The sequence below is a fragment of the Molossus molossus genome, unplaced genomic scaffold, assembly GCF_014108415.1.
Source record: "Molossus molossus isolate mMolMol1 unplaced genomic scaffold, mMolMol1.p scaffold_m16_p_8, whole genome shotgun sequence".
NCBI classification, from domain to species: domain Eukaryota; kingdom Metazoa; phylum Chordata; class Mammalia; order Chiroptera; family Molossidae; genus Molossus; species Molossus molossus.
Window position 1 is genome coordinate 42,014,771 of NW_023425402.1, and position 72,089 is coordinate 42,086,859.

At 38.4% G+C, this 72,089-nt stretch overlaps 1 protein-coding gene and 1 long non-coding RNA gene across 7 annotated transcripts; one reads left to right on the forward strand and one right to left on the reverse strand.

Moving 5' to 3' along the window:
- Positions 1 to 4,340: 4,340 nt before the first annotated feature.
- On the reverse strand, positions 4,341 to 35,398 carry HMGN3 (high mobility group nucleosomal binding domain 3). 6 transcript variants are annotated; one of them, XM_036248383.1, is made up of 7 exons: positions 35,249 to 35,398; positions 16,505 to 16,555; positions 9,304 to 9,333; positions 6,588 to 6,638; positions 5,344 to 5,457; positions 5,126 to 5,225; positions 4,341 to 4,810 (listed from the first exon to the last, which is right to left on the reverse strand). In XM_036248383.1, the coding sequence occupies exons 1-7, from the start codon at positions 35,261 to 35,263 to the stop codon at positions 4,797 to 4,799; spliced, it is 375 nt and encodes a 124-aa protein (XP_036104276.1). In that variant the 5' UTR covers positions 35,264 to 35,398; the 3' UTR covers positions 4,341 to 4,796. The 6 variants fall into 6 exon arrangements, with proteins under 6 accessions (XP_036104276.1, XP_036104279.1, XP_036104280.1 ...); XM_036248384.1 differs by having other exon boundaries at positions 4,352 to 4,810; positions 5,183 to 5,225; XM_036248386.1 differs by lacking the exon at positions 5,126 to 5,225 and having other exon boundaries at positions 5,385 to 5,457.
- On the forward strand, positions 11,097 to 12,410 carry LOC118621100. The gene is made up of 3 exons (XR_004957622.1): positions 11,097 to 11,209; positions 11,606 to 11,720; positions 12,286 to 12,410. It is a non-coding gene; the product is annotated as an uncharacterized LOC118621100 (long non-coding RNA).
- Positions 35,399 to 72,089: the final 36,691 nt, after the last annotated feature.

The window sequence follows — 72,089 nt, forward strand, 5'->3', positions numbered from 1 at the left end:
GTTTCCAGTTCTCTTGGGTATATATCTCAGAGTGGGATTGCAAGGTCAGGTGGTAATTTTATGTTTAAGTTTTTGAGGACCTTTCAAACTGTTCTCCAAATAGGCTGCACCAGTTTACATTCCCACCAGCAATAAACAAAGGCTCCAATTTCTTGCCATCTTCTCCAACACTTGTTATTTTCCACTTTTGTTTTTTTTAGTCATTCTAGTGTTATCTCATTGTGGTTTTGATTTGCATTTCCCTAATGACTAATGATGTTGAGCATTCCTTCATTTGCATATTGGCCATGTTTTTCAAGAAATGTCTATGAAATTCTTTGCTCATTAAATTTTTTAAAAAAATTGTTTATTATTGAATTGTAAGAATGTCTTATATATTCTGGATACTAGACCTTTATCAGATATTTGATTTGCAAATAATTTGTCCCATTCTGTGGGTTGTCTCTTTACTTTGTTAAATTTTTTCATTTTGATGTCCAATTTACCTGTATTTTATTTGGTTGCTTGTGCTTTTGGTGTACTATCTAAGAAACCATTGCCTAATTCAAGGTCATTCAATTTACATGTAAATATAATTCTAAAACTGAGCTTTTAAAGACTTTCTCTTCTCCTGCAAGGGAGAGATGTATAATCTCTGTGCAGTTTTAAATGAGCCTGAGTATCTATTTGGCATTGGAAAATTGGACTTATTTTTATTAGGGGGCAGGAACATTATATTAAATAATTGGAGAATTCACAAACTTTCTTCCAAATTTATGTAAAGTACTTATTACAGGGCCTTAAATAAATTGTGGTTTTGCTTATTATCTAAATCATTACAATTATTGTAAGAGATTTTAAAACATGGCTCAGAATAAAATAAGTAGAAAATAATAATAAACATTTGGAACTCATAAGAGAAAAGCATTCAAAGAAGAAACATTTAGCAGATGCTATAGCTAGATGTTGAAACAATCTTCCTGTGCCTGCTAGATTGACCACCTAAGGAATAGCTTTTGTATCTCTAATCAAGAGTGAAGTCCCCCAAAAAGTGGAGACAAGGAAAAACCTTTGTTTCATGACCTGTTTCAAACTCCTTAACTATGTAAATGTGCATTCAAAATTTTATGGGACAGTTCATCTAGAGTTGGGCCAAGGGTCTTGTTTTTTGGTTCAGATTATTTTTTTCACAGAATTTAAAAATGGGAATTTTGCCCTCGTGGGTTTGGCTCAGCAGTTAGAGCGTCAGCCCACAGACCAATGAGTCTTGGGTTCAGTTCCAGTCAAGGGCATGTACCTCAGTTACAGTTTGTCCCCGGCCCTGGTTGGGGTCTTGCAGAAGGCAACAGGTCAATGTGTCTTTCTCACATCGGTGTTTCTCTCTCTCTCCCACTCTATTTTGCATGCAAAAAATGTCTTCAGGTGACATTTAAAAAGGGGGGGGGGAGATTTTAGGGTATTTGCCTTTCAAAGCCCTCTCTTACTCCACCACAATCCGTGGGGCAGTCTCCAGAGAGGATTTGAGGACACCACCTATGACTGTACAAGCAGTTCATTGCTTAACTACAGGGGTGCCATGTGCCTCAAAGTCATTATCGATGCAAAGCTATTATGCTTTTCCAGAAGATGAATAGACATGTGTTTGGAGAAGAGGGTCCTTGACCTATCCTGTATAAACTCACTGACGAAGTAAGCAATGTGGCAGTAAAGGGTATCCCACACCTTCCAAGTGTTTGCAGGCAGTACATCCATAACCTTGGAAGTGTGTCCATCAAGTGTTCAAGTTCTGGAGAACCAACCTGGGGCTCCTGGGTTATTTTGGTAGCTGTCTGCTCTATAGTAGTCCTTTGCTTTGTCAATGTGGCAATAATACCCATAAATTTTAACAGACACATACCTATGGCTTATAGAACCCCTGATCTTTGTGTGTTTGAAATAAGAGTAACAGCATCAATGGACACTGTAAATAATAATGATTTTAAAAATGTGATTTCTCAGTAGAAAAATATTTAAAACTCACAATTTTCAGAAGAAATTCAAAGGACAATTAAGCATATGAAAAACTCATTTTACTAGTAGTAAAATAAAAATGGTAAGGCATCATTTTCCACTTACGAGACTGACTAAAATAAGAGCACTGGCAAAGGAAAGGAGAGATGGCATTTCTATGCTGTTGACAGAAGTGGACGGGCACAATGTTTTTGGCAAAAGTCAAAATGTCAAATGAATGTTTCCTTTGACATCTGCTTCCAACATTCCACTTCTAGGAAATTATTTGAGTAGAAATATGTAAGTAGGCAAAGCTTTGCGTATATGAATGTTTATTGCAGTATCAATGGCAGCACTGCAATATTTGAAAATATGCCTCCAATTACAATTTATTGGTTGAATAATTCTAAATAGGATGTGTATTTCCTTCCTTTAAAAACTGTATGTGCATATGTTCATGCATGCATGTGTGCACACACACACATACATAGTCGTAGAGAAAACGGTGTGCAGTGCTTACCTCTGGTCTCAGGAATGGGGGAAAGGAGAACTTTGACTTTCCCCTTTATATATTATTGTAATGTCTAATATTTTTTAAAAATCACCTGTAGTACCCTTAACATTTTTTAAAAAGTAAATCTATGGAGTTTATATTCCATTTCTGAATTGGAAGCTAGCCAGCAATGTACTTCAATCTTATACTAAAAAATATTGAAAATATTTTTGTCAAGTGCTCATAGGATACCAGCTATTTAGGGGTGGGGTGATAAAAAAAAGAATTAAGGTACATTTCCTAATCAGAAGCCAGGGAGACTTTGAATGACATTATTCTGTATACTATGGTTTTTATCTGCAGTAGATTAATAGTGGACTAAGGACAATGATACAAAATGTAAGAATGGCCCAGGCCAGTTTGGCTCAGCGGTTAGAGCGTCGGCCTGCGGTCCGGAGAGACCCGGGTTCGGTTCCCGCTAAGGGCACCTACTTCGGTTGCAGTTTGTCCCCGGCCCTGGTTGGTCGTGCGGGTGGCAGCCACTCGATGTGTCCCTTCACGTCGATGTTTCTCTCTCTCTCTCCCTCCCACTCTATCTGTACAAAAAATGGAAAAATATCCTCGGGTGAGGATAAAAAAAAAAAAAAGAATGATGGAGGGACCCAGTTTTTGTTGATAATAGAAAAGCATCTCAGGCTCTGAGGAACTACAGCCTTTGTGCATGTGTTCCTAAGCGGCACAGGTACTATTCACCATCTTCAACAATTCAAGTCTGCACTAACAGGAATCCCCAGAATCCAGCTTTCCTGGGGTGTTCATGCAGTTACCAAACTTCTCAGGAATGTAAATGAACAAAAAAATTTACATTTATAACATAGCTCCTCTATTCCTAGGACAGATATGTCCTTGCAGAAACATAGGACATTGCTGTGGTGTGAATGTCTGTGTCCCTCCAAAAGTTCATGCTGAAATCTTACCACCCAAAGATGATGGTATTAGAAGTAGGCCTTTTGGGAGGTGCCCAAGTAATGAGGCCAGAACTCTCATGAATGGGATTAGTGCCCTTACAAACGAGATCCCAGAGAGGTCCCTGGCTTCTTCTACCATCTGAGGATACACTGAGAAGTCTGTGACCTGGAAGAGGACCCTCACCTACTGAATGGCACCCAGATCTTGGACTTCCAGCCTCTAGAACTGTGAGAAAGACATTCTGTTGTTTATAAGCTGCCTGGTCTGTGATATTTTGCTATAGTAGCTTTAATAGACGAGACACTATGTATAGAATTCAAAAGACCAGTTCAAGTTCTGGTCTTTCTTCTTCTCATGAGCCTGAAGTAAGTCAAATACTCTCCATGTCCCTATTTCTTAGCCTAGAAAGGAGCTCTAATAATTCCTATGCCAACTCCTTTCTTAGGCTGACCCAAGGCTGAAATGTGGTCATGCTGGGTAAAGTGTTTTCAAAGCTGTGAAGTGCTCAAGGAATGGGAAAGTATTTTAGTACAAATGTGACTCAGTATTATTTTGAAAGTGGGAAATTTTCAAGGATGAGCCTGAGTTTATGCTTTGTCACTTGTTCTGTTTTAGCAGAATTCTGTTTAAAAGGACTTTGAAAAAAGGTGATGTTTTATTAAGTTTTATACATGGTAATCATTGCAGGCCACTTCTGGTATGAAGTGTATTAGATGTAATTCTACCTCAGCACTCACAGATGACTTTATTAAAATGAAATTTTTTTTAATGACAGAAAATTAAGAAACAATTCTATTTGACTTATTAGAGATTCCATCAGGGCACAGACTGTAGACATTCTTTACCTCTTCCGCAACAATAAAATGAAACACTGACTTAATTTAGTAAAAACATTACTAAGAGGCAGGTATTTTGCAGGCAAGAAAACCTTTTATTTTAAACCACAAATAGTCAGCAGATGGCCACAACTATCCATGTTTCATTAAAATCACATAAACCTAGGTACAAAAGCACCACTGATTATTGCTCTAGAAAAACTGCGTGAAAAATTCAATATGCACAGTAAAAACACCACAGTATGCACAGGACTAAAATGTTAAAGCAAATTCATGGAATGCTGAATCCATTTTACACACAGCTTCCAATATTAAATTTATTTTACTTGAGGATGATGGAAATTTCCAAAAAGATTATGAGAAGGTAAAATGTCCATCCTTATATATTTTTGTATGCCAACTAGTAGAGTTCTAAAAAATTAGCATTTACAAAAACTTGGTAAAAATAGCTTTTAAAAGTTGTCCCAAGAGGTACATAAAATCAACCCCAATTTCTCATGACAATTCATTTTCCTTCGATATCTACAGATTCAGTTTTCTGTACCTGTGGGTGAAAAAAGAAAAACAACAATATAGTTACTATTAAACCTACTATAAGCCAAATAAAAGTCCACCCCACCAACACACACACTTTAGAACATCTGTTTTTTAGTAGCTCTACCACAAAACCTATTTCAGCTCTGGGTGTCAAACAGACAAGGCAGGAATACATTATGCAAACACTCTGCTGCATTTGTTGCTCTCTGCTTTTCAAACAACCACAGCAGCTTTCCCTGCAAGCTCCCACTGTTCATAATAAACACCACCACACCACTATCTGATGCTAGTCACTGCAAACATGCAGAATTTTCTACTGTACCCTTAACTCTCACTGTTTCAATCTGCCCCTTTACTGACAGTGTGCTGGGTGGGGTACCTCTGGAGGTTGAGACACTAACAGTTGAGCGAGAGATGTGGATCTGCAATAACATCACAGGCAATGAAAAGAGACATTAAGAACATGCTATCACCAGCTGAAGGATCCAGCAATTTCTTAAGACACTGATTCAATCAGTGGGAGGTATTTATGCAAAGTACCTCTTCAACTTTAGTTTCACCATTTTCAGATGGTGCAGTACCTTCCTTTCCAGCTTCCTGCTTCTCCTCCTTCTTCCCTTTAGCACCTTTGTTAACCTTTGTTCCAGGTTCTTTCTAGCAGAGGATCAAAGCACAGACAGAGTATGTTAGACATGGTGTGCTGTTAGCTAAAATCAGTCAGTCTCCATCTAAACACAAGGTAAAGCACAACCATGGCCAACACGGTGACTTTTGGGGAAAATGGAAACAATTTTGCTGGGCATCAACTGAGTTCTACGGAGTCTCTGAAAATGCCACAGGCTGCTTAGAGTCCAGTGGACCTTCCCTTCTGGGAAAACACGACGATTCCCCTCGTATTTGTTTCGGTGGACCTCCTCTCTTGATGAAGTGAGAAGTGGCCCTGCTGTGGAAAGAACAGCAGCAGCTGGTGGAGGACAAGGCAAAGCTGGGGAAGAACCCAGCAAGCGAAACACTGCACGTGGGCACGTGGGCTTGAGTGACTAGGGAGCCGAGAGAGAACTTGAAAATGAAGACCCAGATCCTAATTTTAAGGTCAAGCTACAGAAGTGAGTTCTGCTTCTGAATCACCTACACAGACCACAATACACATAGTTTCAAACAATTCACAACAAGAGACAATGCTCTGAAGGGCAGGGTAGAAAAAAAGCCATTTGGGGGTCAGTTTCTGTGCTTTTGTGTCCTCATCAGCGAAACGGGTTGTTTATACCTACCTCAGTAGGGCTGATGTGCAGGTTCTATGAGAAACGCAACCAAGCAGGCTCTGGCATAGTATAAGGGCCACATAAATGTTTGCTGGTATTAATTATTTGCTAGTATTAATTATTATGTGGTTACCATGAAATATCAGACTGGCCTACTAAGGCCAGTGATGTGGAGTCAGAGCCCCAATTGCTCGGGCTGTTGGCCAGGCTCGGCCCCTCTGAGCACCGTGTGAACGGCACGTTCAGAAGGAAGTACCAAACCCCCTTGGACATGAGGCTTCTCAGAGCAGTGTGTGCTGACTTTCTTCACTTTATTGACCAGATGGAAAACACATTCCTGGTCAAAGCATAAAACTGTGCTTTATGCCCGTTGAGAAACCCTTTAGCAGGGGTAACAGTTTTCTAGTCAGTACGTTTAGCCTGAAGCATTAAATGTGATCTTTCCTCGGATGACTTTTGGATATGAAATTATAATTTATTCATTGTTTAAAAAGCCAAAGTGGGAGTGGGAGCACCTCTTACCTTAGCAGATGTTTTTCTTGGTTTCGGTTCAGGTTTTGGTGGAGCAGGTTTCTGCAAAGATAAATTAAATTATACAAACACAGACAAAGACAACCCTCAGCACCAACATGAACACAAAAAGGCTACAAAAGACAACAGTCCATTTTGACTATGATTTTTGTGTATTTAAAATATATTTCATTCTATTTTCAGCATCAGCTAACAGCATAAAGATCTCTGCAATTTCATAACTATTTTCATCCTAGGTTCTCAAGTTAACGGCAGGTGAGATTTAAAAGCCGACTCATTATTCCTGAGTCCAGAATAGCTCTCCGGGAATGGGTTTAAGCTTCTATCTCTGATGTCTCTGTACTTCCTTTTATCACAGCGCAGCAGCAAGAGGAATGACTCAGGCTGTCGGCCAAATGACTCAATGAATTCAGTCACACTCGCCTTCCCAACAGTCTAGAAATCACAGCACAATCACAGGCAAAGCCCATCCGGTAATGAAGACTGCTGCCTGTGAAGAATTTCAAAAGCATTTCCAAATCCTTTCACCTCTGATGTAGATTTCAGGTTCTGGAGCCAAGTGTCCTCCCACTTTCATCATCTCCAATGCCAGCTCAAGGTGGAAAGAATCCCTTGCCCACCCAGATGCTGGGCTCATCTTATCCCTAGAGTTTTCTATTGACATGATGACAATGACAAAATCTCCACTGTTAGCCCCAAAGTTTAAGATTTTTCACAGATCTTATTAGCCAGAGAGCTCACTTGGCAACTCTTTTCTGTTGCCTTGGATGGTTCTCCTTCCCATTCCCGTGAGCAGCGTCTGCCTGCCCTGCGGCCACAGCTCCCTCCACACAGGCCCTCGGCCTTGGCGCATCCCAGGGCCCTGCGAACCTGGGCACCAGGGACGCTGGGAAAAATAACCAGTTTAACCCTGGCTGTTTTAGGGCAAATATTTCTCTCATGGAGTTAGAAAAAAATAAGCGTATATCTCTCCTGGCGCTAGGAGGGTATGGTTTTTAAACAGAAAACACTGGCTGTGGTCTCCCCGTGTGGAGAAAAATACATGTTCTTCCCCAAGGCCTCCAGGTGTTTCAGGCTCACTTTGAAACTGGCTCTTTTCATGAAGGGCTTAAAGTAAACTTGTAGACAGTTAAATTCCTGAAGACTGTCTGTTAGAAGACCTTAAAATAAAAAAAGAAAACTGAGCTTGAAGAGTAAGGGGTGTTTTATTAATCTTCTTACCACTCTAAATCTGTATTCTGCTCCCCAAATACAGCTGCTTGCAAGCTTGCATGGCTCCTAAATCTTCAGGATTTAAAAACTTTAATTTGGGTTTTGATATATTGTCTTTACACTTATTTTTCTCAATTTACAGCAAATAATTTCCTTTTATATTATCTTCTGTAAGACAGCCTTTGTCCCCGACTCAGCACTCACGGGTTTTGATGGGACAGGAATGAGGCGGCTGCAGTGCTTAGCCCCACCTCCCAGGAGGTTCTGCGCCAGCGCCTTGGGCAAGAACCTCAGGCGGTTCCTGGTGCTCAAGAAAAGTCTTGTTTTTGTTTTAGATTTTGGGTATTATTTGATTTACAAAGTCTATTCCCTTAATGGGCCAGAGATCCATGGAATAAAGTGGCTTTTAGTAAAATCTATAGTTCAGCCTAAAAAGAGTTTAAACTAACTTCTGAGCCATGCTGAAAGTTACTATTAGACACAGCACACCATCTTTCGCGGGGTTTCTGAGGAAATCTGGATTAACTGTGTACACACCCTGCATTTCCCAGCTCTTAAATCTTCCTGGTGACTCTGCTATCACTTCCTTAGGCTGGGGCTCCCGTGAAACACTGGCTCACTCAACTCAAACTCAGTTACACTCTGACCTTGTGACTCTGACGTCCTAGTCTGCTCCAGGCATGGGTGTTGGCTGAGAAGGAAATTCATGCTTTCCCCAAAGGCCAAATTTGGGGAAATCTGTACTATCTACTATGGGGATATAAGTTGTCAGCCAAGAGGTCAATGCCTTTCCCCTACATCTCAGTGGGCAGTGTGGGCTGCTGGTGTTTTAACCAAATCCTCCACCAGACAGCCAGTCCCCGTCTTGGCAGAATGGAGAGTGGACAACAGTCAGCAGGCAGCAGACAGGCACACGAGAGCCAGCGAGGAGCTGTGTGGTGAGAAGGGCCGGAGCATGCTCATTGCCAGGCCTGGCACACCTGCCCGTCCCTGCTTCAGGGATCTATCCTCGTCTCTTCCCTGGGCCTGGCCCACAGAAGAAGGCTCCAAGTGGCAAAGTGGAATCATTACTTTTATAAAGATCTTACAGTTCTGAAATGAGGCTACAGTGTTTGTAGTAAGATAACTTTTAGAACATTCTGACTAAAATATGAGTTGTAGACAGAAAATCAGAATTCTTGTCCACTTTAGCTCATCATAGGTAGACTCAGAAGGCTGCAACTTTGCTTAAGGTACTTCTTTGGTTTCAGAGACGTAGCAATATCAAACTTCCTGTGCTTTACATTCCTGGTAATGGGGCTGGCCAGTCTGTCACCCACACATCTGATCAAGGGAACTGCTTGGCAACAATGGTTGAATTTGCTATATATTGTGACCCACGTAATTTCCAAAAAACTCAGGAAACATTTAACCTTCCTTCTGCTCCTGTGCTCTGGACAGGGGGAAGAAACCTGAACTCACAGGAACTAACACCAGGGGTTTCTAAAGTACTCACCGCTGACAACCTGGCAGACCGTCTCGTGGGCTACAAAGGAAATGGAAAAATGCGTATTTTTTAGTGATTCTACACAGCCAAGTTGACTTTTAAAAATTCTTTCTTAATATCTTATATTTGTTGAAAGAATATAATGTATGGCTCTTATCACCCTCTCCAGGTGAGTGCAGTGCAGCACCCCAAGTAACCCTGGCCACCCGAATGTTCAAGAGGATGTTTCTGAAGAGGTGTGGGCACCTGGTCAAAGAAATGGCCTCTCCTGATGAGTAAGGAAAGAAAAGGAAGATGAAATTCAGGCTCTGAACCATTATCTCTACTTCTGGGATAAAACAGACAGCAGGAACACTGAGGTGCTATTTAAGAACTGATTTCCAGTCTGACTCTTGCTCCTTACCTATGGAACTAAAGCTTATAAGTTAATACAACAGACTTGCATTACTGTGCAGAAATCAAAATAGCAGAAGTTCCCAGTCTTATTACTACATTAGAAAAGAGAATGACTACAAGTCTTAGGCAGTTAATGAGAAAGGTTTCCTTTTACCTGTAACAAAATAAACACATTTATTTCTCTACTAAATGCATATGTTTAAAGATTTAAATGGAGAACAAAGTTCATTAATTTTTTCTTTTAATTTGGAAATTTAGAAAATTTAGAGAGAAACTGTATTGAGACGGATGTTGTTCAGGAAATCTTCTTCTTCAGTAACGGTGCAAGGTAGCAAATGAGATGGCAAAAAATTTTTAAATAACAGAACTCTTGCCCGACCGGTGTGGCGCACTGGTTGAGTGTTGAACCATGCACCAGGAGGTTGCCGGTTCGATTCCTGGTCAGGGCACATGCCCAGGTTGTGGGCCCGATCCCCAGTGGGGGGCATGCAGGAAGCAGCCAATCGATGTTCTCTCTCATCAATGTTTCTATCTCTCTCCCTCTCCTTTCCTCTCTCTAAAATCAATGAAGAAAAAAATATTAATAATAAAAAAAATAACAACTCTTCTAGGCATTTCAGAAATAAGCATTCAGAACTGATATTGTACTTACCATCAGCAAAAGATGGCTCCCCAAGGGATTTCACAGTCTAAAAGTATAACTGCCTTTCTTTAATGTGTCCTAGAAGTAAATACTCCATACTTTTTATTCGCTGCTTTACTCCAGTAGAAGAGTATGCCACCTAACATATTGTACATACTCAACGTTTGCTCAAAAAATGGAACTCCAGCTTTTCCCTAAGTCTTGCTGCTTTGTGCAGACTTTGCCTTATTATAATAGCTTAAATGTCTCAAATAATTTTTTAAGAGGGTCAGAAAAATGATCAGCAGCAGCCCATGCCATGAGTGCAAAGAATTATGAAATTCTTGAAGCTGTGCTTAGGTCGGTCTAGGTCAGCTGGTCAGGCAAAACTGGAGGAAATATTTCTTGCCATCTCTACATCTAAGAAATTCTTGCTGAAAATAGCCACAGGAAGCTAAACTCATCTTTCTTTAAACTACAGAAAGAAAATGAAGGGCCAGAGCCTTCATGAATAATTTTAACCCTGGGTCTCAAGGAAAGATCACAGCTGGACTTGAGGCCAGCTAGCAGAATGTGCTGAGACCAGGGGACAGCTCAGGCTAAGTGGTGACTGTGACACACAGTCACTGCATAGGGAAAGAGGATGCACCCCTCAGCACACAGTGTGGGAAGCTCCCCAGGGGATACCACGGCGTGTTAGGGTTATCGTAACAACGCACCACGCGTCACTGGGAACCAGAACCCAAATTCTGTGATGCCTTTCCCAGGATGATGAGTTGCATAAATTGGGTATTACTGAAGAAACGGCAACATTATCAGTTAAACCGGCAGCAAGAGGGTGACTTGTGCTTCTTCAACATGGAGCCAGAGCATGGAGGAGCAATGAGCACCCGCCAGGTACCGAACAGAGCTCAGCTTTGACACTTCTGTGTGGCCTCAACAACTACCCATCCTATCTCACAATAAAGTGCAGCCAGCACAGAGTGCTCAGGAAGATACTCTCTGAGAGGACGAGTGGCAGACTCCATGCTAAAGAGGGGTGACCAGACCTTATCTGAACCCCTGTCGACTTTGTGTCAACATCTGTGTACCCTGCTGGCCTTACCTCACCATTCACCTCATCTGTGTCGTGTCTGCCCCTTCTGCACAGGACCATCTTCTCTAACATTTCCATAGCTCCAATGCCTAGCGGGGTCCCTCAATAAACTAGAAGGTGAACACTAAGAAATGTACAGCAAGTTTGACCTTGGGAGAGGTGTCAAGATCACTGTCTCATTTTACTGCACTTCGCAGATGACTGTGTTTTCATTAACACCAAGCAAGACCCTCTACCGGCAAAAGATCATGACTCACTGAAGGCTCCAGTGATCGTTAGCATTTTATAGCAATGAAGTCTTTTAAAGTTAAGGTAGGTACATTGTTTTTTAGGCATAATGCTATTGCACACTTAATACATTACAGTATAGTGTAAATAAAACTTTTTCAAAATCCTCACCCGAGGATATATTTTTATTGATTTTTAGAGAGAAAGGAAGGGTGGAGAAACATTCATGTGAGAGAGAAACATCAATTGGTTGCCTCCTATAAGTACCTGACTGAGAGTCGAACCCACAATCTTTTGGTGCACAGCACGACGCTGTTATTAACTAAGCCACCAGGCCAGGACATAAATATGACTTTTATATACACTGAGAAACAAAACAATTCATGTGACTTGCTTTATTGTAATAGTCACTTGATGGTCGTGGTCTAGAACCAAACCTGCTATATCTCTGAGACATGCTTATACCTGGTCAGGTACTATTCATTTTGGGGCCTGAAAAGGGGCCAAGTATGTCAACCATTACTCATAAGTACTTCTGTATCCGACAACTAGCTGTCCTGATAAACGCTGAAGTGAGGCCAACTCATGTGAAAATTCCCCCACTCATACTCTCGCTCCTTTCCTCCCATGTGAACACCCAAACGTGAAGAGGCAGGGTGATGTCGGGGAGCCCTTTGGGATTTCCAGAGAGACTTTCCGAACAAAGCACTGCTCTGCAGGGCCTGCAAGCTGTTCTGATGCAAAGACTCACCAGCCTTTGATAATTCAGGTCAGTACAAGAGTTGCAAAATGAAAAGCCTATGAAATTAATGGAAAAACAAAGTTTGCTTTTCTGGACTGTCTAAAGTACCTAATCTCTAAAATGCACATCTTTTACTGTAAAATCATTTTATGACTTCCTGCCTACAATTTACCAGCTCTTCTTTCTATGCTATAAAAAAAAAGAAAGAAAGAAAAAAAAAAGAATTTTCTTAAATTTTCCTTTCTGGGAACCATGAGAAGAGATTTTCTTTTTCGCTGCAAACAGTGGAGGCTGAGGCGAACCTTGCATGCAGTCCGCAGAACTGGGTGCACATGCAAGTGTGTGTACCTTCTGGAAAGTTTCATTAGCTTCACAGCCTTAAAATCTGTAAGTGACTGGACTATATTATTAGATATTAAATAGACTAGACTGCTATTTTATTCCTCTTGGAAACACTTGAATTTGAAGTATTCATTTGAGACTCAGGCTACTGGGCAGGACCTCTATGAAAAGATAGTAAGAGTTTCTCGTGATTTATGGATTGTAAATCCCAGGAAAAGTGGCCAAAAGAATGGTCCTCAGGGAAGGAAGGACGGCTTTTAGAATGATAGGTCACCGCCTGGCCAGTGTGACTCAGTGGATTGAGTGTTGTTCGGTGGATTGAGCGGTCCCAGTTCGATTTCCAGTCTGGGCACATGCCCAGGTTTTGGGCTTGCAGCCGATGGATGTTTCTATCTTGCTCTCCCTTTCTCTCTCTCAAAAATCAATAAAAACATATTTTAAAAAATCTTTAGAATGATAGGTCCTCAAAAGAGGTACAGAAACAATGTCATGACTTGTCACTGTGGTATACAGGTGCTGGGCACAACGGAATTATTCAGTAAGCATTTGCTGATTAGCTGATCACTCCCCGGGTTGGAGAAAATTCTCCAAGGCTACTCTGAAAGACATGGAGTCTTTTACTTTTGTGCAACATGGACATCTAGTCTTGCTATGACAAAGTTCACTGGGGTAGAGAGAGCTAGATTCAAGCAGAATTACTGGACTTTGCTGAACACTGCTTGAAACATAGTGGTGATTTCACCGGATTTGAAAGTATGTTTATTTTTATGAGATTTCTTAATGTACCTGAGCCTGACCATGTACTTCCAAACAAAACCCAAAATTCAAGTTGCTTTTAATTTCAAAACACAAATGAGGAACTAAATAGCAATGACCTTCTTTGCAAAACTGGAAGGTAGGAAAAGATGTAAGTCAGAGCCTTGGCAGAGAAAAAGCACTGAATAATCAGATTTTTATGATTATCACAAAAGGGGCATGAGGACAGAGGACGTTGAATCAGGACATTCAGATATCTTTTCTGGTTTTGCAATTCACAAGTGGTGACACATGGGGAAAATCATATATGTCTCGGAGGACACTGTATTAGTGAAAATGAAGATACTGTATATAAATAAAGACTCCTACTTCACGGAAATTCATTTATCGTGGTAGAGTCTGGAACTGATTAACCGTGATAAACGAGGGCCGACTGTAATAACATCTGCCTATTATCAAACACAGCACTTCTATGACATTCACTATTCGCTTTCCTTGTTTCATTTTCCTTAACAGCAAATATCCACCTATTTTATTTTACTCTCTCTCCCCCCTGCTAAAATGGAAGCTCCATGAAGTCAGAGACTTTTGCTTCTTTTGTTCACTGTGGACTCTGCAAAGCCTAGAAAAATGCTTGGTACATTATGGGTGCTCAGTACATTTCTATCAAGGAATGAATCTGCTCTGCCCTCATTTTAGGGTTACTGTAAGGATCAGATAAAATAATGTATGTGAAAGGGCTGTAGAAACTGCTGAGTATAATGACTGTAATATATTGTTTGGGTCATTTATTATCCAAATACTTAATTCTGCACCACACTCTTCAAATATCATGGCAGAGACAGAGGCTTTTCAAATCCTTTGTAACTAGAAAATTCAAACAATTCAGTGGGGGTAAAATTAGTCAATATACTGTCTGACAATTCTTACCCTAAACCCTAAATCACTAGCTAACCCACCGACCTTTTCACTTTTCAAACAATTGTGCTGATGTCTTGAAGGAATATCATGAGTTTACATTTGGTTTTGGTTTAAATGACAGGTGAAATCTTATCTAGGAAGGATTTTTGTTAGCAATAATAGAAAACAAATAATAATATAAAAATAGAATATTAAAAGTAATAATACAGGCATACCTCTCAGAACCACAATAAAGTGAATATCTCAATAAAGTGTCACACAATTTTTGATTTCCCAGTCCATATAAAAGGTATGTTTACACTATACTGCAGTCTATTAAGTGTGCAATAATAGCATTATGCCTATAAAAACAATGCACATACCTTAATAAAAATACTTTATTGCTAAAAGATGCCTATCATCATCTGAGCTTTCAGCAGTTGCCACAAACCTTCAAAGTATGAAAAATGCAAGACCTGCAAAGCACAATAAAGTGTATGACAAAACAAGGGGTGCCTGTAATATAAATAAAAATTCCAGGGCCAAAATAATATGCATGAGACAGCTGTATAAGCAAAGTTCTTTTACATATATTCTAACCAGCTTGATTGCTTTTTAGTGAAGAAAGATTGGAAAGACTGTTTTCACTATCCAAGCACTACTGTGTGCAATGGTTTCTAGGTTTTCTGACTGACAGATTAATTTCAATAGCAGTCACTAAGGAGAAACCCTATTGCATTTCATACCTAAATCCAAAAACATTAAGGTTCATTAAATACCAACTGTCTTACAAATCATATTTTTCCATTTTCAAGAAAATTCAGAAGTTCATCATTCTTTGGATGGTTCTGTCATTTGTACAGTGACTTGATTTTGGATCAAAAACTTTACCTCCCAAACTATTAGACTGAATGCTAGGTAAGTGAATGATGGGGATGTGGTTATAGGCAGTTTCGTTTTGCTTTTAAATTATTTTTTTATAGATTCTGTTAAAGATTTTCCATTTAGCAGAATAAATTTCCTTGTACAAATCCTGTGCGAGGATTTTACTATCACGATAAACTCCTCTGAATTATTATCCACAATACAAAATCACCCAATCAAAGAATCTGTAACTAGTTTTTTTTATCCTCACCTGAGGACATTTTTCATTTCTTGTTCAGACAGAGTGGGAGGGAGAGAGAGGAAGAGAGAGAGAGAGAAACATCAATGTGAAAGGGATACATCGAGTGGTTGCCACCCACATGACCCAACCAGGGCCAGGGACAAACTGCAACTGAGGTACGTGCCCTTAGCGGGAACCAAACCCGGGTCTCTCTGGACCACAGGCCAACGTTCTAACCACTAAGCCAAACTGGCCAGGGCCACAATTGTTTTTAATCTCTCTCATGACCCATTTTAGTTTATAAGTTCAACAGTAAGAGCCACAGCTTTTCAACACACTGCAAACTCCATGCAAAAGTGAATGGCCATTACCATAGTTACCATCTCACTTGCTACTTTTCACCTATCCCCTTGTAGAAGTTCATGATTGTACCAGGGAGGGTCAAATGCAAGCATTCCCAGTTCCTAGCTGTTGGGAGGTTTCTGTATTTTAACACAGAGCTTCTTTGAATTTTGCCTAATTAAGAATTTTTCTGATTTAAAAACCCAACTTTAATATTTTAACATCTTGTATATCCTTCCATAGTTTTTTACTTTAGAGATGACTCCTCTTAGGCAAATTTCATAACCTAAAAAGTAATTTATAATTCACTCACTGGAGCAGAGAATGTATTAAATCAACAGTCTTTGATTTCCTTGCTATGAAAGGCAGACTTTGTTCTCCTTGATGAATTTACCTATTATCTCGATTTTTGCCCAGAAGGAATTCTCAGTATCTGCTTTAACAGACAACAGGACCGACAGATAGAAACATAAACAACACTGTAAGTGGAAAATGACTCATCTGTGAACCCAACTGAATTATACCTAGGCCAAGGGAGACTACACAGAGACACTTTTATCTCTGACTTATGTAGTCTCAACAACTTGCACAGGAGTAGTATTCATTCAGATGCAGAAAGTCATAACAATATTGAAAATTCCAGTTAAATAATTAAATACAGGATGTCAAAGATACACTTACCTCCTGTTTAGTTACTTTGGATCCATCCTTGCCCTCTGTATTCTCTGGAGACTAGAAAGAATATATTTCAGTGAATTGTATTTAAATTGGAAAACACACATTAGAGACAGATTTTAAAAAAGATATTGAAATTCTCTGGACTACATAAACCAACAGGTATTTTGTGGGGAAAAGTAAGTTTACACACACTGCATTTATCTGCGTAACTGCTCTCATTTTAAACCAGGAGTGTCAATGTACATTCACCCTAAGCCATCTGATGATTCCCTGTGGTAAAGAACAGGGACCCAGCAGTCAGTGGCAAGGATGCCTGGGATCCAGTTGCTTTGATGCTCTGAGATGAGAGCAGGATGCTGGGAAAGCCCAAGCCAACTGCAAAGCGGATTTTCATCCCATACTTCTAGCTTTGATTTCTAGCCCACTTCTTGGTATGACTTGACTTGATACTTACTACTTCTATAAAATATTACTATTTTTCCATTATCAACGCCAGCACCTGTACTACACTCCCAGCCTTATAAGGCAGCCAAGAGGTTGCCATCCCAGCTGATTTGTTCCCTGATTTTAATCCAGCCGTGTGCAGCACCTACCCACTCTTGTGACTGTTCAAACCTGCCTCTTTTACAAGCTTGCATACAAAGGGAAAATATAGTTAGATTTACATGACATACCAAGTACCCTTATGTATTTTTATACACCTCAATCTATTTTTATTGGCTGAAGTCAATAAGATTAAAACCATTAGAAAAAATAAACTATTTAACACAAGATATGGATAGAATTCCCATCAGGAAAAAATACAAATAGCAAACCAATGTTTGGCACAATGTTTGACTTAGCAAAAATAAAACTGCTATGTGGTAATAACTTATTTAATACAATGAGAAAAAAATGTAAGATCATAAAAATGTAAGATCACTGTATGGTGGGGCAGGTGACATGGCAGTTAATGTTCTCAAAGAACAAGCTGGCAATATGAAAAAGACACATAGAACTGATAACCCAGTAATTCCAATTTTCAATCCAGTACTCAAAGAAAGACTCTAGAAAATACAGTTTTATTTGTACTGTTTCTAATATGGAATAACTGGAAATGACTTACTGGAAATGTTTAAGTAAACTATGTAACTATGTAATGGGATTAAAATATTTAGGCTATGTGGCTACGTAGAAAGTACACATAAAATAATGCTAAATTAAAAAACTTATAAAACAATATGTAAAACATAGATCAGAAGTATTTAAAGTCTTTGAGAAAGACAAAAGTTTTTATTTAAGTCAAAGGACACAGTAAACCTCTTCTTTCTAGGGTTTCCTGTCACCAACTATCAGTTCACCTTTCACAACTTCCCAGATCCAAGGAGTTCTCTTTGGTTTCCCAAATCGATGAATTCTATTCCCTCCTCCATGGGACCTCCTACATCATAAAGGGAAACAGCTTTCCTTTTCTGTTCTCCACTCTAATGCACAGGGTTGTCTGGTTCACAGATCAGTACTCTATCAGTCAGCGGAGTTAGAGAGGGCACATCTTAAAAAGTCTGACTGTATGAAGACAATTCCTGGATGGTCTATTTGGCTGTGTTTACTTCCTCAGCTCACTTCACAAACCTGACCCTCTGGCCACAGACCAGACCCTCTGTTGTCAAGGAGTGCTGGGCTGTCCTTCATACCTGTCAAGCCAGTTGGTAGATTTAAATCTGGGGTACACTCTACCTGTTACTGACAGGCATTTAAAGAAGCAGCATATAGCTACTGCTGATGTTAAATGACATTAAAAAATAAAAAATGATTGAATGACATTACTTCCCATATTTTTCTAAGCAGAATTAGTGACAACAATATTATAAGTGAGAGATCACTCTCTAAACACTGACCTAATAATGTTTGGATATAAGTTACTGAAAAAGAGAAACCTGCAAAGATGCCACATAGAAAAAAACAGGTATAATTGAAAAGATTCACGCCTTCAGATGAATGAATGTAAGACTAGAGATGTGAAGAACTACAACTGGAGGCAAAGCTGGTTTCTCTGTCAATCTCTCCACAAGGGCTCTCTATGTAACACATTTACAGTCGGGAACAACCCAACTGATCTTTACCCTGGGATCAGTGTGGTAGGTACTATGGCACAAATGCAGGTCAGGACACCGGCTTAAATCTTGGCTTTCTACCTAAGAGCTGTGTGATCTGCGGCAGTGCCTTGATCACAGTGGTGGTCTCTTCATCTGTGAATGACAAATGATAATGATGCAATTCAAAGGGTCATGCTTGTGATCAAGAGAGATGTTGGGGAGAGCATTTCATAGAATTGTTATATAGACATCATGCAACAAAAGATAAAAGCTCTTAATGAGTCTTCTGAATTATCAAATATAAAATTATATTCAACAAAGTCTTGGACTTGAACACATCCTCTTGCATCCAGATTCCCGGCAAGCTTGTCATCTGTTTTTATTGCACAGATTAACAGGTATACTATTTCAGAAAGACCAACCATTTCAGGCTATCTTATTGTCCCCCCATCTAACATTACATTTAGCCATGAGGCTGGAGATAGTAAGGAGGGAATGGAATGAAAGAATTAAAAGAGAAGTACAAAATTTTCTATTTCAAGGGATTGTGAGGGGTATAAACAAAGACAAGGGGGAAACAAGGCTTGAGGGTGTACATAGATGTACATAGATGATCTCAGATGTATTTCAATATTCTAGCAGGCTGATGGGAAGAATGAGGTGATTAAGATGGGGGGAGGAGCAGGGAATTCCAAGGCAGAGCGGTTCTTCCACACTCCCCAGGATAGGGCAGGTTTATGCTAATCCAGTTTGAACCCAGAATGGTCAAGAGGGCAGAGAATCATGGTCAAATGAAAAGGTCTCACTCACATATCCAAGGCTCCTTCAGTACCCAACTGGCGTGGGTACTGAGTTGAGAGCCAACACAGGGTAGGGGACATACATGGTGGCCAGATGGAAGGTACAATAGGGATTCTGGGAGTCTAGAGTACCACTGAGAGCTGATCTGAGGGCAAGTCAGCAGGCAGGTTGATTACTGAACACTTGGTAACCCTGTGAGGATAAAGAACTGGGCTACAAGGCCTGAACTTTGGCAAAAATCAACAGGCAGTTGAATTTTTTTTTTTATTACAAATTTTGAAAATAAAAGGAGGCTCATTAAAAGAGGAAAAACTTGAAACATAAACACTAAACCAGGGACAGTAAAAGAAATAAGGAATTGTCACAGACTGCTAAGAAATTAGCTCAGAATGCAACAAGGAGCAATAAAGAAATGAATAGTATGGAAGAGAGGTTAGGAGACATGGTGGGTAATTGAGAAGCTCACATATACCTAATAGTTATTTTGTAAGCAGAGAACAGAGGTAGTATTAGGAAGGCAAAGACATAAATAAGCTGAGAATATTCTGAAATTGATGTCATGAGTCTCCAGATTGAAAGCTCACACCAAGGAACAAACTAGAAACAAACAGAACAAACAAATACATTGAGAAATACTGTAATAAAACTACAGAATGTCAAGGAAAGTGGGAAATATCTTAAAAGTTATCAGAGTTAAAATATGGATAATCTACAAAAAATTACTTCTCACCAGCAACTACAAAGGTCAGAAAATATGGAGTAATGTTCAAGGAGCTAAGAAAAACTGTCAACCTAGAATTCTATACCCAGCTATCATTCAAGAATGAAGGCAAAATACTGTAAAGACCAACAGAGCTTTTCTTTCAATAAGGACCTATTACTAAAAGATCAAATTCAGCAATTAAAAAAATGAATCCAGATCAAGGTAAGGATACAAGAAATGCATAAAAATATGTTGGTAAATCTAATTAACTATTACCTATAGATAATACTACCTATTTTATGTGTGTATAAATTTTTTAATGTTTCAATTAAAATCCTAGATCAGTGCTATACTATAGAAATATATAATGTAATTTTTTATTTTCTAAGAACCACATTGAAAAAGTAAAAAGTAGATGAAATTAATTTTAATATTTTATATAACTAAATATATCTAAAATTTCATTGCTTCAACATGTAATCAATATACAAATTATTGAGATGTTACACAAACACTTTTGTACTAAATCTTCAAAGTTTGACATGTATTTTATACTGATAGGACATGTCCACTTAAGTGCGAAGTTTTCACCAGGAATACCTGATCTGTATTTAGTGTTCATAAAGTTATAGTGGTTTTACACATCCAGGTTGTTTCAAACACATTTAAAATTTTCCACTAGCTTAATCTAATACCAGTTTTTAAATTTAAATAGATTAAAATTAAAAATTTTCAAATTCAGCTCATTCTTTTTATGTGGTTAATAGCCTCGTGAAGCTACTGGCTACCATAATGGACAGCATAGTTCTAGACAATAACCACTACAAAAAAATGGGAGTAGGATATCTCAGAAGTTAAAGGTCCTAGTTTTGTTCTGAAAAACAATACAGACACAGAAAAATTTTACATTTTGTTAAAATAAAATTTAAAGAGAGTCATTAAAATTTTTAAGAAAATAAATAAGATCTAGAAACTTACAAGTCAGGAGGAGGAAAAGTAAGCAAACTTTACAAATAAAAGGCAAGGGAGAAAAGAACAAAGCAAGTGAAAACACATGATAAATAGAAACCACAAAATAAGTCACCTGAAAGGTCCAAATACATTAAGAATCACAATATACCTAAGCAAATTATACTCTTTCATAATGTCAAGTGGCGGAAGAAAATAAGAATACACGTATATGATTCCACTTTCATAAATTTTAAAACATGAACAAATCAATATTTTGGATTTATATATAAGTCGCATATATATCATAAATGCATAAAATCATGGACTGAAAGGATACACACCAAATTCATAACGGTTGTCTCTAGGGAGGCTGACAAGAGAAGGGAACCAAGGGGGTGTTTTGAACTTGAACTTTATCTGTAACGTTTTATTTAATAAAAATATCTGAAGCAAATATGATAAAAGTAAGTCACATTTTAAAATCTGAGCAGTGGGTAAACAGAAATGTTATATTATTTCCTGGCTTTTTCTGTATTTTGATTTTTTTCCAAAAAAATATTACCAATATTGGGGGGACAGGCTACAAGCAAAGCCCAGTTTAACAGTGCCATGTCTGTTCCCTAACACAAATTCCATGACTAGGTTTCTCATAGCATTTTCTGTGTTTCTTAAATGGCTTATAAATCTGGTTCATACACTGTCTCTTCTTTTTCTGTTCAAGACATATAATCCATAATTGCTTCATTTGTGCTGATATGAAGGAACTGGAACAGGGCAAGACTGGAAGCCAAGAGCACTATAAACACTGATTCAAAACTCTCGCTCCTGCGCTAGTGTTGGAGTGGGGCAGAGGGAGCATGGATTCCTTCAGCAGATGACCAACTGTACTACACCCTTTCTTTCTTTACACAAAGATGCCTGGGTCCTGAATCTGAGGACACTAAAGGGGACACAACTACATTTTCCTTAAGACTACAACAGGACCAGTAGTCCTTATCAGAAAGCCAAGAAAAAGAATTTGGAATTTTTATTCTACAGACTATGCATATGGACTCAACAGAAAAAATTACCCAATTGCTGAGCTTCTCTTTCAGTAAACAGCAGTTTCTACCTTACATAGGGCACTGTGTGGGTCATGAATCCACTTTTCTCCCTCCCAACTAAGGAAGGGATTAGAGAAGATGAGCAAATCCTTATGCCTTTCAACAGTTACTTGGGAACACATCTAGAGGACAATAGCTTGTGGATTTATCACTGCAGAGGAAGATATACTGAGAGTGTGGCAGTAAGCTGGGAATTGTGTACCCCCGCTGCTATATTTCTCAGCCACACACAAGAGAGTTCAGGATTCTCAGCAACGTGTGCTCAAAGTTGTACTAAAGTTCCAAAAAGTCTTTTCTGGTAATTATAGGCTCTCAGAGTTTTACTTCTAGGATTTTTAGTGACAAAAGCTATTGATTTATAACTTAAGTGAATTAGTAGAATTATTATAACCATTGGCAAGCAGCCATAGAACAAATCCAGTCTCAACTCCTGGGTTATCCATGCTAATATGGAAAAGCTGGGAGGAGATATAAACAATCACTTCTTTTGTGTGTGTGTGTGTGTGTGTGTGTGGTGTGTGTGTGTGTGAATCCTCACCCGAGGATATTTTTCCATTGATTTTTAGAGAGAGTGTAAGGGGCAGGGAGGAGAGAAGCATTGATGTGAGAGACACACATTGATTGGTTGCCTCACACACACCCCAACCAGAGGTTGGGGATGCCAACAATAATTTCTTTTAACCTAGGAATGTATCACTTGGAGGTAGTTTTTCTTTAATTTGTTGGTCAATATTTTTAAATTAATATTTTTTTATTATTTAAAATTTGTTTTAAAGTGAATTTACAATTTCTGTTACAAACACAAGGAAAAGAAAGCAGTCCTAGTGAGCTGGTTAGCAGAGGACAACCACTCTAGGACAAAAAATCCAAATTACCCATCCAGAGAAGACTGAAATGTGTCTATAACTACTTCTGCTAAGATTAACATTTAAGTCAACTATTTGAGTAATGCAACATAAACATCCCTGTACAAATGGGAGCACTGTCCATGAAATCTTATAAGGTTTTTCAAAGAACAGCTCCCTTAAATTCAAATATTACTATAACACATGAAACAGACACTAAAATTTTATTCAAAGCCATCAGGACCATTAACATCAGTACAGCTGTTTTTCATTCATCCTGAAGGTGTATTTTGGGATCCCCCAATACTGCACTGCTTTTTAAAATAATATTTAAAAATCCAATACCTGGCCCTGGCCGGTTTTCTCAGTGGTTAGAGCATTGCCCTGCGGTCTGGAGAGACCCGGGTTTGGTTCCCACTAAGGGCATGTACCTCGGTTGCAGTTTGTCCCAGGCCCTGGTTGGGTTGTGCGAGTGGCAGCCACTCGATATGTCCCTTTCACATTGATGTTTCTCTCTCTCTCTCTCTCTCCCTCCCACTCTATCTGAACAAAAAAAAATGGAAAATGTCCTCAGGTGAGGATAACAAAAACAGTAACAACAAAAAAACCCAATACCTGGCATTATAGACAATTAATAAATAAAGTTAAATTTCTTTGCTACCTCCTTCTTTGCTTATGTCAATTAAGTTCATCAACTTCTATAAACCCAAACTGCACTTTTCAAAGTCATGTCACGCTAGTATCTTCCAAAAGTTATATTTTGTTGTTCAAGATAGAAGTAATTGAGTAATAATTCTGCTTTAAAAGACTTTGGATGAATTGAAATAAATGGCAACTCTCTCTTTCTTGAGGAATACTTTTAGGAAAAATATCTCACATTGTAAAAGGTAACTGAAAGTAAAGAAAAAACCACGTTCAACTAGGTTGAGTGAAATTTTATTAGCATAAATAAAATTCAACAGTGGGAGTATATTGTTATTATGAAATAAATAATTCAAAATATTTTACATAACTCTTTGGTATGAGTTGACTCTTTCACGAGAGTTACCTTTCTCTGTGAGTTGTGGTTTTGTATGGGATGATGGAAGCAGCACCTGACTGAGGTCAGAAGCCTGCATTCTATTTGGCCTCATATCTCATGTCCCTGGGCCTAATTTTCTCAAGTGTACAACTGAATTATTTGGCTGCTCATATACTTATTAATCACACTGTGGAAATGTCATGTGAATATTATAGAGATTCTAGGTATGGGGGTGTTAGAAAAGGACAAGAGACCCCAAAAAATAATCACAATCTTAATAAACATGCATATTGCACTATGTATAAGGCAATGATCTGAATGAGTTAATCCTTACCATAACCCTGTGAGATTGGTAAAATAGCATAATGTCCACTTTATAAATGGGAAATTGAGGCCAAAAAGAGTATGTAACTTGCCCAAGAACACCCAGCTGGCAATGTTGCTGGTAAGTGGAAGGGTTGGGATTCAGACCCAGGTAGGCTGGCTCAGAGTTCATTCTCTTAACCACGACACTAAGTTTTCTAATTTCGAAACTGGATGCAGATCTAGGATGCTAGAAGAGCAAAGGGCTTCCAGTTTGAAAAATATTTTAATCTGTACATCTAGCCATGGAAACACATAAAATGTAATAGAGTGTTTCTTATTCCCCCTCATTCGTGAACTTCTTGGAATAACAATAAACTATTTCCCATTTAAAATACTATATGTTGAGCCCTGGCTGGTTTGGCTCAGCGGTTAGCAGTTCTCAACCTGTGGGTTGCGACTCCTTTGGGGGTCAAACGACCCTTTCACAGGGGTCGCCTAAAACCACTGGAAAACACATATTTCCGATGGCAATTCATAACAGTAGCAAAATTACAGTTATGAAGTAGCAACAGAAATAATTTTATGGTTGGGGGTCACCACAGCATGAGGAACCATATTAAAGGGTGGTGGCATTAGGAAGGTTGAGAACCACTGGGTTAGAGCGTCGGCCCGTGGACCAGACAGTCCTGGGTTCAGTTTCTGCTAAGGGCACATACCTCGGTTGCAGTTTGTCCCCGGCCCCAGTGGGGGTTGTGTGGGTGGCAACCAGTCGATGTGTCTCTCTCACATCGATGTTTCTCTCTCTCTCTCTCTCTCCTCCCTCTCTCCCTCCCTCCTCTATCTGAAGATAAATGCAAAAATGTCCTCAAGTGAGAATAAAAAAAATAATAAAATAAAATACTATATGTTGAGATGCATGTTAAATGTACTATTCTGGGATTTTAAATGGTCACATACACAGACAATAAATATTTCTGTGTCACTATCAAAACTAAAGACAAAATAAATCATTTCTATAATTTTTTTATAGTACTTGACACTTTTCAATGTACTTGCATGTTGTTCTTGTATTTGATCCTCAAAAGCACTGAGATTCATAGGGGCAGTCTCAATATTCCTATTTTACAGATGAAAAATAGAGGTTCAGAGAGGTCAAGTTACTTTCCCCTGGTAAAGGGGGCAGAATCCACATTAAACCCATCTTCCAAATTTTACACCTAGGCTTTAAATAGATGTTATCAGACAGATAGTTTTGCCTACAGCAGAATTAACTTCCAGCAAAAGGGAAACACAGTTATGATGTTCCTTGTATTTCTGCAAAACTAATCAGCCGTCTCTGACGTGACTGACAATGTGAAATAATAAAATTAAAAATTATATCAAGAGAATAGGTAAAGGAAAGCAATGAGAAACAGACAGAAAAAAATATTGTTTAAAAAATATATTGTGTGTATATATAAAACTTCCGAAGTCTTTAAAACTTCACACTTTGATCACCTCAACTCTTTAGTGTGTTACCTCCCACATACACTATGCCAAATACTCATGACTCCCCCACAAAGCAGTTTAACTAATTCTGTCCAGTACTGTAGAAAAAAACAAAAACACAAAACCATAGCTTATACACAAAAAGAAAGAAAGCAGAGGAGAGAAAAAAAAAAACAAATGTAAAAAAAACCCAACACCTCTCAGGGTAAACTTTGTTTTTATCTTCTTATGGGCTCAAAATAATCAAGATATACTTTTAAAATAATATCACTTTATACATTTAAAAATAACTTTATAATTAAAAATTAATCAATTGATAATCCAGAACACTGAAATAAAAATCCATCCAATCCTAGGTCCAATAGATTTTCCAAGTTAAAGCTTTTAGTCTTATCTGATGAGTTCCCAAAACAAAAGTACCTGCTGCTTTTTTAAATCAAATGACTAAGTAATGGTGGCTTAATATTTACAATCTCTCAATAGACTGTATAATATGCAAGTGTATTTGCATTTCTCTGGCCATAGGGGAGTACCCCTATTACTCCATAGGTAAAAAATTAACAAAGACAGTGTATCCTGGCAATAGTAAATCCAACAGTTCGTGGTGGAATTTGAGAAAATAAGAAGTCTTAGACTCTCAATACTCAAAGCTATCAATACTTGGGTGAGGAAACTGAGTATCAATATCTTGTACATGACCCTACAGTCCATCTGTTACTGAAATACCCAGAAGACTCCATGACAATGTGTCTCTCCCAGAAGCAGAGGCCTGGACCCTGAGGCCTGCCTTAGGGCACAGTCACACATAATTATGACTTGCTGGGTAACTTTCTCTGACTGGCAACTAGAAGCAATGGCATCAGCATCCATATTAATAAAGACAACATTTTAAACAAATAAACACAAGTTTAAATAACTTTGATTCTTCCTTGTTTAATTCGCTAGGCACCTTTATTTTTTTAAAAGTTCATAAGGTTATTAGAAATAAATATTTATGAGAAATACTGTTAAGAGCAAATGATTAAGAGCAAAATTTTGAGAAAAAGAGGACTGGGTTAGAATTCCTGATTCTATCTCTTCCCAGCTTGTGACACAGGGGAAATTCCTTGATCTCACTAAATCCCAATATTCTGACTGTGCACGAGAAAGGCCGAGCGCCCAGTGGTTAAGAGCACAGGCTCTGGGGCCGGGCTGTCGGGGCCGCAATCCCAGCTCGGCCATTCCCTGTCACTGGGGCCTTCTGCACAATGGCAGTGTGGAGAGTACACACCTTGCTGGGAGGACTCAGTTCATTAATCCAAAGTGCTCAGAACAGTGGTTGAGCCCTAGAAAGCTACCTAGATGTTATTATTGTGGCTGTTACATCATTGTCTGTGAAATGAGTATAAACTCACAGAAATGTTATGAAAGTAAAATGAATATGAAATTATACCATAACACCTCCCATATATATTTATAATAACTTCACATATTTTTATTAAAACTAAGGTTCCTAATGAATATAAAGCACAAAACTCATGACTGATACATCCAGGTATTCAATAAATGATAGCTGTTTAAATTTTAAAGTAACAAATGTATTTATATGTTGTTACTAATATAAACTTCTCTTCAAATATTAAATTTTAGAAACAATTTTGAATTTAAAATTGCTTTCTCTATTTCCCTACTTCTGAATATGCATATCACTTACTTTATAGGCGACTTAATATGCATTTGCCTTGGGCATATCTAAATGGCTATTTCTAGAAATGTCCACAGATAGAAGAATATTTGACTCAATAAAAATTTTGACTAGGAACCAGTATGTGATTTGACTAAACTTTTCTGAGAAGAAAATGAAATGTACAATAAATAAGCAGCCAGTGAAAAAAGAATTCATTTTTTGATTTGGCTTATTATCTTCAACACTGACTTTTAAATTACTCAGGAGACTAACCTCGTATTTCAACACACTAGGTACTGTGAAAGCAGACAGCTTAAATGGTGTTTATTTCAGTTACCATTTCCAAACTGTACCCGGAAGAAAAGTGGAACACGTTTAATTTTGGTGTAAACAAAAGGAGTGTTTTAGGAGGAAAATATAAGAAAAGAGAATCACTTGATAACTGATTTGCCAAGGGAATTTTAATGTTATGTGAAGATATTTTTAAACACATTTCTTTCTGTAAGAAAAATCAACCATGTAAAAAAGGCACCAGATTAAAGCTTATGTTCTTTCAAAAGCACTACATTTTTATTTGCTCCTATAATTGCAGTTAATGAGACATCCAGAGTGAGAAATGCTTGCTCCCTATCCACTGTGTGAGCCATTTCCCCCGCTACAAAATGGAAGCCTGGTGCTTACTACAAGCCTATTATTTCACGGTAGTTCCCTTAATAATTAAAAATATCATCATCACAATGACGAATATCCATCGGTTGTTTTACACGTGCCAGACACTGTGCTAAGAACTCTGCATTCACTATTTCATTCAATTTCTCCAACAACCCACATGAGAAAAGGGGTTTTACAGATGAGGAAACTGAGTGTCAGAGATTTAAGAATTTACAAGTTTAGGAAGAAGTAACCTGCCCTAAATCATATAAATAGTAAACTATAAAGCCAGAACAAATTGGACTCTCTCCAACAAGTATATGAATAATTAAACTTCCACTTTCTTCTCTTGAAAACCATTCATTCATGTATTCATTCAACAAACAGTTATATATCTGTGGTAGGAGCTATGGGGATAATAATAAAAAAAAAAGATCGGAGCTGTCAAAGACTTCACGCTCAAGTGGAATTAGGGTTATAAAATTCACTCAAAATTAGGTGCTCAATCAAATAATGCGTGCTAACTTAGAAACATGGTCCCAGACAAACACCTTTAAAACATAAGAGGGTCATGAACAGAAAGGTATAGGGACCAAGAAGTCACTGAATCTCTACTAATGAGAGAGTATGGTCAGTTTACAATCTAATCTCAACTGTCTTATAGGCTTTGAATTTAACTTCCTCATACTGCAAAGAAAGCAATACTTCACAGAATGACCAATGGCAGATCACCTTTTTAACAAACTAGCACTCATCTTTTTAAGATTTAAAAAATAAAAGCTATAATCCTCAACCATTTAAACCAATCAATTATGTCACTTTTTTCTTTGGGCATATATTCTGGCCAAACCTTTAAATGCTCCATAGCTCACGGCTTTTCTTGTGGCTTATTATCACTTCTTGTCATGAATTATAAACACTTACATATGTATATTGTCCACCCTGTCAGACTGAAAAATCCTAAAAATACGGGCATTTATTCATTCACTTCAAAAGAACTGAAAAAAGCAATAATTTACTTTCCTGAGGTGATGATGGTAACTTGCATAAAGATGATGCTCAAGAAATGTTTATTAATATGAAGTGAGTGAATAATAAATAAAGTGAACAGCCCTGCCATTCTGGAGTCTTTACTCAAAGAAAGGTTCCATATCAATATTATCTCAAACTCAGTAAGCACTTATGGATGGCATACTGTCAGACCCTTTCATATTCAGACAAGGAAACTCAATATAGCTAAGATGGCAATTCTCTACAAATTGATTTATAAATTTAATTAAATCTCCATCAAAATCACAACAGGCATTTCTATAGAAATGTACAAGCTGATCCTAAAATTTATATGAAAATGTGAAAGGTGTAAGAGCCAAAACAATTTTGAAAAAGAAGAAAAAAGTGGAAAACTGACATTATTAGATTTCAGATCTTACTGTAAAACCAAGATAATGTGGTATTAATGTAAGAATAGACATGGAGAGAATGGAACACAACTTAGAGCCCCAAAATAAACCTTTATAATCATGATGAATTAATTTTCAACAAAGGTACCTAGGCAATTCGGTGGAAAAAGGATTGTCTTTTCAACAATTGGTGCTGAGATAATTGGATATCCACGTGGAAAAAAAAAATTAAATCTTTATTTCACACTATGTCCAAAATTACCTCAAAATGGATCACAGACCTAGATATGAGATAAAAGTTCTAGAAGAAAATACCTGTGACCTGGATTAGGCAATGATTTAAAACTCTGTTCTTTAACATATATCAAGACCATTTTTTTTTAAAGCCACAGACTGAAAAAAAATATCTACAAATCACGTACTGATAAAGAGACGATAATACAGTAGACCCAGAAACATGGAAGTAGGGCACAGACTGACATCCCTCAGAAGGGGGGTGGGGGTGGGAAGAGATAAACCACAGAACTTATATGCATGTATGCATGACCAATGGACATGGACAACTAAGCCGGGGATAGGGTGGGGGTGGGGTGGGGATGGGGGTACCAATGGGGTAAAAAAGGTAAAATATCTGTAACAAAAAAATAAATAAATAATAAATAAATAAATAAATAAATAAATCTTTTATCCATTTTTAGTTTAAAAAAAAAAGAACTCTTACAACTCAATAATAAGACAAACAATCTAATTAAAACATGGGCAAAATATCTGAATTTCACCTAAGATATACCTTGTGCTAGTAAGCACATGAAAATATGTTTGTTATCATTAATTATTATGGAAATATAAATTAAATTCATTAGAATGGCTATAGCAAAAATACTAACAATACCAGGCATGAGCAAGGATATGGAGAAGCTTGAACTCTCATACACTGATGGTACAATCACTTTGGAAAATAGTTTAAAATGTGAAGGACGCTTTCATACCTCTACCAGTTCTACCTTTTGAAAACTTCCCTAGAGAACTGAAAACATGTCCATGAAATATTTACATACAAATATTCATGGCAGCATTATTTATAGTAACTGAAAACTGGAATAATCCAAATGTCCATCAACTCATGACAGGATAAACAAAAAGTAGTATATCCATTCAATGGAGTATTATTGGGCACTAAAAAAGAATGAAGCTATACTATGTGTGGACTTCAAAAACGTTATGCTGAATGAAAGAAACCAGACATGAAAGACTACATTTTGTTTTATTCTTTTTACATAAAATTTCTAGAAAAGGCAAACCTATAGAGTAGATAAGTGGTTATCTGGGATGGGGGGCGGGGATAGGGGCTGGCTGCAAACAACCACAAGAAACAGTTTAGAGTGATGGAAATGGTTTAAAATTAGATTATGGTAACACTACACAATTCTATAAATTTATTAAAATCATGATCTGTATACTCTGAATATATGACCAAACTTTATGGTAAGTAGATCATAACTGAATAAAGTTGGTTTTTTTTTTTAAAGGAAATTATACTCCCAACCACATTGTTTGAGAGTTGCATGGAGTGTCAACATCACCCAGCAATGGACAGGGTGATACATCTCATTATTCTTAATAATATACATTTCTTTGATTTCTAGTAAAACTAAACATCTTCATCTGTTTCAGCCTGTTATTTTCTTATAGGGATATACATCTTTTCCATTAGGACATTTGAGACTATCTTTTTAAAATAGCAAACTTTGCCCTGGCTGGTTTGGCTCAGTGGTTGGGGCATCGGCTTGCGGACCAGAGAATCCCAGGTTCAGTTCCCGCTAGGCCCTAGCGGCTAGGGGCATGTACCAAAAATAATAATAATAATAATGATAAAATAGCAAACTTTTTTCAGTGATATGTGGTACAAATATTTTCCCCCATTTTTCACAAGTTTTTAAATGTTAACTGTTTTTTTCTGTCCTAAATATTAATTCTCATATCATCAAATGTATCTATATTTTCATTTATAAAGTCTGTCTCTGGTCTTATAACCTGTGATATTCTTATGAAAGATTAATCAGAAACCTTGAATATTATTAATTAAGCACCCCCCTGTGCCAAACCCAGCACTATTGAGTCTTTCATTTTAATAAAAAAGATAAAACCTAATTTATATTTCAAAGCAGGAGGCAGATAACCTTCCCTCGCTCAAACCTTTATTTTAAGTATAAAGAAACATTAGTGTTTACATCCCAAATTCATGGAAAATCTTCTCATGAGATAATTTCTGATGTGATACACTAGACATTATTAATAGTTCTACTGATGAGGAATTGGAAAAAGGAAAAGAAGGATGTGAAAACATGTTTCTATTGCTAATCATGCCATGACTCCGACTCTAGGCCTCACTGGCTGATGCCTCTTTGTAGAACATCAGATCACCAACAACATGATCACTGCAGGTATTCATGGACATCTGACCTGAACAGTCTAGAACTCAGTCACACACTGTCTCATCACCAGCTGAATCCATGAATATTATCATTTCCCCTGCTATTCCACTCATTATTTATGGGCAGTGACCCACTGACCCACCACCCATTAGGTAATAAACATATAGGAAAGTCAACTTTATTTAAATCTCACAAACTCAGAAAGATTTAATGCTAACTGAAGAACTCTTCACTGTTCAGTGATGTACTACTTCAAAAAATACTGCAGCAGTAATAAAAAACCATTTGGTTTAATGTAGCTATCACATCCAAAGATACAGATAAAATAAAGGTATGATTAAGAAATGTCATAAGAATGTTTTACATTAATGTGAATATTATGGGTTTTGAGTTGTGTATCATAGGCCTGGTCATGTTAAGATAAAATCAGAAGATGCATTCAAGTGCTTGATAACAGAGAATGACTGTTTTTCTTTCTATATGAGTTCTACCCACATTTTCAAGACCAGCCCAATTTCAACCATCTTTCCTTATCTTTATACATATTCCAGAACATATATACAGGCATAATATTATTCAGTTGTTTTGCTTCTGCTACTCTTATCACCCCCATTGAATTAAATATATGCTCCATGAGAACAACCTGTATATTCCTATGGCATTAAAGCAGTGCTAGGATTCCAGATGTTTTTATTATTAGTGTCTCTTTTTACTCTGCAGAAGCCCAAACATGTGCTCATTAAATAATTTTTCTTGATTTCTGGGAAAAGGTAAAAAAAGAGGCCAACATAGCAAAAAGTATTGTGGGGACACTTTTAAAACTTATTATAATGTAGAAGAGGCAATTCTTTAGTAAAAAAAAACACAAAACAAAACCCCAAAATCAAAACACACAGACACACACACAAAACTGAGTATGTAAATGTTTTGACAATTACTCCAGTTTTGCAGATCTCCAAAAGCTTTGCACAGATTGTGCCCAGTTCTTTTCTTTGCATCTAGGCAGGCTTTACCTAATGACAATGGCTTCCAATATAAGTTCCAGTGAATTCCAGGATTCCATAAGGCAGCTCTAGGGTTTAACTGATGGATGGGATGGCCAAGGTAGCCATTTTTAATTTGTGGCTGCTCTTGTCCAGGTCTTTGAGCTCTGGTTATAAATGAAAACCTTTCCTATTAATCAAGGAAAGGTTTGTCATCTCTGAAGAACACTCTGATGTCTTGAGAAATGACACACAATTGCCTGTACACAGATATGCCCCTAGTCCCAGAATGCCTGGCTAGCTTCTTCAAGGGGCTTCCTGCCTTCTAGAGGAAAAAAAAAAAACAACAATAATCAAAAGCCAGTTCCTCTACTGCTCTTCTCTTCTTCCCTATTTCTTTAAGAGAGGTGGGCAGTAAAGGAAAGGAAAAGTAATTGTTTCACCAACTGTGGCTCTTGAACAACAAGGATTCTACCATGTTAGGGTCCATTATACAAAAAGGATTCATGCACATCTAACCTACTATTCATCTAAATTTGTTAATAACTCCCAGGAAATGGGATGGCACCAACTAACCCATTTCTTGATTATTAGTTCCTTTACTAGAATTCCAAACCTGTCATTAAAGCTCAGATAAAATGCTGAAAATGGTGGCATCATCTTAATATCCTCATTTTAGTACAACAGAGCTGGAAAAACAATACTTTCACAAACATTAAATTTAAATAATGAATCTCAAGTATTATAGCAATCTCAACAAGCCATCCATCTTCTTAGACTGGGAGTATGTTTGGATTTCCTAAATTCCTCTTGACCCACCCAGCACTCATGAAGAGAATGAGTAAATAATGTTTGAAGGTAAGAACTTTGGACCTCCAGTATCTAATTAAATCTTTGGTACTAGCTATTGGCTGGTGAGACATTGGGTAATTCATGTTTCTAAGCCTCAGTTCACTGGTGCTAATGCTCCTCAAGGTGTTCTGAGGATTAAATGACATCATGCAAATCAAACTATTCCCACAGTAAAAGGCACACAGTATGTACAAAACAAACTAAGATTTAAAAGAAACTGGTTTAATTAATACGTTTCTGTAAAAGTGGAATCCAGTCAAGTTTCTACCACATTTTCAGTAATGACAGATAATGCAAAAGCTTCTGTATTTTTAAACGTCAATATTTTTAAGGAATGCATTCACTTAAACACACAAATCAGTTCAGTCTGTAACTGATGAAACTGGATATTATTTGTAATTATGCTTCAAATTTAATACCCTCACTGGCTGACACTGTTGGGAACACTGGGGCAGGCAGTGGGAGGGTGCAAAGCATTTGCTTAAGAACAGCCACCACACACCTGTTTTCTCCGGGTGGAGGGAAGCCTCCCTTCCCTCCCTGGGACAATGACAAGTCGCAGTCGGACTCGGAGAAAAATACACGTTCCTGTGAGAGATACTTGGCGTCCGGGGCCCGCGCGGAAGGGGACATAATAGTCCTCTAGGAGATAAGACTAATGTGACCCCAGTTCCCTCTGCGCACGGAGGGGCGCCGGAGAGGGCGAACCCCGCCTTCCCTGAGTGTGGGTTTGGGTCGCGGGAGCGGATTTGGTGGTCCCTGCCCTTGGCAGCCACAGAGGGTGACCCAGGCGCCGCTCGTCCTGCACGTTGCCAACTCCGCCGCCGTCGCCGCGAACTGCGGGGCAAGTCCGGCGGCCACGGCCCCGCCTGCGGCGTCCCCAGCCCTGATTGACACTGGAGTTGGTACATACGGGTCTGCAGCGGAGGCGAGCAGGGGGGTGAGCGCTATTTTAAACATGGCTTTCCCTCTCCCTTAGCCTCAGGAGCCATCGCGGCGCACCCGGCCGTGGTCACGGCCCGCATGGCAATAACCTCAATATCTGTCCGACTTATTTATCTTTTTCGATCTACCTATGCATGTACTTGTTTTCCCGCTCTCGCTGCCTTCCCTTCACGCTAATCGCAACCTGGCAGTTTGCAGAGGAAACTCCCCTCCTGGAGTGGGGGATGTAGATCGCTTTTGCTTCTTGCTGGAGATGGAAACCATTCCACAGAGAATGAGTTCAAAAAGAGGGAAAACCGCGTCGCTGGACAGAAAGTAACGTTCAGAGATCGATGGGGACAGAGGGAGGGAGGGAAGAAGGGATAAATGTCTACAACAAGCTTCTGAAAACAAGTGCAGAGAGCAAAGAGATTCGTAATCTCCGATTTATTATTGAGCGCCTTCCGCGCAAGCCATTGCAATGACAAGGTTTGCTGTAAGCACAATTTGAAGGCCTTTGAAATCCTTTTTGGTAAGACTCACCTTTCTCTTCGGCATAATGACTATGTTCGTGCTGCTAAAAAGTAAACCAACGGGCTGGAACTGCTGGTACCGCCGCTGGATGTTGCCGCCGCCGCTGCAGCTGCTCACGCGCGGGGCACGGCCTCTCCGACCTGCACCTCCGCTGCTCCCTCCAGGGGCCCTCTACTCGCTCGCCTCCCCCCCCCTCCAATGAGAAGCGCCGGCAGCCGGCCGCGAGGCCCCATTGGCTGCGACAACGTTCTAAATTCCACGAGGGCACGCCCACCTCTGCGCGCTCAGTACGCACTGTTGTAGTTTCCACTTTATGGAAAAATCTGCCTGGTGACTGAGCATGCCCAGTTCAACTAGTAAACCCCAAGCTGCAAGAGCCTGGAGTTTCATTGTTTTGCTGCTGCCTCTTTGGATTGTGTCAGTGTGGGTGGGCCTTCTTAGGGAGGAAGAAAAGTAGGGATGGACACATTAACTTTTTAATATAAGTATATACAAAGCAGACACATTATATGTTTAATCATAAAGACATGTAATTAATGTTATATGATGGAGACCTCTAAGAGTGGGAAGGTGGCTTGTTCTGGAAAAGTCTGGCAATCTCTAAGGGTCTTGGTTTCCCCCTCTAGATATTTAGTGACATTAATTCCTAAAATTGCTTAGCTCTTATTTACTAACATCTGTAATTACAAGAACATATATGAATAGTACATGGACACAGACAATAGCGTGGTCAAAGTCTGGAGAGGGACGGGGGCTGGGTGGAGGGGGACAAAGGGGAAAAAATGGAGGACACCTGTAATATTGTAAACAATAAAAAAAATTTTAAATTTGTGGTTACAAATCACTCACTAATCCAGGATATTTCAAACTAGATTTGAAGATGAATATATTGGTTTTGAAAATTAGAAAAAGAATGAACAAGATCAGAACAGATTCTTTTATATTTGAAGCATATATTTTAATATACGTGACTTAAATATGTATATTTTGATGTTTAATCTTAAAATGTGCCAGGCATTAAATGAATATTACAAAAATACTTCCATATTTATTTTATAAGATCAGTTTTAGCCTGATACCAAAGCCACTGAATGACTTTTTCTTTCTCAAAAGAAAATAGTGCTAAGACCAATATCCTTCATAAAAATAGACATAAAAATCTTGAACAAAACTTTAGTAAATCAAACCTAACAACATTTAAAAGGATACTACATCACAACTAGGGAGGTTTATCTTGGGAATGCAAAGTTGGTTTAACATCTGAAAATCGTCCAGTGTAATTCACCATATTAATAGAATAAGAAAAAAGCCAATATGATCATTTCAACAGCTACAGGAAACGCACTACTGAGTGGGTAAACAAATTATGGCAAACATATACAATGAAATACTACTCAGCACTGAAGAGGAATAAAATATTCCTACATGGATAAATATAGAAAACAACATTTTATCTGAAAGAACTCAAATACAAAAGACTATACTAAATGATTTCATTCATGTAAAATTATAGAAAAAGCAAAATTAGGCAAAGTGACTTTCATAATCATATTAGAAGGCTAAAGTTTACATCACAGGAAAGTATTCTGAAGCCTTACATTACAAATATGGCCAAACCCACTTTGGTCACACAGAGGCTGTAAATATGTGTAAAATAATATCATAAAGTAGTTAATTTTAATGCTTGATTTTTTTCTTTGTTAAATTCAGAATAATTAATTGGTATCCTAGCAAACTCCAAAAGTGGTCAATGATTTTCTTTTTTATATCTTAAGGAACTCATGGTGTATTTCAACTATTGACATTATTGCTCTTTTTTTTTTTTTATGCTTATATTGCCTACCTTTTCAAATTAGTACCTATAGATTCTTTGCTTTCAGTGAATCACAATATACTCAAAAGAACTGGGATAAAACCAGTTCTTTGTTTTAGAACTGGATAGAAACTTCAAGGTTAATAATTTTATGTACAAATAATATTTATAATAAAGCTGTCTTGGAAGAGAATTAATTTGCAAAGTGCTTGATGGTTTAAGAACAGCCAGTGAAGACATTTTTAAATAAGATGTGTGTAGGAAGGAAACTGGGTAGCAAGTGAAATCTGGGTTGAATTGTTGTTTTTCTTTAAGTATTTTCATTGATTTTTAGAGAGAGAGAGAAAAAAAAAAACATTGATGTGAGAGGGAAACATCGATCATCACCTCCCGAATGCTCCCTACAGGATCTGGCCCCAATCCAGGCATGTGCCCTGACTGGAATCGAACAACTAACCTTTTGTTGCACAGGTTGATGCCCAAGCAACTTAGCCACACTGGCCAGGGCTTGTTTTTCTTTATGGAGATAAAAAGGTGTTACAACAAAGGTGGGGCAAAGGTGAGTTTTTTCCTTCTGTGATGAAAAGTGACTCATGAAATTGGCTTCTTTAACTGATATTTTTCAAGGCTAACACAATCAGCATTGCAGACAACATTGTGAATGTTTTTATTGCACATAGTAAACTGGCTGCAATGAAAATGAAACTTGCTAGCTGGATAAAGAAAATTGATTATGGGGATCTTCGAGTCTCTTAATTCATTTACGAGTGATGAAAATAAGAACTTTAGTTGTAAAATAAATAACGGCATCTATTCTCTTTCCTTTGAAGTGGATTGCACCTGCCTGAGCAGAACACTGGGGAATAAACGGTTCTCTCTGTACCTTCCGTAGACTTCAAGGTCTGGGAAAAGAAGTGCAGACCTCTTCTGGTAGCCCTGAAGTAAGAGGAGTAGGCAAAGAGAATGATTTGGTGGGTAGCTAGAGTTCCAAGGTAGGAGATAAAGAGGCCTGAGCAAAATGAACATGTCACATGCAGGACAGTGAGGAGGCCAACCTGGCAACAGGGAAAGACTCATTTGTTTATCAGTGTATTTTGCTGAGCATTTTTCCTGCTTTGATATATCAACTTCTAAGACAGTAAAGTCTTCTCTACAGGATGTGGATACCATCTAAGCCAAGATAGACAGTGGATGATTGGAGTTACTGCCTGAGGAAGAAAGGACAAGTTCGTGAACAAGCTTCTTTTCCAATTCCAACTCCTCTCCCCTCCTTTCCAACTCAAAGAAGTTGGAATCCTACACCTACCTCAGCTTTTTCAAATAGCAGGGCAAAACAATTTATGCTATTCTGACTATCATTAAGAAAGAGTCGGGGGGGGGGGGGAGAGAAGGGAAGAGAAAGGGAAAAAGAGAAAAAGCAAAGCGTGGAAAGTATCAGAGTAGCCCTGGCCGTTTTTGCTCAGTGGTTAGAGCATCCGCCTGCAGACCAAAGAGTTGTGGGTTCGATTCTGGTTGAGGGCATGTACCTTGGTTGCGGTTCAGTCCCCAACCCTGATCGGGATAGTGTGGGAGGCAGCCAATCAATGTGTCTCTCTAACATGGATGTTTCTCTCAGTCCCTCTCTTTCTCTCCCTCCCTCCCACTCTATCTGAAGATAAATGGAAAAAATACCCTCCAGTGAGGATTTAAAAAAAAGTATCAGAGTATATTTCACCTGGTAAAGTAAGCAATATCTTACAAAATGTTTCCATTTTTCCATATGTTCCCATATAAACACATACCACACACAATTATGTGTGTGTGTTTTCTAGGTTGTGACCTGAAATGTATTTTGGGGGTGGGTCCTGGTGAAAAAACTTAAAGCTACTACATAGCCCTAATGAATCTTTTGAATCTTTGGGGCTCCATCAATTTCTTCCCAGAATAAAGTTTCTTAATCTTCAAATCTTGAAAGGGAATTTTGAAAGGAAATGATCACTTGCAAATCACCTCCCTCTTGATTTATCCCTCCTTCCCGCTTTCAAGGAGGCTCACTTGGAGTTTTGCTCTAGTAATGGCAAATTACTGGAGAAGTCAGATTTAGAATCTATATATTGTTGCTTCTGATAGTTTTGCGATTCCAGGTTACGTTACTGTTCAGTAAATAGGTCAAAGAATTCACGAGGTGAATAAATTTAGGAGTGTAACAAAACAACATCAAAAATGACAAACAAGAGGTGACAAAAGGCCCTGGTGGGTTTGGCTCAGCGGTTAGAGCTTTGGCCTGGACCAGTGAGTCTCGGGTTTGATTCTGTTCAAGGGCACATACCTCAGTTGTGGTTTGGCCCTTGCCCTGGTTGGGTCATGCAGGAGGCAGCTAGTCAAAGTTTCTCTCTCTCTCTTTCTCTCCCTTTCTCCCACTCTATCTGATGATAAGTAGAAAAATATCCTCAGGTGAGAATTTTTTAAAAAGTGGCAAAATAATATTCTATTTTGTTTGTTTTTACCAATCAAGTCTCTAATTTGATTGGATACTAACTTTTGAAGAATCCACGTTTTGTTTTTATAAAGTCATTAGGACACTCTGAGCCACCCATCCCAAATCACAGGAGCTGCCTGATAATAATCCAGAGTCCTAGACCCCAACCAAGTGAATCAGAATCTTTATGGCTGAACCTAGGAATCTGCATATCAAACATGCTCCTCATGTGATTTTTTATACTAGAATTTGAGAATTCTGGACTAGGCCTTAGCTCTCAACAAATATTTGCTGAATGCTGGTACTTCAGTTCTAATGATGTATATCTGTGAAAGCCTGTAGATTTCTTAACACACTTTCAAAGCAGGAGCATAATTCTGTGGGTGAAACTCGACTCTCTCCCACAGACCTCTCACTTGTGCTTGTGCTTTCTCTCTCCTTAATTCCAGTTTTACTTGGCACTACCTGCTTATTTCAAATTCTTCTTCCTTTTCTCAACTTGCAAGGACCCTGAAGGGTGATTAACTGCACACACCTAGATCCCTGGAATAGCACCTCCTTCCCATCTTTCTAGGCAGCACTGCAGGTAGCTCCCGGAGACCCTGACAAGATTAAATTCCTGGCCCCACATCCTCAATGGGAACCCAACCTCCCCAAAGTCCCACAAGCCACACCCTTTCAAAGCCTTATTATTTCAATGATTGTACAAGCATACCTTGTAATTGCATTAACAGCAAGGGGGACCAGGGTGTCCTGTGATCTTCCAACAGGAACCCAGCTTTTGTTTTTCCCAGCTTTCAATCAAGTTTAATCTGTGTGCAAATTCTTTCTCTCAAGTATGTTTTACAAGGCTTTCCCGCCTCCCATCCTTTTCAGGTTCAATCTCTGTGTTACTTTTTAGATTCAATCTCTGTGTTATTTACCTCTTCTTGTTGTTGCTGATGTTTAAACTCACAGGAGTGTAATTAATTTGCTCTTTGTAGCTTCCAAATAACTATTTGGGGATGAATTAGCCATGCTCTGCAGCTAGAACCATGGATTGAGTCACCCATCCCTTTCAGCCAGATTATTGGCATGTCTGGTGCCAGAAGCCAGCCATGTTTAAGAAGGCAGACGTGAACAAAGGGACTCCCTTATGTTCAAGGCGAGGGCACAGCAAGATAGGGTCATCTCATCTCCGTAGGGGAAAAGCCACAGGTGCAAGATGCCAAAGGCCAGCTAGGTGTGTGGCAGAGTTCTCAGACAAGTGCCACTGCCAGTACATTCTCTCAAGGACCACGCCTTGCCCTCTAAGCTGGGGATCCTGGCATCCCATGTCTGATTCTTCTGCATTTTCTCCAAACCTCAGAGTGCTTGGGAGCTTGCAAGAAACATCCAACACCCCCTTCCTGTCAATATTCACAGAGGTCCTGCCTGTCAGGGCAGAGAGGACTATTTCCTTTCCTCAGTGAATGCAAAAAGAAAAAATAAAATGCAGGTTTGGGGAAATGAGAATCAAACAAATCATTCTGGAAACTACCATGGAACACTTAGAGGATTTTCTAGTGGAAAACTACTGGAAATGTGCCATAATCTTTAAGTTTGATTTTAAGCCCAGAGGGTTTTTTGTTATTGTTGTGGTTTTTTAAAACATGGGATTGTGCTGTTCCCACAGAAAATCTTATCCTTTCCCCTTCTCATTCCTAGTCCCACTTTAGAATCTTTAGCAAATGGGTTTTTTGTGTGTTTGTTTTCTGAATAATCTGATTTACCTCTTTAATATGTCAGCAATTTTAAAGTTTAGATTATTTTTTAAATAAATACTTATCAAAAAGCCTTGGCTTTGGAGTCATAAAGCTTGAATTCAAATCTGAAGTAATTGCGCTATGATCAAATAGGTACATAACTTTTTTGAACGCTGTTGTTCTTGTTGTAAAATGAAGGTACTAATGTTTATCTGAGGCAGACACTGCTAGTTATCTGCCCAATGTTGACACTAGCTTTCTTCCTTACTAACAGAATTCTGATTTTGGCAATAGTCCTGGTCAGAACAAAACAAAAACTTTAGTTCCTCAGTTCCCCAGAAGAGACAGGTTGCTATGTGACACTGTTTTGTCAAATGAGATGTGTACAGAAGTCAAAAGGTAGGAGAGTAAATAGCTCCTCTAAAAGGGGCAAACCCAGTCCTGCAACTGCTTTCTGCCCCTCCTTCTATCCTGGAAGTTGATGATAATGTCTGGAAGGAGAACAGCTATCTTATGTCTTTGAGGATGGGGGTAATTTTAGGGGAAAGAGCAGAAAGACAGGCGTCTAGGTCCCGGTGCGGGCCCTGGATTGCCCAGCTCTAGACCACTTATTACACATGGTAAGTGAACACCATGCTTGATCAAGCCACTGTAGGTGGGTGTCTGTGACATGCAGCTGAATGCAATCCTAGCGGACACACTACCTCATAGAATTGGTGTGAAAATTGAAGGTGACAAACTGGGAATGCACATATGCCTGAGGCACAGTGCTTAACTTATTTTGTTTGAAGAAAGTATTTTATATTTCCCCATGAGTTATAAAAGAGAGCGTAGGAAAATTCTAACTTTTCCTGAATCCCTAAGGACCTGATTAGGAACATTTAGTGTAAGCCTCTTAAAATTAAAATAGGCGAGGATAAAAAAATTATATACAATTATTATCGTTGCCATAGAAAGTGTGGCCCTATATGTGGCTACTACTGCGTGGAAAGGGAGGAACATGTTGGCTTTTTGCTCAACCTTATCTTTGCTGCACTGTCCTCCCTGTACTGTAGATGCTGGAGTCTAAACACCATATCCCAGAGTCCACTGTAGCTCAGGTTCTGGGCATTTTGGATTTGGCCAGTTGTATGCACTAGCATGAGATTTAAGAAGTAAAGATTAGGAGGGGGTTACACTTAGCTACGTTCGCTGTGTCTGGTGCTATCCATTTACCTGCGAAAATGTCAGCAGAGATCTGAGGCACCAGCTTTGTGGGTTTTGAGAGGCAGGACTCCCTGTGTCCACTCTGCAGACACAGATTGTAGCAGATGTGGTCTAGACCTGGCAGCAATAGTGACTTCCTGAATGAGTGTTTTTATTCTCGTGGAGTCCTGACACTAGTGGATTGCTGATTGCAGAAAAGGTACAGCTCCTTTTGATGACTTGGTTCTTGGGTGTGACTTTGGGAAAGTTTTCTGAAAGTTCAACCTAGAGTCTATTTAGTCCTCTCAACTATCCAGAAGCCATTGAAGCCTTGAATCTATCTCTTACTCTTTAAATTAGACCCAGTGGGTTCTGTTCCCTGCATCTGAACTAGGAGCTATAGAGCTTCTGTTAGTGTTGCTTACCAAATAGTTTCAAGGTTGAGGATCTCTCTCTCCCCCCTGAAGCTATGATTATGGAAAAGGACATTGCAATGGAAACTGTCTATGGATGTTCCTGAGTGATCATGGTGAACAGAGCCTTTTGAAGACTCTTCCAATGGACATAGGGCACAAGTGAAAATAAACCTTTTCTTTAAACTGTTGATATTTGGGGAAATTTTGTTATCACAGGATTATTTATTGTATCCTGAAATGACACAGAGCTTAGAATTTAAGAGCAGGGTGCTGCTTTAATAATAAAATAAGCCCTAAAATCTGTGGCATTGGCTTAACATCTGGTCAGAGGGAATCAGGGAAACTATCACTAAAAACTAGAACAATGGGAATACAGGTTTCCTAATGGTGAAATATTTGGTCAAAATGTTGCCTGCAGTAAATTGGAAGGTAAAAGGCATACCTAACTTTAGGGAAGAGATTGGAAACAAATTATTATGATGATTAGGTTGGCTGCTATTAGCTGCATTTGGCAAGATGTTACAAGAAAAGTATGTTTGGAGAAGAATTGGTCAGTTTGTAAGGATAAATGAAAGAGACAAGAGAGTCTACAAATTCAGGGACCTACTAGGTTGGAAAAGACAACTGCTTCTCAACACAAACAGTGAAAGATAAAATTGATACTTTGAACAACAAAGCCTGTTAAAACTCAGCTCTGCAGCAAGAATCAGATCATTAAACCTGCATTAGGGGGTTGTGACCTGAAATTCCTTTCAGTTTGGACCAAATGGCTCAAAATGACTTTAAATGGTTCAGGGTTTTAAAAAGTGTTGCTGTCACTGCTGTGCTCAAGGAAGCTATAATTAAGGAGGGAGGGAGGGAAGGGGAGGGAGAGAGAGAGAGAGAGAGAGAGAGAGAGAGAGAGAGAGAGAGAGAGAGGCATTTGAGCAAGAGAGCACAAAAGTACAGCAAATAAATATGCCTGGAAAGGAAATATGGGAATAGGTAAGACGTGAACCAAGTTTAAGTTTTGAAGACAGTTTTACTGCTAAAAGAGGCACGAAGCTGCATTAAATACAATTGTGGCTATTTGAAACTTAAAATGACCCTTGAATTCCCTGTTATCGATGGGCAAGAAGTACACTGAGAAAACTGCTCAACCTGTAAGGCAGAGATATTCTTCAATGCCTACTTCAGACAAGGCCCAGAAGGATAACGGAAAGAAGAAGCCTCCCAAAGAGAAAATCCAAGGACCATGGAGCTCAACAGACAGGAGAATCCCTTGTAGGACACCCCATGGGTCCTGTTCAGGGAACATTCCTCACCTTTAGGCTAGGGAACCTAGAACTTCTGCCCAATCTAATACCAGAATCACAACAGACGATGTGTTTCCCTTTCTTCCTATTTTTATTGTGAGCATTTATTAAAAGTATCCTAACCCTGCTCCACCACTGGATTGTGTATGTGTGTGTGTGTGTGTGTGTGTATATGGGGAGGCGAGGGAAGGGTCTCTGGATCAAGAGGAGTTGCACATGGACCTGATATAAAGACTACCATGCCTTAACTAGAGATCCTGGTTTTGAGCCTGACGTCATCACTGGGACTTTTGAGTTATCCTCCCTGGAAAGGGAGTGAGTGAATGCATTTTGTATGCAGGAAGAAATATTTCACTGCCAGAGAGGATACTGTGATAATAATAGGTCCTGTTACCAAATATGTCTGCTTTACTTCTTATGGGCCCATGCTAAGATTGTACTTCCCCTCCCCCCACTTTTACAGTTAGACCAGCTATGTAACTTTCTTTGGTTAATTCCATGTGAGCAGAAGTGACATTTGTTTGTCCTGAGCACCAATTCTTTTTTATTGTGATAAAATCCACAAAATACAAAATTTATGATCTGGACCATTTTTAAGTGTACAATTCTGTCATGTTGAGCATTTTTAAGTGTACAATTCTGTCATGAATGTGCCTGTGAAACAGAACTCCAGAACTTTTTCATCCAGCCAAACTGAAACTCTATACCCAATTAAGCAACCACTCCTCTTCCCCTCCCCCACTAGCCCTTGTAATAACCATTCTGCTTTCTGTCCTCGTGTAAGTGGAATCCATCGTATAGTATTTGTGTTTTTGTGACTGCCTATTTCACTTAGCATAATGTCCTCAAGGTTCACCCATGTTGTAACATGGGATAGGATTGATTTCCTTCTTTTCTTAAGCCTGAATAATATTTAGTTTATGAGTATCCTACATTTTGTTTATTCATTCGTCTGTCAATGGACATTTGGGCTGGATCCACTTCTTGGCTATTGTGAATGGTGCTATGCTGAGCACCATCTTTGTGAGCTGGTGTATGATTCACCATATTCCCCCTTTCCTGCTTCCATGAGCAAAGATGCACACATTAAGATGAGCTTCTCTTAGCCTGGGTCCCTGAGGTGATCAAGTGAGCAATGCACCCTACTGACCCATATGGAACATGCACAGTGAGTGAGAAGCTTTTGTTATTTTAAGCCCCTGAGATTTCAGGGTCCGTTTTTACTTCTTTGTGAAAACTGCTAGGCTTTAATTTTTTTAATTAAAATTTGATGCTTTCAAAGTTTGCAGAAAAAGATGTTGATCATAAGCTCCCATCGTGGAGAAGTCTGCTGTATCTGAACCCTATACTTTTGTTATGTCCCTCTAAGGTTGCACCTTGTTCTTTAAGGTTTTTTGTTTTTGTTTTTTGCTATCGTCATACCCATGACTTCTCTTTCCCTAGCTGGCAAAGCCCGGAGAAATCCCAAATCTTTTTTTCTCATTTTCTATTCATTTATCTTGTTTCTGCTCCCCCAAATACCTAATATAGTGCATTGGGGGTAGAAAAGACTCATTCCTTTACACTAAGTTCCTTGGCTGGCTCGTCTGGCAGCCTTGATGGGAATTCTTCTCTTTAGGAGCGTCTCCCAGGCCTACTGTCCTGTGTACCTTCTGACTCTGCCCTCTAGGAAGGCCTTCCTTTTGTTGTATCCTCCAGGGCCAAGATGAAGTGGGCATTGAAGAGTTCATCCCATTTGGAAGGTGCTAAACGCTGGTACCCCACTTCTTCCTGGGATGGATTTGAGTGCTCAAGGATTGATTCAGAGGTTTGTAGTTTCTTTGGCAATATACTTTTCCCTGTCGCCTGGTAGGCTTCCAATTTATTTACTTTCAGTCAGTTCCACTGACAATTAACAATAGCCAGATGTTGTCCAGATATAATTTTTAAACCTTAAGATTATTCTTTTAAATACTGAGCCCTGTGCTTCTCCCGTCTCTCCCTCTCAACAAAAAGATGGCTAATTTGAGGGCACATACAACAATAGATATGAGTAGGAAAAAATACTTCTATTCTGATATATTTTGCTTGACTGTCTCCCATTGTCTAACAGATAATTCTCAATGGAAATGGCTCAGAAAACAAGTTGGGCCCACAGTCTTATTTACAGCTATGACAGTTGATTCAGAGCATACACCTATCTTAACCCCACATTATCAGAGGTTTTGTCAAATTAGTTTGCAAGCTGCAGGCAAATATCCATCTCTTAGCTAAGCTAGATTCCTTTCTTTTTCTGCTTTTGCACCATTGAGTTCTAGCCTGAGTTTACATTCTCCTTGTAAGACTTTGCTGAAAGCAGCAAGAAACCTTCAATCCATACCTACACTCTGAATTTTTTTTTACCTGCTTGTCCAAGGTTTCTGTGGTCACTTTACTACCAAATATTTGTCACAGAATAACAAGGATCATCAGTTTTCTAGTTTGCTTACCTTTCACTGTTTGGTCACTTTCATTAAGTCACATGTTTCGTTCTGTTACTTGCAGCACTGGCCTTAGGTACCAAATTCTAATTAGGTTTGTTGTGAGTATCAGATAGCCAAAATGTCAGTGGCTTAAATAGGGTGTTTTTTGTTTGTTTGTTTGTTTGTTTTTTCTATTTCATGTATAAGTGGGGTCTGGGGCTGATCAGCAGTTTTATAATGATCGGATTCCAAGGCTTGATCAATCCTCAATATGCAAGTTCCATTTTGTGGTCCACAATGGTTGCTCCACCTTTTGCCAACATGCTTGCATTCTAGCCATCTGATAGAAGAAAAAAAAAGAAAAGAGAAGGAAAAAGGCTCACTGTTTCCCTTTAAAGATATCTTCCAAAAGTTGCACCCACTGTTCCATCAGTGAGAAATTACTGACACAGCCACTCCAAGCTACAAGGGAAAATGTAGTCTTTGTTTTGGGTGTCCATATGCCTAGCTAACATTTGGGGTTTCCATTACTGAGGAAGAATTAGAGTGTAGTTAGCTGCATTCTCTGCTGCACTCTGCTTTGATTTGTGGACATCAGCTAAGTCATAACAGGGAATTTGGTGAGTAGAACTAGGTAGAACTGCATTACAATGTGTAACGCTGCATTTCTGAAATGGGTCATTGAGGAGTGAATCTTGTCATTCAAATGTATCAAGAGCTCATAGTGAGGAAGCCAAGAAAAGAACTGGAGGAAGTATGGCTGGTATTTCCCAGCCATTTTGGGTCCCTTAACTATTTTTTACACTGGCTATCTAATGGATAAATGGGAACACAGAGGTGTTGGACTATGCCTCTCAGCTTCCCTAAGACCCACATCGGTTTGCTTTAACTGTCTGCCTTATGAAAACTGGATAGTGTGCACCCTAGATTACAAAGTTCTGTAAAACCGAGGAATCAGAGTCAGCGTGACCTTCACCGTGGCTAGCCATCACGCAAGTTTATCCTTTTTTCTGTAAGAAAGACGAGACACCAGGACAGTTCCTTAATATCAGATCCAGCTCTGTAATATTAGATATAATAAAAGAAGCTGTTTTTGCTCTCTTAATGATGGGAAAAACCTTGAACATTTTGATTAAGTTCAAAACCGTTTTTTGTATTTTGGACCCTGAGCAAATTGGGAGTTTTCACTGACCTTTCTTTCCCAAAGACAGGGGAAGGAGCTTAAGAAGCTTTGCTTATGCCTTTGGCCTTGAAGAAAAGCTTTGAGAAATGATCAGTGGTTTCCAAAGAAGTGTTTTAAAGCTTTAGGATGAAGGCAGGAAGAAACGTTCAATATAATAAATCAAATCTTATTACACAGCAAAATGATTATATATTTTTTTCTATTCAGAATTTTTTTACACTCAGTTTTCAGCTAACTCATTACATTCTTTGCTTGGTGTCCAAGAGCTGCTCGGTTCAAGGACATGGTCACTTATCAGAACACACAGCTTCAGAGGGATGCATGCTCTGCCTGGCTCCGGGCCTCTGGAACCCATGCTGCACACAGGGTCACCACACAGGGACATCAGCAAGAAGAACTCCTTTCTAGATCTTCTGGCAGTTTACATGGTTTGAATGGACACCTGTCACTAGACCAAAGAGAAAAGGCTGTAATTAGGCTTCACATCTATATTTGTGACCCCAAATGGAAACGATGAAAACTTTCAGTTCAAAGGTGAGGATGAACTGACTTAATATAAGGATTAGAAGAGCCTTAGCCCCACACTCTGAGAATCAGCATTGTCTCCAGTGTTGTGGCCCATTTCTAATAATTTCATTTTGGCTACTTCCCTGTCCTGAGACCCCTTCAGAGTCAGTTGCCTAGTGTGTCAGTGTCTTTAGACTGGAGGAGTAATCCTTACCTCAGGTGCCGACCTGCCTCTCCTTCCTTCAAACATATAGAATTTACGTTTAGGTTAATTCAAACGTATAGAATCCTTGCGTAGAATTTTTCCCTTTATCAACATGGCAAAATTTAAATAAGTTGCTCCAGTTAGGACATAAAAGGTTGTGACAATCTTGTCCATACTTAAATTAATAAAAAATAAATTAGACAAACTAATTTTGAAAAGCATATTTTAAAAAAGATAGAATGCAAAGAAGTCTAAAGGACCTACATTCCAGAGAGGGGACAAAGCCAAACAATGTATATAAATACATAATAATGGTAATAATGTAACTGTATTTTGAAAAAAAATCACTGAGTGTTATTTTTCCAGCAAAAGTAAGACAATCAAAAAGAATCAGATTAATTTCCTAATTATTTTTAGTAAACTTAACTTTAGACTTTTGCTTGATATGAGAATATAATTTTTTTTAAATCCTTATCCAAGGATATTTTTTCCATTCAATTTTAGAGAGAGTGGGAAAGAGAGAGGGAGAGGGAAAGAGAAACATCGATGTGAGAGAGACAGACACATCAACTGGTGGCCTCCTGCACATGCCCAGGCCTGGGATTGAACCTACAACCCAGGTACATGCCCTTGACCAGGAATCGAACCTGAGACCCTTTGATGCATGGGCTCTAAGCACTGAGCAACCCCACCAGGGCAGAATATAATTTTTATTTTAGCTGTTAGCTATTCATGCAGATATTGCTGACATTTTTTTCAGCACTGGACATAATTAGTAATGTATTAGATGCTTTTTGTTGAATTAAATAATAAGATAAAAACTTTCATTCTCAAAATCCAACTCACACACAAAAGCATAAAGAACAAACATAAAATCATTCACGAGGCCAACAGCAGCCTTAGCCATGTGGAGGCCACTCTCACAATATGTCTGAGATGGAGCAGGAGAAAGTCCTTGACTCACAGCCTTTTCTATAGCCATAGTCTTGTAGAACTGATCTGGCATACAGTTTATGTACACTTCTTTTTTTTAACCCTCACCCAAGGACATTTTTGCATTTATCTTCAGATAGAGTGGAAAGGAAAGAGGGGGGAAGCAAGAGAGAGAAACACCGACATAAGAGAGACTCATCAACCGGTTGCCACCCACACGACCCCAACCAGGGCCGGGGACAAACTGCAACCGAGGTGCGCGCCCTTAGCGGGAACCAAACCCGGGACTCTCTGGTCCGCAGGCTGATGCTCTAACCGCTGAGCCAAACTGGCCAGGGCATGTACCCTTCTTGAATTCAATGTCAATGCTATTTATGTGATACCTCTAAAAACCCAAAACCCAAACAAGAGGAATTAAATACTAAGAAATATAATTTTATTAGGTAGAGTTGAGCTTTAAAAGGCCATATCCATTGTAATATTAAGGTATTTTTAGTATCTTAATATTAAAAGAATAATTTTTGACTTGTTGGATGCAGTAGCCCCCAGTGAAAATGCATAATGTAAATGAATGCAAATCACTGATAGAAAATATGTATAAAATGAATACTTGCAAGAAAGATATATTTTCCCTTGAATTTTATAAAAATGTTTTGCCCTCTTACACGTAATTTTATTATTATTATTTTTTTATCCTCACCCGAGGACATTTTTCCATTTTTTGTTCAGATAGAGCGGGAGGGAGAGAGAGAGAGAAACATCGATGTGAAGGGACAAATCGAGTGGCCGCCACCCTCACGACCAACCAGGGCCGGGGACAAACTGCAACCGAGGTACATGCCCTTAGCGGGAACCGAACCCGGGTCTCTCTGTACCACAAGCCGACGCTCCAACCGCTGAGCCAAACCGGCCAGGGCTTACACGTAATTTTATATGTCAAGGGATAACTGCTCCCTTCCAAAATATTTCCCTAATTTGATTACAGAAATCAATGATCCCAAAGCTCATTTAATGGAAACTTATTTTGGACTACACTTTTCCAACAGACCTCAGGGATCATCTTGTACAGTGGTGACTAGCCTGAGATCTTTAAATAATTACAATGGTGTTAATGGGGTATCATGAGCTATTTTCAATATTTTAGAATGCCTAGACAAAGTGATAGATACCCTTGCTGGGCTTTATTTCCTAATGTGCTAAGTTTTATAGGATTGTTTCATAAAGTCAGAACATTGAAATATTGCTTAATTACCTGAGAAAACTGACATCTCCTTCTAGCCCAATCACCTACCCAGTTCTCTGTTGAATGTAGCTTCCCTCATTTGTCACTACCATTCCTAACCCCCCTTAGAGATTTGTCAGAATTTTTAACAACAAATAAAACAATTATTTCTCACTGACTTTTTTATTATCTAAATATCATTCTACATAATATTTTGAAGGGCAAGGTCAGTGGTAAAATATTATTAACATGGGAACTTAGAAGTGAAATGTTTCAACTACTTATCTGGTTTAATGTTCTGCAGAGGTGTAAAGAGGTCAAATGCATTTTCCAAGGTCATCAAACTGGTTAATGAAGAAGGCAGGAATGAGTCCCAACTTTCTGACTAAAACCTGTCATACTTTTCACTACATTAATGCTGTCCTCAGCACGGATAGCATTAAACACTTGTGCGGTAACTGGCATGAAAGCCATTTTTCTGTTGATAGAGGTTAGTGGCAGCTTTCTCACCCTAAGGCTTGTGAGAGCTACTCTGACTGCCTGTTTGTATGCCAGGGCATTGTCCTCAGCCCGGAGCACAGCAGCCGGCTAGGAGGCAAAATGCTGGTGCAGCAGTTTTGACAGATCCCTAAAAGTAAGCTCGGTTGTCTGTGACTGCTGAGTTGTACTGTGATAATTGTGGTTTGCAATGATGTCCTAAGGCACTGTACATTTCCAGAATGTGATCTAAAGAATCAAAGACATTATTTTTGGAACAATTTTAGCATTTACTACATATGCTAGCATTCTAAGGTGACAATATGGCAGCTCTCAGTCAAACATAATTTGTATAATTGGACTTGAAAGTAAAATTTCCAGAATACATTTTAATAGAAGACTCAAGGTCTAGAGCCATATTGCTCATTTTTATAGTTTATATTTGTTAGAATAGTTTTTCTTTTGCCTTATCGAGCCTTTGCTGACTATTATGTTATGGCTCTCATTGATTTTTCTTTCTTACTGCTTTGAACTATTCCATCTTTTGAGTTCTTTGGCACACAATTAATTACTCAATTATGCATTCATTCAATAAATTCATTGAACACTTACTCTGTGACATATTTATGCTAGATACTGAGGAGATACTGGTGAAAATTTATTAAAACTTATTAGAGAATATAGAACTAAGAACACAAATGAATATAAAATTACAACTGATGAGTGTTATTGAAGGGCATGTATGGTGGTATCAAAGTTTTTTTTAAGGCAGATTTGATGATATTAGAGATGACAGGAAAGTATTCTTTGAGAAAGGAATTATTAGGCAAAAGTCTGAAGAAAAAGCCTTTAAATAAGCAAAGATGGCAGAGAAGAAGCTTTCAGGCAGAAGAACAGCAGGCACAAAGTCCCTGTGGCCAGATTTCAGAGAAATGAAGGCCAGTGTTACTGGAGTGCAGACTGAGTTGGAGATTGTTATATGAGATGATGTGAGTTAGAATCAGGTCATGCATGATTTTTAGGCAGTGTTAGACTTTTTGGCATTATTCTGAGAGCTACTGGAGGCATTGTAGGAGGTAGGATGATCAAGGTTCATGTTTTCGGAAAATTATCTAACAGCATTGTGAAGAATAGATCAGAGTGCAAGAAGGAGGTATTGAGATGTAGTAGGAGATTGTTTTAGGATCATCAACTCTCAACAGGGGTGACTATCATCCTCAACAAGGCAAAAATTAGTTCAGTAGTGGCAAAAAAAAAACAACAACCCTTAATTATTACATTGATTTGTAGCCCTCAGAAGCTCACCCTAAACTGATACAATCTTATGCCTTAGTAATGAATTTCTCTTATTGGGTTTTGATGTTGTTTGGAGGTACCATATGAGCAACATTGGCATTGAATTCATGGAAGATATACAAAGCGTATGCAAGATCAGTGCTGGACAACTGCAGAAGAGATAGCTATGATTGGGGACTTCCTATTGCATGGTTATTTGATCCTGAATTATATTGCAAGAGATGATGTAAGAATGGCTATGGACTGCTATTGGCCACCTTGTAGATGTTGTTTATGTTTATTCTTTATGATTTTGTGTGTGAATTGGACTTTAAGAATTAAATAAAAATAGTTTATATTTTATTACTTATCTAGACAAAAGTTAATCAACTCATCATCCATTTCATCAAATGCTGAAAAATGTCAAAAATATTTGAATGGATATTCAGCAGCTAGTTAAAATTTATTTTCTCATATTAAGCAAAAGTTAAAAGCTAAGTTCACTAAAAATAATTTTTAAGAAATTAATTACATTTTTAAATAGTTTTATTTTTGCTGTAAAATTAAAACTTGATTCCATTGTTATTGTTATTATATATTTATATGTACGCATGTTTGACATGTTACAATTTATAAGCACATAAATTACATTCAAAGTTACTTAGCATATACAGTTTTTTTCAAATTTATCTTTATTGTTGAGATTACTACAGATGTCCCCCCTTGCCCCGCTTCACCTGGCTCCTGCACCACCCAGGCCTTCACCACACTATTGTCTGTGTCTCTGGGTTATCAATTTATGCATACAAGTTCCTTGATCAATCCCTTCCCTTTGAGATGTGTCAGTCTGTAAAGTTAAATATTGATAGCTGTTTAATTTATCTTTTAACTTGGAAATTCTACTTAGTTATTTTTCATCCAGTATTGATTAAGCTTTTTAGATACCCTTTTTATGTAAAAATCACAAACATTTTGGACTATTAGGAAAAATTTCTTAATAGGCTTTTCTAGGGCATAATTGTGAAGAAAAGGTTAATAAAATGGCTTAGATTAAGGTGATGGAGGTAGAAATATGGAAAATTTGGGGGAAGTAAATCACTAAGATTGGATGATGAATGAGATTTGGAAAGTGATAGAGGGGAAGGTGTCAAAGATCACTCGTATGTCGTTTACTCAACTACACAGATAAGATTTAGCCAGCCACTGAGGTAGAGAAGCCCTGGAAGAGTACCACAAACTTGTCATTTGCTTATTTATTTTATGGGATCTGTGTGTTTGTGTGTGTGTGTGTGTGTGTGTGTGTGTGTGTGTGAGAGAGAGAGAGAGAGAGAGAGAGAGAGAGGTGTGTTTGTGGGCACATATTTGATGAAAAGTTCTTTGACACACTGACTTTTAGGTACCTATGGTAGACAGAATAATGGTCCCTTCAATATGTCCACATCCTGATCTCTGGAACCTATTAATGAATGATGTTACATGGCAAAGAGGAATTACATTACAGATGAAATTAAAACTGTTAATTGGCTGACCTTAAGATGTTAATAGTAATCCCCAAGGAAACCACTAAGAAAATAACTCAGAAATATATAGTAAAATATGTATAAATAGTACAAGGGAATTAAAATGGCACATTAGGGAACATCTATTTAACACAAAAGAATTCAGTAATGGCCAGGCTGGTATGGTTCAATGGTTGATCATTGACCCATGCACTAAGAGGTCACTGGTTCAATTCTCAGTCAGGGCACATGCCCAGGTTGAGGGCTCAATTCCCAATGGGGGGCATGCAGGAGGCAGCTGATCGATGTTCTCTCTCATTGATGTCTCTATCTCTCTCTCCCTCTCCCTTCCTCTCTCTCTAAAAATCAATTAAAAAATAAAAAAATTCAGTAATGGAGAAATTAAGAAACTCAAAAGACATAAGAGATAGAAAACAAACAGCAAAACAGAAGATGTAAATCTTATCTTACCAGTAATCATATTAAATTAATTAAATTCTCCAGTTAAAATACAAAGATTGGCAGATGGATTTTAAAAAACATAGTCAAAACAGTTGCTTAGAAGAGTCTCAGACAGAAAGACACAAATAGGTTGAAAGTGAAAGGATGGAAAAGAGATACCTGCAAATAGTAACCAAAAGAGACTCTTACCAATATTGGACAAAATAGACTTAAAGTAAAAAAATTATTCATAGAAAAAAAGATGAAACACTTTGTAATGATAAAAGCTTAATCTACCAGGAAAATACAGCAGATATGCAGACAGTCCCTAACTTACAATGATTCGATTTAAGATTTTTTTACTACACTGTGAAAAAGTGATCCGCATTTAGTAGAAACTACTAAGGATTTAATTTTTTCCTGGCTAGTGATATTTGGTATGATGCTCTCTTGTGATCCTGGGCAGCAGCAGCAGGTCACAGCTCTCAGTCAGCCACATAATCATAGGGGCAAGCAACCAGTGCTCTATAGTGTTCTTTGTTGCCAGCATTTTTTGATATTGTATTTTGTGTTTTTGTGTCCTGTCATGTCTACAAAATACCCATTGTCTTGTGCTTCTGGTGAGAAGAAGATGACAAAGGCAATTACTTTTGAGTTGAAGCTAAAGATAATTGCCCAGCATGAAGATGGCAAGCCATAATTACATAAATTATACAAGATATTCAAAACTTTATTATAAAATAGGCTTTGTGTTAGATGGTTTTTCAACCGTAAGCCAATGTAACTGCTTTCATTATGTTTAAGGTACGTTAGGCTAAACTATGATGTTTAGTAGGTTAGGTGTATTAAATGTGTTTTTGACTTATAATATTTTTAACCTACATTGGGTTTACTAGGACATAACCTCATCATAGGTCAAAGAGCATCTGTAGACATATACGTACCTAACAGAGACTCAATATATATGAACAAAAACTGACAAAATTGAACAGAGAAACACACAATTCAACAATACTTCAAAACCTCACTATCTCACTTGACATAATAAATAGGTAAGTAGACAGAAGATCAGCAAGGATATAGATTTGAACAACTAGATCCAACAGACATCTAATGAACACTCTGCCCAACAACAGCAGAATACATATTCTTCTCAAGTGCTCATGAAACATTCACCAGAATAAAGCATATGTTAAGCCATTAAATAAGTCTCAATAAATTTAAAAGGACTGAAATCATACAAAATATTTCTTTTCAACCACAATGAAAGGAAATTGGAAATAAAAAACAGATGGGAATTTTGAAAATTTACACATATGTGGAAATTAAAAGGCACACATCTAAAGAACCAATGATTTAAAAAAGAAACCACAAGGGAAATTAGAAAATACTTTGAGATTAATGAAAGTTAAAGTACAACATACCAAAACTTATGGTATACAACAAAAATAGTGATTAGAGGGAAATTTATAGCTGTAAGCACCTACATGTAAAAAGAAGAAATATATCAAATCAATAACCTAAATTTCTACCCAGATATAAGAAAAGAGCAAACTAAAAGTGAAGCAACCAGAAGAATGGAAGTAATACAGATCAGAGCTGAAATGAACAAAATAGAGAAAAGGAAAATAATATAGAAAACCAATAAAACCAAAAGCTGGTTCTTTGAAGAGTTTAACAAAATTGACAGACATTTAACTATACTGACCATGATAAAAAGAGAGAATATTCAAATTACTGAAATCGGGAATGAAAAGGGGGACACAAATTACCAACAATGACTCATGAAGAAATAGAAAATATGTACAGGTCTATAATAAGTAAGGAGTTTTAATTAGTAATCAAAAACTTTCCATCAAAAAAAGACCAGAAACATATGGCTTCATTAATGAATTCTAGAAAATATATAAAGAATTAGCACCAATCCATCACAAACTCTTAAAAAAAAAACAGAAGAGAAAGGAACACTTTCTAAGTCATTCTATCAGGCCACTATTAACCTGATACCAAAGCCAGATAAGGGCATCATAAGAAAAGAAAACTACAGACTAATATTCCATATAACTTCAACAAAATCTAGTAAATCAAATACAACAATATATAAAAGCATTATATACCATGACCAAGTGGGATTTATTCCAGACCTTCGAAGTTGTTTCAACATAGAAAAATTATTTGAGATATATTATATAATAAAGAAAAAACCCCTACCTGATCATTTTAAGATATGATCATTTTAAGAAGCAGAAAAGCATTGATCAAATCTAATGATCTTTAATGATAAAAATACTCAACAGCCCTGGCCAGTTTGCTCAGTGGTTAGAGCGTCGGCCTGTGGACCAAAGAGTTCCAGGTTCGATTCTGGCCAAGGGCACATACCTCAGTTGTGGTTTGTCCCTGGCCCTGGTTGGGGTCGTGCGGGTGGCAACCAATCGATGTGTCTCTCATATTGATGCTTCTCTCTCTCCGTCTCTCTCCCTCCCACTCTGTCTGAAGATAAATATAAAAAAAAAAAAAAAAAATTAAAAAAATACTCAACAAACTGGGAGCAGAAGGGAATTTCCTCAAACTAATAGAGGGCATCTGTGAAAAACCCACAATTGATACTATATTTAATGGCAACAGACTGAAAGTTTCCCCCTAAGATCAGGAACAAGCAAAGGATGTCTGATCTTACCACTTCTATTCAATGGAAGTGGGGGGAATAACAAACATCCAGAATGGAAAGGAAGAAGTAAAACTATTTCTATTTTCAGATGACATAATCTTATATAGAGAAAACCCAAAAGAATCCACACAAAAAAACTAGAATAGCTGATTTCAGCAGAATTGCAGTATACAAGATCAATATACAAAAGTGAGTTGTATTTTATACATTAAAATAAGCAATCTGAAAATTAAGAAAACACTTTCACTTACAATGGCATAAACAAGGATAAATACATGTACTCAGGGATAAATTTAACCAAAGAAGCACATGACTTATACACTGAAGACTATAAGACTTTGCTGAAAGAAATTAAAGAGTGCCTAAATAAATGGTGATACAGTCTGTGTTCTTGGATTAGAAAGCTTAATATTGTTAAGATGGCAATGCCACCCAAATTAGTCTATAGATACAATGCAATCCCTATCAAAGTTCCAATTGCCTTTTTTTCAGAAATGAACAAATCAATTGTAAAATCCACACAGAATTCAAGGAACCCAAAATTGCCAAAAGAGTCTTGAAAAAGAACAAAGTTAGAGGACTCTCTTCCTGATTTCAAATCCTACTTCAAAGAAGCAGTATTCAAAACAGTGTGGTACTGGCCTAAACATAATCGTATCTATCAGTGGCATAGAGTTGAGAATTCAGAAATTAACTCATATATTTATGGTCAATTGACAAGGGTGCCAAAATCATTCAGTGAGAAGTAGTCTTCTAAGAAAAATAGTGATGGGACAAATTGATATTCATGGGTAAAAAAGAATGTATTTGGACCCCTTTCTCCTAAAATATAAAAAAATTAACTCAGAATGGGTCAAAGACCTTAATGTAAGAACCTAGACTATAAGATTATTAGAAGAAAACAGGTATAAATCTCCGTGACCTTTGACTAGACAATGACTCCTTAGATAGGACACCAAAAGTATAAGCAAAGAAAAAAAAATTGGTATATTGGACTTCATCAAAATTAAAAGCTTTTGTGCATCAAAGCACACTATCCAAAAAGTGAAAAGATGACCTACAGTATGAAAGAAAATATTTTCACATCATATAGCTGAAAAGGGTTTAGTATCCAAAATATAAAAATAACTTTACTCAATAAAAATATAAGAAACTCAATTTAAGATAAGCAAAAGATTTGAGTAGACATTTGAGATATATATAATATATCCAATGAGCATATGAAAAGATACTCAACATTGTTAGTCTTTAGGACAATGCAAATGAAAACCACAATGAGATACCACTTCACAGCCACTAAATGGCTATAGAAATTTAAAAAGAAAAAGGGGAAATAAATGTTAGTGAAGATTTGGAGAAACTGGAATCCTCATATACTACTAGTGGGAATGAAAAATAGCTCAGCCACTTTGGAAAATGGTTTGGCACTTCCTGAAAAAGTTAAATATAGTGTTACAATATGATTCTACTAGATTCTTCTCAAGAAAATTGAAAACCTGTCTTCATACAAAAACTTGTACATGAATACTCCTAACAGCATTATTCATAATTGCTAAAAGGTGGAAACAACCCAATATCCATCAACTGATGAATGGATAGACAATATGTGATTATACATACAATGGAATATTTTCAGTCATAAAAAAGATGAAGTATTTACACATGCTACCACATGGATGAACTAAGTGAAAGAACTAAACACAAAAAGCCACATATTGTATGTTTCCATTCATATCAAACGTCCATAGTAGGCAAATCTGTAGAGATACAAAATAGATTAGTGGTTGCTGGGGGCTGGGGAAGGAAGAAATGAAGAGTGACTGCTAAGAGGTGTAGATGTCTTTTTAGAGTGACAGAAAAGTTCTGGAATTACTGGTGATGCTTGTACAACTATGTAAATATACTGACGGTCACTGAATTTTACATTTTAAAATAGTGAATTTTATGGTATGTGAATTACATTTTTTTAAAAAAATGACAGGAGTGGGCAGAAGAGAGTCAGAGAAAAAAATGCAAAGTGATTGGCTTTGAAGATGGAGAAGGGACCATGACCCAAGGAACGCAGGTGAATTCTAGATGCTGGAAAAGGCAAGGAAACAGATTTTCTTCTTGAGCCGGAAAGAAAATCAGCCCTATCAATATCTTGATTTTAGCCCATTAAGACCCATGTCAAACTTCTAATCTTCTGAACTACTGTAAGATAAATTTAAGTTGTTTTAAACCACTAAGTTTGTGGTAATTTGTTACAACAATAGAAAACTAATACAATACCTTTCAGACATCCAAGTGGAAATGTCTAGTATATAGTTCAATATGTGGGTCCAGTATGCAGTTAAGAAGAAAATTTTGGGCTAGAGATAAAATAGTGATTTCTAGGCTCTATTGCAACTAATTTATATGTGTGTGTTAAGAGAATTAATGCATTTGATACCTTCAGGACTTTGAGGTTAGTTATTACTTATTTACACTTTTTTATAGAATGAAACCACAGTATAGAGAGGTTCAATAAATTCCCTGAGGTGTGGAAGTATGATGTGGTAAACATATGACTCAAATGTGGGGAGTCTAGCCTCAGAGTTGGGGTCACCTCTCACAAGTGGATCTGTGAATTATTATGTAAGTGATAACTGAAGCTTTCTGAAAATACCTATTGAATTTAGTTGCACGAAGCACATCAGTGTCATTTACTAGAGCTCTTTTTGTGGTGTGATGGTGCAGAAGCCAGATTGGGTTAATGAGTGAATGAAAGTTGAGGAAGTGGAGACTGCATGTGTAGACAACTCTTCTGACAAATATGACTGCAAAGGGGTGGAGAAATGTAGCACAGTCTCTGCAGGAAAATGAGAGTTGAGAGAAGCAGTTTTTAAATGGAAGTCTTGAAGATGTTTAAAAACTGTTGGGTCTGGCCAGTGTGGCTCAGTGGGTGAGCTTCCACCCGTGAACCAAGAGGTCGCCAGTTTGATTCCCAGTCATAACGTATGCCTAGGTTGTGGGCCCAATCCCCAATGGGGAGCATGCAGGAGGTGGCCAATCGATGTTCTCTTTCATCCATGTTTCTATCTCTCTCTCCCTTTTACTTCCTCTCTCTCTAAAATCAATAAAGGAAAAAAATTGAAAAATAAAATAAATAAATAAAATAAAAACTGTTGAGAAATTATAATGGGAGTGAAAACAGTAAGAAAATAAGTATCCTTATATACAAATTTTGAAAAGGAAGAGACGGGAGAGATCTATCACATTATGGGGGATTTAGCCTTACACTTTTATTGTCTCAGAATAGAGGGAAAGGGATAGGAGTGGGCTGATATATTTGGCATCAGGAGGATGTGGAAATTCCTGAGGGCTTCTACGATTATTTTCTCTCCTAGAGGTTAAGGTCGCCCTGTGGAATGGGGAGGGTGAAGTTGGTGGTTATGATAGTGGCAGCCACAGCATTGACTCAGTTGAGGAGAGTGGAGAAGACTTCAATATTAACTTTGGAGAATGGGAGAATAAATTGACCAGAGGGATATCTGTAGTATTTTTGTCAGTTTTAGGGCCCATTTAAGGATTTATCTGGATTGCGACTATTGTCATAAGTTGTTCACGAATTACTACAAGTGTGTTAGACTTTCCTCACCTCCAACGGAATTGTAAAGTCTTCTGTTTTCCTCTTGATGTACAAGACAGTGTTGAGAAGGCATTTAAGAAATATTTTTGGATTGATTACCTAGAGTATTCAATGAGTCAGAATACCTTAGTTCTCAGCATTTCCAGATAAAGTTAGCTTACTATAACATGTTTGTAAAACGCAAATAATCTAGATGTCTCTCCCAAATCCCAATTTTAGTAGAAGTCTTCCATTAAAAAAATAAAAAGACCAATTAAAGAGCATTTGTTTTAAAGTTTAAAAGAAAAGCAACAACAGAAAGTCCTTATCTCACGAAAGCTAGAAAACAGCTTCAACTCTCTAATTTTATTTTGAGCTAATAAACTTCCTCATTTTCTACGTTTATAGATCCATTACCAAAGAAATAAACATTCAAGCCAGAGTTTAGTAGGGAGAAAGTGAGATTCTTTTGGAGGAAGCAGCTGGAGAAACAAGACAGGAGGGCTGACTCTGGGCAGAAACAGGGAGATTCCTGCCAAACTCCTCCCCTGCTTGTTAGTGTGGTTGCAGCTGAGCTTCTCTGAGGCCCTGCTTCATTCCAGAGGCAAATAAAGTTTGTGACCATTTAGCTGCAGAGAGAAATCTCACGCTGTGAAGCATAGCAACCAGGAGGGAGTCCCAAGGAAATCACCCAGCAACAATCAGAACCTTGAAAACAAAGCAACCCAGTAACGAAAACACAACCCAGATGTACTAAGGAGCCAAGGAAAGAAGGAAACACTCCCGGCAGAGTGGAGGTGCTCTGTATCAAGTGCAGCATCAATTCAAGACTCATATTTAGTGGATGCTAGGTGCCAGGATTTTGCCAGGAGCCAGGAATTCTAAGTTGAATAAAAAAATAGTCCCTGTCTGCAATGAAATAATGATAATTTTTTTTTAAACCCCTAGAGTGATAAATGCTTAGATAAGTCATCTGCAAAGTGCCAAGGGAGCACAGAGATTTGGGGAACTTGGAGTTATGTTTCATTTGAGATGTCTTTGGGTCATTCAAGTGTAACTATTCATTTGGTAGCTGGACTTATAGGCCTAAAGCCAGAGCAGACCACCTGAATGGTGATACAGGTACAGGAGGATGTATAGGTAGTAGTGAAAATCATCAGTTTGATTCAAGTCATGAAGAAATTCATGATGAGCAGGGAACTCTGGGGAACACTGACACTTAAAAGGGGAAGATGAACGGAGACAGAGGTCAACCAGGAAGCAAGCAGCAGGAATGGAGGAGGGAGAGCACCAAGAAGTACCCAGTGCTGCACAGCCCCTCCCAAGTGTCTGTTGAATTGGGAACCAAGGAGGTCATTGGTGACATTCATCAGATTAGCTTAGGGCAATGCTGGGAGGAAGCCACGTTACTTTGGTTGAGAAATCATGCTACTTGAGGAAGAAATGAGAGCAAAGGTAAATATGTAGGTGGAGTCATAAAGAAAAACGTAGCAACCTTTGCATTTGAAGGGCACCTTTATCACAAACTTGCTGGCTGCTAGTCCAGTAATCATTCTAGGCTCTACTTGAAGACCTTGAGACCTTTCCCCTCACTTAACAAGATTTGTGATCAAACCCTGAGAAGCCATGAGAGAGTGAGAAGTGAATGGACACTTTGTAGCAGTTTTCAGGTGGAAGGTCCTTTATATACACGGTTTCATTTAATTCCCACAAAATCTTTTTAATAAAGTTATCATTTTTAGTGTAAGATTTGAAGTAATGATAAAAGAGAGGTGTAAGGTAAGTGGCATTGCCTACTGACCTCAACTGTTCTCACTTTGCTGTTATAGTCCCAGGAAAACCTTTCATGTCTTTTGCTTATGGATATTCCAGGTTTTGAAAAGTCTGAATACTCTTTTTAGGGTCTATCCCACCTTCTTGTAAAGCTGTACCACAGGATCATTGCCTAAGTCAGAGTGACCTGCTGTGAGGGCTTGACTCTCATCACTTCGCTGGTCCCTCTTCTGCCAGTCCCAAGAGAATCCTCACACTACTGTTTCTTTTAACTTCTTTTTTCCTTTTGGTCATAAACTGAAAAGATCATTGCATCTAAAAGCTGTGTCCAATCCTAAGATGATTTTCTTCCAACCGGAAAAATGTACTCCGAGCAACTAGTTTAAATCAAATCCCAGCCTTTCATATTCCCATTTTATGTTGGGTTGGACATTGCAAACAGCCCTGTTTGAAGGTCAGGAAAATTGAATGCCAGAAATTTCGTGTAGGCTTTTGGTGATCACTTGAGCTTCATGGAGAAAATGATAATATTGACTCTCGGTGCTTTAATGTTTACACAGTTTGTGCGTATTTTAGTTCTGGTTGAAAATGTACGTTATTTACATACCAGTAAGAGCAGTTTACTATTTTAATGTCTAGAACATATACTAGTTTTTAGAAAACTGGACTAAAATTGGTATAGATGAACTGAGGAGCCCGTTTAAGGCTCTATATTGTTTAGCGGATACATATCTTAAGAGCTGAGTTTTTATGGCACAGTTTTTGAAATAAAAAACGATCAAGAACTGGTGTTAGAAGCCCTATGAACAGCTCTGAGCACCTTAATCAGGGCCTGTGTTGCTGACCAACGTGCCTTATGCAAATTAAGATCAGGGGCTAAACGCTGACCTATTTTCAATTTCTCAAGCAACATGTGAACAAAAACTGTATTTACTTTAAATATCAAGCTGTGTTTTCTAGTTTACAAATAAACATTAAGAATAAGTCATCCAGACCAAATGCATACTTTTCATTTGGTTAAAGAATTCATTTAAATACATTCTTATTTCCTAGAGGTGTAGAAACTTAGATCAGGAAGCCTATCCTCTGTTATACTCTAAAACTGAGCTATTAGATTTAAACAGCTCACCAACCACTTACAGAACACAAACACCATCTTCATATGATATTGGTGTAGAATAAAAGAACCTCAAACTGGAAGATATAAAAATAAAATACTATCCCTTTATGCTTTGAAAAGCCTATAAAACAGCTTCTATGTAATGGTTAGTGTAAATGTTACAAACACTTTTAAAAAATATGACTTTAACTTCAATCCATTTGTCCTAACTATAATCTTGGGCTCCATTATAAATATATCTAATGTACTTCCAACTGACAATCCTGATATTTTAAAGAATACTGTGATATTCTTTCTATATTCAGCTTCATGGTACAATTTTGATGTGTGCTGTTTTTTGGGAAACAAACAATATCCTTTCATCCTCAAGTTTCCTGTCTCATGCTATGTGATAGTGATACTTGAGTGCAAAAGGAAAGTCCCATGCTTGTTTTGTACTGTTTGAAAACAGATGTATATCTATCATCAAACAATGTAGAAAATAATTTGCACGATAACAGATTCCAATAATCACTAATATCTTTATTGGGGAGAAATAATACTGAATTTAGAAGGAAAGAAAGAAAAAGATGGAAATAGATGCCCCACATTCTGATGTGAAGTATTGAAGACATTTTTTTCTCATTAAAAATTTCAGAGAAAAAATAGATTGAGTTGAGAAGAGGACTGTATAATTGTCTGTGAAAGTGGTCATTTGTTAAAGGTAAGGCAAACCCTTTCCATCAGACGGAGAAATGACTATATTTGGGCTAATAGTTTTGTAGGGAGATTCACAAGTATTTAAAAAACAGGATTGTGAAAGTGTTTGTATCCAGTGTCAGTCCAGAAAGTAACTGGACTAAGTGGAGACAGGATGAGCCTAGGCTGTGAGAGAATGTGTTCTTTCTAGTGATTCAGAAATGAAGTTTTGTACCAGAATTAAAAATCCTCCGTAAATTACCAATATTGGGGGAGAGAGAAGCCTTGGTGATGGGCACTGTTAGTTGACACATGTCATGGAGGAAACTCAATAGGGTGAAACAGAAAAATATTCTAGAGGCATAAAAGGAGAAATGGAGGTCACAAACTTGTGGCTTTCACACCTGTGACCTTGTGGTAGAGTGGGCCCGTCAGAGAATGTTAGAGCTAAAAGTGACCCTGAGAACTCTGCTTCTACTGCCTCATTTTCAGATAACAAAATTGAGCCTCAGAGACCGATATTTGAACTGAGAAACCTTATTCCCAATCTCGGGATATTCTTTTTCTTATTTAACGTCACTTAATGTGTCTCATTAGTTATTGCTAAGGTTATTATTATAATAAAAGTGATTGGGCGAACACATGTAAATACATAAAAATGAGCAGCAGCAACAGCATTACTGTTTTTACTGAGCATTTGAAGAGGACACTCTGGCATCTATCCCAGAAAAAAACACTCCGATAATTCCTTAAAAGCCTGAGGACCAGATTCTAGATCAAACCTCAAAACTGGTTTGAATCCTCATCCGGTTTCTGACCTCCAGCTTTCTTGGTGGGAGATTATTATTGACCTTTCCCAATGATGGTGTATTGATGGAGCATAATTTTTTCATCCTCTCCATTGCATGTCACATGGACACTCAGGGCTAACGCTCTTTGCAAGCAACAGGCTACAATAGGAAGAGAGGATAGAAACCCTGAATTTATTTTTTATTTTTTATTGTTGACACCATTATAGATGTGCCCCCCCATTTTCCCCCTGTACCTAGTCCCCACCCACTCCCTGGCCTTCACCACACTATTGTCTATGTCCATGGGTTATGCATATATGTTCTTCCAGTCCCTCCACCCCCTGCCCTCTGAGATCTGTCTGTCTGTTCTATGCATCCATGCCTCTGGACCTATTTTGTTCACCAGTTTATTTTGTTTATTATATTCCACATATAAGTGAGATCATATGGTATTTGTGTAAATGTACTACAGATTTTTTATCCACTCATCCACTGATGGGCACTTGGGCTGTGTCTAAGAAACCCTGAATCTTTGAATTTCCTGAGTTCCCCTCCTCTAAGCCATGCTCGCTGGCATGTGTGGTCAGCAGGGTCCTATGGGGCAGGCCACTACTGATCACCTTGATAGCACTTTGTCAGCCGTGGTGCCCAGCTCCCAGGAACTAATCCAGTTAATGGTGTTCACTCTGTTCTACTGACAGGACTGTGCAGAGGCTCTCCATTTGCCAGCCACAGCTCCTGAGAGGAGGCTGTCTGATCACGCTCCAAGGTCCAAGCTCCAGCTCTCTGTTATTCTATGTAAAATCACCTCATTCACGGTTCCTGCTTTGTCACAATGTTTTCTAACCTGTTAGACTTCAGATGCCTCAGAAGCCATTGAATTACATCAAGAACATGTGAACAAATATCCACAACAAGTATGTGTGAAATTCAAATAAAAATATTGATTAATAGTTACTGTGCTATATACATGTTATACTGTGTCAATCCCATTGCATATATCATCTCATTTAATCCTCAAAGAAATGCTATAAGTTAGGTATAGTGATTACTCCCATTTTACAGGTAAGGAAACAGCCTCAGAGATCACAAAGCTAGCAAGTGGATAAACTGGCATTCAAACCCAGGTCATTTAATCTTGAAATCTATGGTGTTAACCATGATGTAAATATGCCTCTCACATATGCGTATTAATTTTTTTAAATACATGTTTATGTGTGTTTTGATTAAAAAGTTATACATAGAATTAAAATTATTATATTGTTTATATAATTATATATATTTTTGTTATTGTGTCTTTTCATTATTTTCCTACACTGAGAGTACCTCGGCTATTAATATGCTTGGTACCTGATACGTTATTTTTTAAAGAGCTTTTTCAAGAATCTTGCTAATTAAAAATGTAATAGAGAAAACTGAATGGTAAGTTGATGGAACATCACTCTTGTACCTGCTCTTTTAGCAGCATCCTGCTGTACCCTAGGCAGGGACCCACCATTCACTCTGACCTTGACTCAAATGAGCACTGAGATGCCTCTCAATGAAGACCTGGAGTTACAATAAATCAAACCTGACACAACTTGAAATAAGCAAGCCCAGCCGGGGTGGCTCAGTGGTCAACCTATGCACCAAGAGGTCGCCGGTTCTATTCCTGGTCAGGGCACATGCCCAGGTTGTGGGCCCGATCCCCAGTGGGGGGCATGCCGGAGGTGGTCAGTAGATGTTCTCTCTCATCAATGTTTACATCTCTTTCTACCTCTCCCTTCCTCTCTCTCTAAAATCAATAAAGATATAATAATAATAATAAAATTAAAACAAGAAAATAATGTGAAATTATTCTAATTAGCTGGCTATTTCATTTTGTTTATTCACTCGTCCAACAGATTTTTATTGGTTGTTAGTGGGCATTGAGTGAGGGACTAGACATACAGACTTCAAGCAAGAAATGGTCCTGGCCAGTTGCAAGAAAATGCGACACCTGACTAGTTATTTTGCCTGTTAAAACATTTTCCTTCTTTGTTCTTTAAATTTATATTTGACATACCCTCACTTAAAACAAATTTACTTAGCAAATGTAAAATTTAAGAAATATAGATAAGTTAGAATTTCATTCTAAAGAATCATCAGGTCCTATCTTGCCTAATCCCCAGGTTTCTAAATCTCACTTGCCATGGGTCACTCTCAGGGATGCTAGGTACTGTAGCTGCTAGCTATGTCTTTGAATCCATTTTGGCACGCTACCATGTTAGCACAAAGGGAGACTGGATTATAGGGAAAGTTCTCAAAGAACCTTGAGGTTATGTCCTGGCCGATTTGGCTCAGCGGTTAGAGCATCGGCCTGCAGTCCAGAGAGACCCGGGTTCGTTCCCGCTAGGGGTACGTACCTCGGATGCAGTTTGTCCCCTGCCCTGCTTGGTCGTGCCACTCGATGTGTCCCTTTCACGGCGATGTTTCTCTCTCTCTTCCTCTCTCTCCCTCCCACTCTATCTGAACAAAAAATGGAAAAAAATGTCCTTGGGTGAGGATCAGGAGCTAGGCTAGATGGGAGGAATTTGAAGAGCTTTTGTCTGCCTGGAAATCAGCCTTGCTTCTACCCCAGTGATATGGCCCTTATCTAAGATCTGGAATTGCCACTGCTCATTGTGAGTAAACTGCCAAGTGCAGCATGCTTATAAAACCAAAGCTCTTTGCTTTGCAGGACACTTCTTTCACTTCTTTCCCAGAGTCTGCATTTCTACCCCCACTGCCTTGGCAGGGTGAAAGCCCTGCTACCTGCCTGCAGATTTGCCTGGTGCTGTCTGCTCAAGTCACCTGTCCTGCATTCTTTAAGCAGGCTCTGTTTACCTGGCAGGCTCCCTGGTTCCGTGGTCTTGAATACTCTTGATTCTTGGCTTATTTTGATAGCCATCTTTAGTTCATTCAACAAATATTTATTTAGTGCCAGGCATTATTCTGGGAGCTGGAAATACAACAGTGAACACAACAAAAACCATCCCTCTCTTTGGGGAGCTTTGCATTCTAACAGACACCAAAGTCTGGTGAACTAAGTCCACTCCCCACCCCTGCCCCACCCGACACAGCTGGATGCTTTTTCCTACACCTGAAAATCCCATTTCCAGGTCCAAAGTCTGCAGTCTTCTGTCCCGCTGCAGTGAAGGGAGTCCTCCTCTTCCAAGATAAAGAGTGTTATATGAAGAAAGGGTACATGACCAAGAGCATAGATATCAAAATGAGCTGAGGTTTGCAAAAATGTAGGGAACAAGAAACACAATTTTAAAGTTTGGTTAAAAAAGAGGAACAAAGAGGCAGCAGTACCATTGGGTGGAATCAGGTCTGCAGTGACTTGCTGCTGAAACATTACTTAGGGAAAACCATGCTATTGTAGCTCAGTTTTACTTCTGCCTTCTTACTGAGGAAAGTAAGGAGCAGAGAGGAGAAGAGAAGGACACATTGGCAAAAGAAAGAGAAGCCCAAGTCAGAGAACCTAGTTACTGTAAATAGTCTCCCAATTGTAATAAATTGCATTTCAATACTCTGTGAAAGATGTGCAAATTACATTGCTGGCCCGATCTTTAAAGAAGTAGAAATACAAAGAATGGTGGAAGTGTCAGTTTATGGGAGAGGGGTAAGTACTGGCCTTATTTTCAAAAAGTGGAAGGAGGAAAATTTTGCATCATGAATACCAGTGACTGATGCCAACTTTTTTAGGTGTGTAACTATTTATTAATAGACAAGGCCTATAGACCTGTTTCTTCTTGGATACACCCATAGTGCAGCTGGCCTTGGACGTAAAAGCCCAGAAGTGGCACCCAAATTTTCCTCAATTGCTTTAGGTCTTTACAGAGCTTGTTGCCAAGACCAGTGGCCAGACCTGGATATAATCTCCATCGTCCATGTCATCCTGCCTGTTTCTGAACCACTCTTTGATCTCCTATTGCCTTGGATTCTGCATGATTGTGACCACAAGCTCCACCTCATCCTCAGGGACCTCTCTTTGAGAGTCAGTGTCTGTTTTTCTCAACACCATGTAAGTATATCTTTGGTCCACACTCTTTTTTTTTCTTATTTTTTTTTTATCCTCACCCGAGGACAATTTTTGATATTTTGTTCAGATAGAGTGGGAGGGGGAGAGAGAGAGAGGAACATCGACGTGAAAGGGACACATCAAGTGGTTGCCACCCACACGACCCAACCAGGGCCAGGGACAAACTGCAACCGTGGTATGTGCCCTTAGCGGGAACCGAACCCAGGTCTCTCCAGACCGCAGGTCAATGCTCTAACCACTGAGCCAATCTGGCCATGGCTGCTCCACACTCTTAACAGCAGTGACAACAAAGGCTGTTTCCTGCAGCCCATCAATGCTGGTGTTAGTGCTCACAAACTGTGCTGGAACTTCAGGATCACTAGAGACAGGGCAGTGGGCCTCCTGTGGGAGAAAGAGGTTTCATTTTTTAAAGCTGGTTCAGAGCCTCTAGGTCAATAGTGGACAAACTATGGCCTGCAGGCCATATCTGGATCATTCTTATTTTTATAAATAAAGTTTTATTGCAATGAAGACATAGCCATTTTGTTGTGATGGCTTTTGTGCTGCAATAGCAGTTTTGAGAAGTTGCAACAGAGTACATGTGGCCCACAAAAGCCTATTTTTACTATGTATAAGTACTATTTACTATGTGAAACTTCATAGAAAAAGTCTGCTGATCCCTGGTCTGGGTAAAGAAGCACTGGGCAGTGGGACTTGTTTGCTAAAATTGGTGATGTCCAATGAACATATATGTGTGTGTGTGTCCCTCTCCCACTCTATCTGAACAAAATATACACACACACACAAACACACACACATACATACATATATATACATATTTACATTTTAGGGAGTCAGGTTTACTAGATATGTAGACCAAGGAAATGTTCTTTTACCAATTTACCACCTGGTCTTCACTGAAAATTCAACCATCTCTTGAGTATTTACCATTTGTCAAGCACTGTAAATGTAATGATGAATAGTTATTGGGTAGACAAGACACATACAACAGGGGATAAAGCAGTATTTCCTATGAGATGAGTATGTCTAGAATGGTGAGAGCTTTGGGGGAGGGGGCAGTTTACCAACTGGAAAACGACAAGGTGCAGGTTGAAGAATGAGCGGGAAGTAGCCCTTTGACGAAGCAAGGTGTTCCATGCAGGGAGACCTGCTTCAGCTGTGGTGCGGCACCGAAGGGAGCATGTTTCGTGGGAGAATAAAAATTGGCTTGATACCGTTATAAGGTGAAAGGTGGAAAACGGCAGGAGATACAGGTTGAGGCCATCTTTGGAGAAGGAATTTTTTGCCAAGGTGATGAGTTTGGACTTGATTATAGAAGCAAAGGAAAATTATTAAAGCATTTTAATTGCTAGAGTAAAACTGTCAGATTTGCAAATTAGATGAGTCCCTTTGGCAATGGAGTGAGTCAAACAGGAACTCAGGATCCTGACTTGAGGATTATTGATAGAATCCAATCAAGAAGAGGTTAGTGCATGGACTAGGGCAGTGATATATCATGGGTTGAAAGGAGGAGTAGATTAGAAAAATATAGGATGTAAAATAGGCATAATATAATGACATTTGATTTATTGATGCAAGAGCATGATAAATCAAAGATAACTCACAGATTTTTGGTATGGTACCTAGATAAATGAATGAAATTATCAGTAGCTGATAGTGGAGAAATCAGGAGGAGAATCAGGTTTGGCCAGGGGAGAGATGCTCAATTAAGTTCTGAATTTGTCGTCAGGTACTGTTGTAACTGTGTTGCAGTTCAACCTTTTTCTTGATCACAATCCGTGCCCTTCACGTTCTTTTTTTATTTTACTTATTGTAGACAGTACTATGATGTCCTCCATTTTGCCCCCTCTACCCAGCCCTCACCCCACCTTAGGCCTTCCCCAAGCTATTGTCCCTGTTCATGGGTTATGCATATATGTCCTAAAAATGTTCCTAAAAGCATGCCCCCAAAACCTTGGCATGCATATATCTACTTCAGAGTCTATCCTTGGAACCTGTCCTAAAACAGAACCACGCTGCATTTTATTTGTTAACATATTTATTTAACATTTTTGTATCTGCATTTTTAAAATTTAATTAATTTATTTATTTTTGTTAGAGATGTTTCTCCATTTCCCCCCACTGATTCCCCCCTCCCTCTCCCTCCCTGCCCTGTCCCCAGCTTTGTTGTCCATGTCCATTGTTCATGCACACATGCATATAAGTTCTGTGGTTTATCTTTCCCCCACCACCCCCTCTTCTGGGGATTGTCAGTCTGCACCCCACTTCCACATCTCTGGGACTATCCCATTCCTCAGACTGTTATGTTCATTATATTCCACAAATAAGTGAGATTATATGATACTTGTCTTTCTCTGTTTGGCTTGTTTCGCTTAGGCTGATACTTTCCAGGTCCCTCCATGTTGTCTCAAAGGATAAGAGATCTTTCTTTCTTACAGCTGCATAGTACTCCATTGTGTATATGTACCACTGCTTTTTTATCCATTCGTCTACTGATGGACACCTGGGCTGTTTCCAGATCTTAGCTATTGTAAATAGTGCTGCTACAAACATGGGGGTACGTATATTCTTCCTGATTGGTGTTTAAGGCTTCTTAGGGTATATTCCTAGAAGTGGGATCACTGGGTCAAATGGAAGTTCAATTTTTAATTTTTTGAGGTAACACCATATTGTTTTCCATAGTGGCTGCACCAGTCTGCATTCCCACCAGCAGTGTACTAGAGTCCCCTTTTCTCCACACCCTCGCCAACACTTGTTGTTTGATGATTTGTTGATGGCGGCCATTCTGACAGGTGTGAGGTGATACCTCATTGTTGTTTTAATTTGCATCTCTTTGATGATTAGTGATGTTGAGCATTTCTACATATGTCTCTTAGCCATTTGTATTTCCTGTTTGGAGAGGTGTCTATTTAGTTCCTCTGCCCATTTTTTAATTGGGTTTTTTGTCTTCCTTTTGTTTAGTTGCATGAGCACTCTATCTATATTGGAAATTAACCCCTTATCTGATATATCATTGGCAATTATGCTCTCCCATACAGTGGGTAGCCTTTCCATTTTGATGATTGTATCTTTTGCTATGCAGAAGCTTTTGAGTTTGATGTAGTCCCATGTG

Excerpts from the sequence above, each read along its gene's own strand:
- HMGN3 (XM_036248382.1), bottom strand. Across the intron at positions 6,639-9,303 it reads GGTCTGCCAGGTTGTCAGCG|AAACCTGCTCCACCAAAACC; the intron begins GTGAGTACTTTA and ends TTATCTTTGCAG. Across the intron at positions 5,458-6,587 it reads CAAGAAAAACATCTGCTAAG|AAAGAACCTGGAACAAAGGT; the intron begins GTAAGAGGTGCT and ends ATCCTCTGCTAG.